This window comes from Nothoprocta perdicaria, unplaced genomic scaffold, assembly GCF_003342845.1.
Source record: "Nothoprocta perdicaria isolate Ctin4 unplaced genomic scaffold, notPer1 scaffold_135, whole genome shotgun sequence".
NCBI classification, from domain to species: Eukaryota; Metazoa; Chordata; class Aves; order Tinamiformes; family Tinamidae; genus Nothoprocta; species Nothoprocta perdicaria.
Window position 1 is genome coordinate 161741 of NW_020454483.1, and position 72089 is coordinate 233829.

At 35.5% G+C, this 72089-nt stretch overlaps 1 long non-coding RNA gene across 1 annotated transcript; it reads left to right on the forward strand.

Moving 5' to 3' along the window:
- The first annotated feature begins 18085 nt into the window (after positions 1-18085).
- LOC112942847 lies at positions 18086-43549 on the forward strand. The gene is made up of 3 exons (XR_003248462.1): positions 18086-18104; positions 43035-43062; positions 43522-43549. It is a non-coding gene; the product is annotated as an uncharacterized LOC112942847 (long non-coding RNA).
- The last annotated feature ends 28540 nt before the right edge of the window (positions 43550-72089 follow it).

Consider the following 72089-nt stretch of genomic DNA (forward strand, 5'->3'; position numbering starts at 1 on the left):
TTGAAATGTGTAATCCCTGCAAATTTCCTACCTGTTCTACTTTCAAAAAATCACAATTGGGACTGTTATGATTTGAAAGGCAAGTACCTTTGTTCATTTTTAAAGCTGTAGAAAAGCAAGAAACTTGTATTGAAAGTGACATGAAGTATACTGTTATTCTAATGATCATAGTTTATGAGATACTGGATGTTCATAATGTTTTTGTGCATTATTGCATTTACAATCATGTCCAGAGTGTTTATTGAGGGGGCTTGCCTTTAAAGGAAAAAATTGTAAGAATAGCACATATTAACTCATAGCTCTCAAAATCTATTCAAGATCATCCAATTTGTCATACTATATTCGACCAGGTGTATCATTCTCAGTGATATTCTCAGTTGAGGAACTTGTTGATAAATTCTTTCTCTAATAACTTCTGTTGATACTTTATTGGAAGTGGAAATCCTGGACCTGAACATAATACCYGCCACTGCTATTCCATATGATCCTGCTACGTTGCTTTCCCTTCCTGTGCTCATACTTTCCTCCCTCTGTCTTTTCTGTCTGTTTGTAGTCTCGCCTCTTCAGGGAGGTTTGCCTCTTGCAAACCACTGCCTTTAGCAATGGTTTCCTTTTTTCTTTCTTTCTTTTTTTTTTTTTTTTTGTCAGCTGATAATACCCAGTAATGTTGGCTGATTCATTCTCTATCTGTACCTGTCTTTTGGTGTGGCCGCATATTGGATTTTTTTTTATATACAGTCCAACAACTGGCATTTAATTAGAAATACTTGCAGGCTTAAATCTTTTGTGCTAATGGTTTTYCCCTGAATCACTGTTGACAACTAGTAGGTCCATGAAATTAAAATGGACAGTATGTTTAATAAAATATTAGTAAAAATGGAATTCTGCCTGGGGAGGTTAGTTTATTAGAATAAGGCTTTGGAAAAGAATAGAAAGTCAAAGACAAAGCATCAGTCTACTTCTTCTGCGGGACCAAAGCAGCTGTTCCATCACATAAGCCAGCGGCAACGAGGGCTTTGCGACTCAGAGGAATGCTGGTGTAATTATCCCGACTCATTATGAACTTCACCTGGTTTTAATTTAGTAGTGTAATTTATTGAATATTTTTTCCATTAATATGACGTGTGTGTGTGGGCACAGCAGGGATTCATTTGGGGACATCTGACTTTTTTCTCCTTTCCTCCACTTTTCCCTCTTTTATTATGCTAAAGTACAAGAGAGTTACTGCACATGTAACTTCCACATGAAGACCGAATGAATGTGGCATGTTGTTTTAAAAATTAATACTGACAAAAGCAAAGATGATTTGTTGCTATTGTAAAATTTAGCCAATTTAATTATTTGTTCTACTCTGAAGATGTACGTGGGACCCTCACCAAACCTTTARAAAGCATAGCAGTGGTACAACATGTTCATCTCTCTCTCCCATTTGTGACACATCCTGGACTATTGGGTATGGTTTCCATGTGCAATGATTTAAAGTACACTATTTCAGAAGATGATAAGAGACCATTATGAAGCTATAAGTATTCTCTAATTTCATTTTTGGAACATAAGATAAAGCTCAGAGCTGTATCTTCATCAAACATCATTGTTACATCATGTTTAAATCAGGCATTTTCCAACTTTTTGTCAAACTTCATTATTTCTATTTTATACCAATGATCACAGATTATTTTGATGGCAGGCCTGTATTTTGCAGATGTGAAYAAGGGCTGGGTTTTGGGKTTTTTTTTTTTTKTGTGTGTGTGTATGTGTGCAATATGTATCTCAGCACAAAGTGCCTTATTTGTTTGACAGTCTCAAAGCAAACAAATCTGCAGTTTTAGCTGACTCCTCGACTCCTCAGACTTAAGCTCTTCTGTAGAGGACTTGGAACATAGCTAAGCTCACAAGTATTGAGCCATAAGCAGAAATGTGCAAGTGAAATTTAAAGATGAGTTGTAGAGCGGCTCCGGAGAGTTGTACAGGAGCTACAAATACTTAACACCCCTCAGATGAGGCCCTGGAGACAGATGTCTTCTTACTGGGCTGATGGCACTTGATTGCTTATGARGGGTTTATGTATTCTCCAAGTACAAAATGCAAAGTGCCCGAGTGAAAGAATACGAAAGGTGGTAAGATTGCCAAAGAGTTTTGATTTTTAAGACATGTTCTCAGAGTGGTGTGAACTTCAGAAGACTTGTTCAACTGAAAGATCGGCACCAGGTCTGTTTCTCTTTCTTTGTGTCCTTTCACTGTGTTTTATATTCAGTGATTGCCATTAAGCTCTTTCCTGTTGCTGTTGGCCTTGCGTTAATTCACTGTATCGTTAAGACTAGAGAATACTGTAATAACGACAATGTCATTAATTAGGCCAAATGAAAAATAAGGAAGATTTTTATACTTACTATTCCACGTCTGCTTCAGATAGAATCAGTCTTTTTAGTTGCAATGAATTGTTATAGTGTAAGAAACAGGATTCCCTGAACTCTCTCTTTACTCTGTCTCCTTTTGGTATTATGATTTTCATATTCAAGTTCTTTGTTCCTCTGAGCATTTTTTATTATTCAAATGCCATTTTATTTATCAGATAACAGAGTATGTAATTTGAAATAAGAATGTCATGTAATTGCCAAAATGATCAAGATGTGAATTAATGTAAATATAGTGATAATAATCATATATAAGTTAAATTCAAGCCCAAATTTTGATTACAACAAAAATATAATTTATTCAAACATCAAACTATAGCTGGGGATGTATAGATGATTCTATCAGGTGAGTGGCTGAGAACTGTGAACCCCCTGCTGTGAGTCTTGATCTGCTTCTGGTTGTGTTTTGCGGAAATAAAAGATGGTGCCATACCAGACAGCACCAAGAGCCCTTTGCAGCAATGAATGGAGGCCCCTTGTTAACCCATATTTACCAAAGCTTTTTCATAAACAAAATAAAATCCTCATAATGATTTCAAATGATCCCTTTAGAGAAATCTGGAATCACTTGAATCATCTGTAAACATGTCTTTTTTCGGAGTCTTTTGGATAATAATTTGCCATCTGGAAAACTAAAAGAATAACAAAAACTTTAGAGCTGCTTTCTTAAGTTTTATTCTGAAATTCAGATATTTTTGATGACAACCTCTTCCCAGGAAAAAGTAGATACGGTGCAAAATTCTTTTGTGTACATCTTAGTGCTTACATTGAAAGCAATTATGATAGGCCTACCTGTTGTAGTGCCTTATTCCTAAGGTGCATTAGATGATGATATGCTGGTGTTTTGGAGTAGCTTTATCATTTTTATGTCCCAAATTAAAATAAATGGTAACAAAAGAAATCATGTTGTCTTTGTTTTGATGACTAGTTCTAGCTAAGAAAATAAATGCATGTCTGTGTATCATGGTGTAGCAGAAGTTCTTCAGAGGAAGCATTTTGTTTGTTTCTAATGTGGAACTGGTAAAGCCAATATCAGTCTTTGTCCCTTGATTTAACTGACTATTGATTGGCTGCTTCCCTTTATTCTGTAGTAGAGTGAGGTCTTTAAAAGATTTATTATTTTAATGAATACACTTAAAAAATAAAAAGCAAGCCTAGCATTTTTGTGCATTTAATTCGCTTTCTTTAAGGAAAAAAGGCAACTGGGAACTGAGGCAATGTAGACAAGTAGCATAAGGTTGTTTTATCAAAGTATAAAACTTTTGAAGTGACAGTTTGGAAAGTCATTTGGATAGGGAGGGAAAGCTGTGTAAGAAATACATCCTTATCATGTAGGAACTATGCTCCTGGTGCTCTGCCTATCAGTTAGATCTAAGTGCAGATATAAAAAATATGTTATTTATTGGAGTAATTCAAGAGTTCATTAAATAGCACTGATGTTCTCTTCATTAATCTTATATACATCAGTCAGATCTGGTTCATGAATAATCTTGGGTGGGTATGAATCATCATGCTTATTCGTTCCTGACATGATTGATTTTAAGAGTGAYGTGTACCCCAGGATCTGGCAAGTCTCTCTGAAAGTGTGTTTGTGCTTGTGCCTGTACATAATAATATGTGCACTCCAACCCTTCTCTTCGTTTTTTTCTACTAAAATCAGTTCCATTCAGAGTATTGCCTGAATAAGGGCAGGAGTATATAAATGTTATTTTTTTCTAGGTTTCTTAGTTTATTCTTCCTGCAAGTAGTTCCCTTAATGCTAATATATTTAGTAAACAGATGGTTCTGGAGACCAAAACAACTATGGTCTTTACTGTTAAGGAGTGAGGGACACCATCAGTTTATTCAGGTCTTGTTCCTTTTGTTGGACATTTGTTTAATTTCTGAATTCCTTTTAAATTGCTAGGACTAATAACATGGACAAATGCTTGCCATTATGGAAGATCACTTTTTCTTTTCCATAATGATTTTTTTTCCTGTTTTGATAAGTACTTTCATTAAAGTTAATGAAAATTACATGCACACATTGAAGGTGGAGTATATCCCTGAAGGTTTCATTGGAAAATTTGACAGTGCTAGCATAATCAGAGGGTTGTAGCAACATGCTTCCCTGAGAATGAATGCTTAACCTGTTAGCTCAGCTGCTCTGGTGCAGGTAAAAGGTTCCCTTCCAGAGGTACTCTTGTAAGATGCCCATAGGACTTTGGCTCATTTACCTTTCAACATTTCCACTGCGCTTGGCAGGAAATCTGCAAATCTGCCAAAATGAGATTAGATATTTAGGAGGTCTAAGTCGCCTCGAGTGTCTTGCTTTAACTTAATGGTCAGGACAACCTCTAACAAGACTAAAGTGGTTAGAAGATATAAGTTTGAGTAGGGTCTTTAGCAATGTATGGAACACAGATTTATTTTAATTTTTGGATAAACAAAGTATTAGTTTTCTGGTGAATATGCTTCTCCTTCAGAGACCAACAACTATGTAGTATCATTTAAGATCTTGATGTGGAAGGGAGCAGGGATTCATCTTGYCCTCGTTCAGATGCCTTTTGGTTGCACAGTGCTCCCAAGGAGATTTTGAACAATGTACTGGGACTGGGCCTTTGTTTTGAAACTGCTATAACAGCCTACTCTGCTTACTCTGCTCTTCCACAGAAATTTCTACCTTAATCAAATCATTTTACGTTGAAAGTCAGTGGAGAAACAAAAAGAGAAAAGAATGAATAAAAGTAATATTTTGTCATTTTAAAACAGATTATTCCCCTTTGTTTCTCATTCCTTTCCCCTGCAGAACTAATTTATAAGGCAGACAATGCCTGTTTGAATGAAATAGATTTTCTGTACTCACTGGAAGTATGCTGGATTAGTGAGAGTGAGGGTAGGTATTATTTGGCTTTTTTTTTCTTTTTATCTGAGAGATGTAGCAAAATCTAGTTGGCAGATTTTCAGTTTTTACAAGAAAAAAATCATCCGTTGTGTTTCAGTGGTGTTACCAGCACTTTGCTGTGGAGCTGCTGCCAGTCACACTCTGTGCTAATATCTAGTTCACTATATACAGAAAAAACACTGTGTGGAAATGGTGCTTCTCTAGGCAAGTAATAATCAACCTAATGTCAATGTCATGCTAGAATCAGACTCTGACAAGGTTTGCAAATATCTTGAAAGGAACTGTTCATCTTTGAATGCTGTAGATCAAAGCCTGACTGGAACAAAAAAAAATAAGCACACTGCATGTCAGCTGCGGAGCATTGCTGATGAGCACAGCATGTAGTAGCAGAGGCCACCACTGTCATCACCGGCAGGAACAGCCAGATGGACGGAGCTGCTCTACTAGTTAAAATCTTGCTGCGTAACCACAAAAATGAAAACTAAAGCTTAAAGCCCATTGCTCATCTTCAGAGACCCAGACTGTCTTTTTAAACCTTCGAGTCCATTTTTAAGCCATGTTAAACACTTTTTTAGACATGTCTGTTCTCAGGAACTTCTGTTYATTTAGTTATTTGTTTTTCTTGCCATTCATCAGAATGGCATAGGAAGGGATAGGATGATTGAGCAGAGGGATAATATATAAACCCTCCCATCTCTGCTGTAGATATGCATGTTGTGCAACTGGGAAAGTAATTTTCTCTGTGTGTGCATTTATTTTTCCAACTGTGAAATGGGAGCAATATCTCATTTATAACCCCAACGTGAGGCTTGATGCATTAATGCATTTCCAGAGGACTTACGGATCTACAGGATGAATAGCTAGTGCCTTTTGGGAGAAAACAGAATAGCCAATATGATAAAGCATAGTTTGCATTACACGAGCCCTAGCCTGTTGGATAATGAGCTTCTGAGGCAAATCTTTTGCTTTTTTTTTTTTTTTTTTTTTTTTTTTTTTTTTTTTTTTTTTTTTTTTTTTTTTTTTTTTTTTTGAGGCAAATTTTTTTTTTTTTTTTTTTTTTTTTTTTTACTGTGGTATCTCTACTATTTTTGAGCATTAAGAGCTCGGGGGAGGCTATATCTGGCTTTTCCCTCTGTTCGCTCAGTTGTCCTCTTCAAGTGTGTTGGGGCATGGTGAAGCCAGTTTGCATGGGAAGGGGTACCTCATATGTATTAAACCTGCCTGCACTGAATGCCTGAAGTGATCTTCAAGACGGCCATAAAAGAATTAAAGCATGTTATAGCCAGAAAGGACCTAATCTGCTGTTATCTATACCTGAGGCTAGGAGATCTCTCTGAATGGCCTTGTGCAGAGCTCCAGAAGCCTGTGGTAGGCATATACTTCCTTGATGTGGCAGAAATATAGTGGCAGGCCAACTGGCGTGTAAGACGGGGAAACAGATGCCTTAATCTATGGAACTCATCCTGTATTTGAGCATGAAATGAGACTGCAATGATGCCACCATCTCATAATTTTATGCAATTAATTTATTTAGTAAAAAAAAAACAAAAACAAATGACCATCACTAAAACTTTACATACATTTTCTTCAAGAGTGTCTTTTCTTTGGTCTAGGCTTTTCTTGTGATATTTGAATTTGCAAGTTATACAGTGAGAAATTTTCTTTACCAAAGGAACATAAATCACTTAAAAGAAGCACATTTAAAGCAGTTTTTTTGTTGTCCTCCCCCCACTAAACTTTGCGAGCAAATTCTCTTAGCTTGTTATCTTGCAATGAACCCTGTGAATCTACAGCTGAGGGGTATTTCTGTTTGGGCATGTTCACAGGTGGAAGATCTTCCTGGAGTTTCCCAGTTTCCCAACTGAATCCCCTCAAGCACTCCACTTGTAATGTGAAATGATGAGAAAGTTCATTTTAGTTTGGATTATAGTTGTGCTTCATATAGTTTTGAATCTCTGCTAGATCCTCCAAGCTAGATAGGGGAGTATAGAAAGCTTAGAGGAGTGAGGGGAATATCCAAAGTTGTATAGCAGCTCAAAAAGATTGGGACAGGTGAAGAATCTGTCCTCATGTTCTGCTTCACAAGTTAAAACCCATATTTTAAAGTTTGCCTGTTATTTACTAGCAAACACACAGCCAATAGCACTTAATGTCAGAGGGTCCTTGAAAGAGGTTAACAGACCATTTGTTAGAAGACTAGAAGGTGTGTAGTGCCAACATCTGGGAAGATTTAATTTGTAACCCCTTGCAGACCACACTGATTTTAGTAATACCGAGGTGAAAGAAATATATGTGATATAACATTCTTCTTTATCTCAATTACTTAATGTAGTGTTTCTACTCTAAGGATTTTACCCTCATAGAAATGAGCAGACATTATGGTGCTTACTGTCACCTTGATAATAGATCAAGAGTCACCTTTGAACTTGCTTTATTTAACTGCATTTTCCTTCTTTTTATGTTGTATTTTATGGTTGAAAAAAAAATCTCAACAGTGAGAGATAAAAGTAGTTTATGAAAAGTTTAAGGCCATGAAATCCAAACCAAAACAACTAAAGTKGATATGTTCCATCTCTAAAGGGGAAAGGGTTGAGTTTGCCTCTAAAATGAAACACAATATAAAGATCTTGAATAAATTTCATAAGAAAGGAAAAGAGATACCCTATCAGAGATAAATGACATCTTGAAGACTAAATAAATTTCAACTAAATAAATTCAACTAAATTTCAACTAAATACCAGAAATCAGAATAAATTATTTCTTTAAAATGTATTTATATGTATTTATATGTATGTGTTGAAAAGTACTGTATTCTTACAGAGGTGTTGAATGTTGACTCTAACTAGTTTAAACTTTTTTTTTCACTAATGTGTCCCCGCTAAAACAGTATCATAAAAAGAGGATGATACTCAAGCAAAACCCATAAAAGAGAGTTATGTTTTTTTTTTTTTTTTTTTTTTTTTTTAACAGATGCCATGCAGTTTGGTTGAGAAGAGCAGATAACAATTTTTGTTATGCTATCTTAAAGTCTGTAGGTCTACGTAGTTATAACTGGCAAGAAAACGTGTTCCAGTACCAATATAGATTCTATGTATTATATCTGTAATAGAAAATGATTGGTGAGTGACATAGACTGACCTCTAGTAGATAATTGTCTGATAAAAATTCATATTTCACTCCAGAATTTCTAAAAAGCTACAATGTCATAGTGATGCTTGTTCACAAAAAGGGTTCTAGAGAACCTTCCCGTAATCTTAGATCAGTCCACTGTCAAATTCCTTTAAGGCCACATCTTTTATAAATGATATGATGTGTAATTTATGTGGAGAATAAAATAAAGTTTAAAATGTTTGTATTAAAAAGGTAAGATGATCCTCTATTAAATCATATTTATGACCTCATTTTGTAGAAGAGAATCCTTCTCTCTGAAGTTTAGCACTTTTTAAATAACTTCTAAGAAATAAAAAGTGTAATAAGGATGTTGGCAGATACATAAGCTCTTTTTAAAAATCCTCGTGTTGATCTGTCGTATTATTCTCTATTAACTACCCCCACATTTTCTACAAATTGCTTTCAACTATATTTTTCTAAATTTGTTTTGGAAAAAGCAGTGTAAACTGCAGATTTAGCATTAGTGTTTGGACAATGCAAGCTCAAGATTAATGGAACTTCCCTATGAACAAAGAAGAAAAATAAAAATGTTTTAAGTTGCATCACCTTATGGGTATAGCCAAATTACAGTAATCATGGAACGTATTGCCATTGTAGAATATAAAAGCAAGAATGTAGGGAGGAAGGGACCAAACTGTTTTTGGTGGTGGCCTGGGATAGGACAAGGGATAATGGGTACAAGTTGAAACACAGGCAGTTCCATCTCCAGGTGAGGAGGAACTTCTTCCCTGTGAGGGTGACAGAGCCCTGGCACAKGCTGCCCAGGGAGGTTGTGGAGTTTCCCACTCTGGAGGTCTTCCAAACCCGCCTGGATGGCGCCCTGTGCCCCGTGCTCTGGGTGTCCCTGCTGGAGCAGGGGAGTTGGACTGGATGATCTCTAGAGGCCCCTTCCAACCTCAACCATTYTGTGATTTTAAATTCTTGGTGTATTTTGCTCGTTTTCCTTCCTTCTTTCTAAAGTCTACTGCCTACTCTTGAAATTTTGTGCTCCTTGTCACACAGTGTAAAACCAAATTTGCTGCTGTTGACTCTCTTCAAATATCTTCAAATAGTTTTTGAGAGGACAGAATAATAATCCTTTTTTATATGATTATATTTTCTTGCACAAATCTGAGCACTGAACTCATTATCAGACTTTCAACAATATGAATGGAAAGCAAAAATAGAGTATCTATTTCAAAGGAGTTGGGATTTTAGTCCTACTGACACCTCTGTTGCAAAATTGTAAAGATTCACCAGTGTCTTATTGCATAAATGGCTTTAGATATTGGAAAAAAAGCATGCTTTTAATAACACCATGGGAGATTTGACAAATATTTGCTAATATGACTTTGAACAGTAATTTGGCAGTATTTTGTTTGGAGACTTTGTTTTCTTTGAAACTTTAACTAGTCACGTTAGTTTGCCTTTGACAGTGAAGAAAAATTACAACAGTCTTTTTTCTGTATAGTTCAAGATGATTCTTTTCTTTCTATTTTGCCTTAGTGGTACAGACTCTCCTAGTGTCACTTTTCCTATCTCCTTCGCCCCAAAATTAATACTTGGAAGTGAAATCAGACAAGTTTTCAGGAAGAATTTTTTTTTTTTCTGATAAACTGTGGGCTCAATTGTTTTGGCCCTCTGCTCACACCTTGCAGAAGTGGGCACAAAATACCACTATACTGCTATATAGTATACTGCACATATTGTTCAAAAGAGGGGAAAAGCGAGTGCTAGTTTTTTGAYGCAGAAGCTGGCAACATATCTCCATCAGTTTCAGAAGTGTTTTGTCCTTAAAAATAAGAGGATTGATCCTATTGTCACCCTTTATTCTTATATTTATTTCAGTCCCTCTCCTGTTTTGTAAATCTTGCTCTTCCTGGCTGCCAGAAAAACATGATGCATGTTGTCAAGGTCATCTTCTGCTTTTGCACAACAGCCCCAAATTCTCTTCACTTTTCTCCTCCAGAYGCTTTTGATTGCTGTCCCAGTGGAAAATGAAATTATTTTCCCATTCTTATCTCAGGACCAGCTCCTGTTTTAATACCTCTCTCACCAATGTCATGATACCAGCTTCATGTTCATACTTCTGTCATAACCAGTCTTGGAGTCAGGCAGATTTTTACATTTTTTGCTCCCATGCACAAGCATCAAGCTCCATTCTTTAATGCCTATGGCACTGACTTGACTCCAATATTTTCTGTCAGGTGAGTGCTATGAGATAYGCACACAGGACAATCAGGTGGCAAAGATCTTCTCTTCAGATGCTACTTCTTGGTTTTCTGCTGCTCATATCTCGAGCTGATCATGAAGCTAAAGTGTGGATCTGTGGAATCTGAGATGTACATCTTGCAGAGGTGCACAGCTGTCCTGAATACAGGCCCTAGAGAAGTGATGGGTGAATTATGAAACTGGAGAATTGCATGAGTTTGATGAAGRTAATGCTCCATATATATGTTATGTGTGGGGTGGATGAGGGAGCTAAGAGAAGTCTTGATTCATGCAGCCTTAAATCTTACAGAGGGGAGAAAGGGGTATGCTGAACATGGACAGCAGTGAGTAAATGTCTATRGAAAAATAGTCGTATTTGAATGAAGGCCCTTTCTGACTGTATTATCCCAGTGCAGAACAGGAGGTTCCTATGGGGCAGGCACGTTGCTGTGTGATTAGACAAAGTTGGAAGCACTGGCTGTCAAGCCATGCTGAACTAGTGCTTTGGCAAAGTGATGAGGGGAGAATGACAGTCCTCTGAAATCCTATATAAGCTTGGCTTTACCTAACCTTCATGGTGCTGGTTATAAGACCTGGGGACTAGGACACTGTGTTTGATGGGAGGTGAAATGCTTCTGTCTCTTCAGAAATATGGCTGTCACCAGCAGAGATACCAAAGGAAACAAATTGGGCAGCCTTTGCTATATAGAATCAGACTGTAGCAGAGAAAGCTGGGCTGGGTTCCACTTACTCCTGTAGATTTTCTTTTACAGGAGTCACCACCTCTGAGTTTGCMGCTCTCATGTTTTAGTGCTTTCTTTTTTGAATAGCTACAAAACTATGCCCTTCATGYCATTCACTCTTTAAAACCATTCTCTGATGCTAGAAAGGCTCAACAATATTAGGTAAGTGGTTTTGTTATCACCTGTGTTCATAACAATTATCTCATTGGTTTACATTGAATCCCTGTGTTGTCTTTTTTTGCCACAGGTAGAAATATTATGGATCATAGTTTCATTCTTATGATGCTTTGCACAGATGGTTACTTGATGATAAAAGAGGATCAACAATAGTAATTTCAAGGTTGATCTAAAAAAAATAGTTTAGCATTTATAACTCATTTATGCATGTGTTAGTATACACAGTATACAGTATTTGAAATTTCATTTTGTGACACAATGATACAGTTACTGTCACCTAGCTTTATAGATGTTTTTTTCAATCTAGATCTTAAATAACTTTATAAAGAGATTCTGTATTGTTGATTCCTGTTTAAGTTCAGAAAAAAAGAAAAGATTTTTACTGAATGGTGCTAATTAACACTAATGAGTATTAAATTACTGGTAACAAAATTTGCAGATATCTCCAATATCTTAAATAATTCAATACTCATTTTTTTCCCCTTTTCTTTTAATGTCCACTGCAAGTATTGTGGTAAGTGCTGCTGTTGTAGTAGATCTTCATTTGGTCAAACAAATGGATATCTTTGGAGACAGACATTTTGTATTAGATGCTGATCCAACAATACAGTGTTATTTCTCTTAGGCTGCTAATCATAATCACTGTAATTCATTATGGTCATAGAACATTTATGTGGTTTTAAACAAAACTTTTCAGTTTCTCTCTAATTATTGTTAACCATGGCTATTTTCAACCCTCCCATAACCAACTAAGTGCTATCTAATGTCTTTTAACAATAAAACATGTATTTAAAAAACAAAAATAAATGCAGGTGATTTCCCAATTTGAATTAATGTTAATTTTGCCTGCATTTTTGCATTGTGGGCTTAAGGCAGCTACACTTCTTCCTTGTATGATGCTTTTAATGCCACCTCACCAGTAGTGCTTTACCCCTTGCTGATGGAGCTGAAAAATGTCAGCAGCAAGCAAACGATGATGGGATAATATGTAGCTAGTGCTTGAGCACCTCTTGCTGGCATTTCTGTGAAAAATTTTTGTGTCAGTCAATGAGGGGGTGATTGACTCATCTGCATTTTGAACCTAAAAGGGTGATGTAACTGTGAAAGCGACAAATTGAAACAAAATTTTGTATTTTTTCCTTGCAAATGACAAAATAGAGAGTAAGGGGAAGAGCTCTGTTCTAAAAAGAGCCTCATTTCAATTTAGAATTGGATATAAATTTTGGCAGTTTATCCTGGAGTGAGTAGGCAGTTCTTACCAATGCTGCCAAGAATAAATGATTGGTAATAATTATAATAATTATTATTATACACTGCTTTAACAAGGAGTGCATTATAGAGAGCAACAGGAGTTGAGGTTGCACCACCACCAAGAGACAACATGCCAAAGTGTTTTTTTGGTATTTACTTCTAAAACTCTCTCCAAAGGAAATTGTATAGGGAAGCACCTCCAATACATGAAAAGACCACACTGAACAAAATGAAGTAAATTACATTATCTTGCCACAATATTCATGATTTGAATCAGCACGATTTTGCAATAAATGAACCAGCAGAAGATGGGCAAAGTGAAAATAGTTCTGAATACAGGTTAGAATCTGCTGGCGGTTCATGCTTTTGGAGTAAATTAAATGAGCAAATACTGTATCTTTATCTTTCTTGTTATTTTCCTTTGCTATCATCCTCCACTTCCTTTTCTGTAAGTAACAAGTCATAAGAACAGTTTGCGAGAGGAAGGAACCTGTTCCTTATCTCTTTATATGTCAAGGAAAATTTTCTGCCAAATTTTCTTAAGATTAAAGGAAAGGTATTTTGAAGGAGAGAGCATAAGTAAGAATATTAACATAAAAATTACCTCCTTTATGCAACCTCTATAATAATGAAGAAAGAAAATGTACAGATAAAATGTTCTGATAGTGTAAGACCTGGACTTAAGCCAAACCAACATCATCAACAAGAAACATTCATTCCGTTTTTGCTGTACAATGTAAGCAAAGAAGGCTTTCAATGATAAACATAAACTGTATTTTCAAATTAATTACTTTAATTAAATTCTTCTTTTCTTTTGTTCTTACCTCTTTCTATTCATCAGCCTTTCCTCTTTGTGTACGGTAGAGGCATGCATATCTTTTTTCCCCCCCTTTTTTCTTTTTCAAATAAGGTTTGATTTCAGCGGAATATTATCCCCTGAGTAGATTCAACCAGTATTCATAGATTTGTAGTATTCTCATAATTGATAAGACTTATATGATCTAGATTTTTTCCCTCTCCATTCCTCCAGAAATACATGTAGCAGGATACTGCTAATTATTTTAAATTGTACTTTCCTGATTTAGAGTTTGATCATCCTTTGTGTTTTGATAATTTAAAGTCCGGATTATCCTAACCTGACCAAAAATGTCATCTTTATCAGGACCCCGTCCTTCCGAACAGAAGTGGTGTTGGTGTCTTACTCATCTCTCTCCTGTACTTTCTTCTCCTTGCTCTAGGCTTTGGAGGTCATGTCAAGAGGAAGAGGATGACTGAGAGGCAGACTTTGAGAAGAAGTAGCAGCTAGTCTGAGGTATTAGGACTGTCCTTTAATTTAAATTAAAAAAAAAAAAAAAGAGAGAGAAGATTAATTAGGATATTTTACCTTTAGTTTATATAGAATATATTCCTCAATCTTTTTATTTCTAATCTCCTTTGTTCTAGTGTTCTAATCCTTTATTTCATTTATATCCACAATGTGTACTATTACTGTGTTTTTTTTTAAATCCTCTACCCTTTAGAGTGTTTTTATTTTTAACCTGAAATATTCCTTTGTATCTTCTTCAATTGATATGAAATTGCTTTCTATTAACTGAAACAATATATTGTACGGGTATAATCTAAGTGCAATACTGCATTAACAAGTAAAAAGCAGAGTATAGCTTAAAGGATAAGTGGCCAGTGCCTGTTGGACCAATTCAGCTAGCATTTTTAAAATGATTTTGAGTGTATTGTAGTCAAAAACAAATTTGAAAAGCAATAAGAGAGTAATTGTGAATAAAATAATTTGGAGGGGGCAAAAAGAGAAAAAAGGAAAAAAGAAAAAAAGAAAAAAGAAATGGAAGTTAAGGATCAAGAAGTGAGGGAAGAAAATGGCTGTCAAGGAAAAGGAAGGTGAAAGGAGAAGAAGGAAGAGAATTAATACACATATTTTAAATGGTGTGTGACATGCTTAATTATGTTACTGTATGTGCACACAGAAGCAGAAGATTATATTATCTGTATGTGCACACAGAAGCAAGCCTATATTAGGCAAATTTAAAAAGGTACAGTGAATACAGAAAAATGACAGTTAATGTATTGTTTACTATAAAAATCTATTTAAAAATTGTCAAATTCTATATAGAAAAAAAAAATAAAGGGGGAGGTCTGTTGGAATTAATTGGAAGGAGGATTAATTGAATCGCAATGGGTTTTTGGAGAGACCTTTACTTCAAATTGCCTACGCCCTTCCTCCCCTAGCCTACTGTTCTCCCCTGAATGCCTCCTCCTCACTTGGCTTGTCCAGTTATAGACTTTTACTGCTGTTTCAATGCCCTTTCTAGAGGTTGCTGCTGTTTCTTCTTTGCTTCTAACAGGTAGTCTCTGTGGTATATCCCAAGAAATAAACCCAACTGACTTATTAGATTTCTCTGGCCCGCTCTGTGCTGAGACTTACTTGGTTGGGAACAAGGAGGCTCTGAAAAAACGTGGATTGGGGCATGCATTAGGCAAAACCTTGAATTTTCTTCTATATTCATGTGATTTCAGGGAGAAGTGTGCAAAGGTGAAGTTCCCGAAGGTGAAGAAACAGTATGAGTGTATTGAAAACAGGCTGTGTTACAAACGGTGACAAGGAGCAGCTGCTGAACTGAAAGTCACTGGTATTTTTTCCAGTGAACTCTTTATTTTTGAATGTGTTGAATGAGATAACTTTTGTACCCACATTCTGTTTTTAAATAGTAATGCAAATTTCTTGTTGTAAAATGCTATATCAATGCAATAATGATTAATTTAACTGATCAAAAAATAAGCAGGCATGTGTTCTCTGCCTTACTGTGTTCTGTATGGAGTTTAATTTAGAATATTTTCAGTGTAATATAATTATATATTTGAAATTACAGGGAAAATACTCTCTTCTAAGTTATTGATAATACCAATTATACATGATGTGAGTAAATAGTTATTTAAACAATTGCAATTATTTAATTTGTCTTTTTGTAAGATAGCATAGGAGAAGGACCATACTGTTGCATAGATCCTGAAAGCTATTTTTATATCATCTTTTCTGAGGAAAATATGTGACCTTTTGAATACCTGTTGAACCTGCCAGGGTTCTAGGAATTAAATTACTGAGAAGCAACCTGCTTGATGTTAAAACTTTTACCCATTAATACACAAGGAACACCTATTAACAAATAATCCTCCTGTTGTTGTGATTGGAATGTGTAATACTATCAAAATATATACCTATTTAAGAGGATGAGGGCTTTAAGCAGAATTATACGTTTTGGCACCCTTCTATATTTTCACCCTAGTAAATGATGTTCAGCAAAAATCATGTTACTAGGTGTTTTTATTAGGTGATGTATCTTTTTATTAGTATTGGGGTGATCCTCCCATTACAATAGACTGTGGGAATATTGTTTGTTCAGGGCTGAGGGAAACAACTAKTAGCTTTGTGAAATACCCTCAAAACTTCTTTCTCTAAGAAAAAGACACAAGAAAACTTCTTGAGCTAATGGTTGGTTGTAAGGTTCAGTACTTTGGGACTGGCTGTAGAGAGAAGTAATTTAGGCTTTAGCCCTACTGAAGAGATTGACATTTATCTTTTAGCTAGTTTTTGTGGCCACCAAAAAACTAAATGTATACAATAAAGTATCCATTACATGAAAGTTAACCCAACTATCTTAAATAAGTGTTAATTCTGCACTAGTTTTGGGGTTCACAATGAGCAGCAATTGAGTTCCATTTGTACATATAAAACTGGGGAAGGAGGAATGTATTTTTTTTTCTATGTATATATGACCACATTCTGTAAAATGTCAGTTTTACAAAGGGAAGCTTGTAGATAATTGTCTTTAAAATGTCCTGAAACTTCGCAGGTTGAGTCAGTGTGTCAGGAATAAGTGCAGAAAACAAGGATAGGTTAGTTGTCTTTGTTTCCTTGTCAGGGTCACTAAATGAGTTTACCTAAACATTCCCGGGCTGTCTTTCAGCCTCCTTCCAATGGAGTAAGGACTGCTTGTGAACATCAGAATACTTCAGAAAAAATCAGACCTTGTCAACTTGATATTCGAGGAAAAAAGGAATCTAAGAAGGAAGCTAAGCAGTAAATTTGGAGTTTTGTGTTACTAGGTATTGGGCATGCAGACTTGAATTTTTCAAACCACTATAGGCAAAATATACCCAATTTTTACAAAACTTAATGGGAGATGCATATGTGCAACTCCCATTAAGTTTTGAAAATCTCTGCTGTAGTATCTTTAAAACAATATTTTGAAGCAATTTTATTTTTCTTTCTTTTTGCTGTAGCTAATTACTAAATATTTCTTCGCAAGCTTTTAATGGCTCTATTTTTTTACAGTTTTCTGAAGTTTAGCTCAATAATTTTGTTTTAAAATGTAAAAATATATAAATTTTGAAATGCTATGACTTTAAAAACTGTAAGGGGGCGATGGACAGGAACAAAAAACAGGGGAATATAAAATCATGGCCTTGATTAAATGTACCTTTGGTAGGCTAAATTTGTTCTAGCAGTTTTGATCTCTTTGGAATAGAGACTAGAGAAAATTGCTGGGTTTTGGAACAAGTCATATTTTCTGCAACTTTCATCTGGTCTGCTTTCTTCCTGTCATCATCCCCTTGGTCTGAGGAAAGAGGCTGCCTGATTTGTTTATGGAAACCTGATGACAGAAGTTGGACAAACAAGAAGGTAAGGAAATCTCTCTGCTCTTAATCCTGGGAGAAAGGCAAATATAATCCATACTTTAAGCAACATTTGGCTCTAATAATTGTACTACAAAGGGAAGGAACATTGCCTAGACTGCATGCAACTTCATGAAGTATCAGAAAAGTGGAAAAAGTTATATTCAAGCCTTTGAGATATAGTTGAGTAAAAGCTTGAATAGAAAACAGAAACTACATATTGCTATATAATTTTTTTAATGGTCATAGCTTAGCCAAGTCCCTGAGGATAAAATGCTTAAAGAAAATAAGCAACAAAAGAAATAAAATTAAAACAAAATAGTCTCAAATTATCTGTAAAACATTCTTGAAGACTGTCCAGAAAGTACATCTGTTGATGGGTGATGGAAAACAGCATGCTAAACATCCAAAGGGCAGTGCCATTGTCATGGAAAGAATACATTTTAATCTACTTAAGATAAAGCTATGAAATATAATGATACCTACCTCTCATATCTGTAGATCTCAGAGTCTTATTGAATATAACAGAGGAGCCCAAATCCCRTTTGTGGATGGAGAAAGCCAGCACACAGGCGTAATTTATTCAAGGTAACACTAACATAATTGCAAATTGAGCTGAGGTCTATGGCCTAGACCAGTGCCTTGTTTGATAGGCCATATATATCTGTGGTACAGTGTGTTAAAGCTCTGTTTGTTTTGTAAGTGTATTTRGTTACTTTAGTATTCTATAACCATTAAAAGGTTCCTGGAGACTGCACTAGTATTTTGCCTTCTACCATCATGCTTCTTTGTAAAGTGCTATAAATGGACTGAGCCACTATATCTGAGGAACATTTCTGAGATATATAGGACAACTCCATACCTTCTTCAGTTCTTTTAGCATACTCACAGCAAGATTAATCCAATGTAAATCCAATGGGAATGAACTGATTTTAGAGAGTATGCTGGGAGGCAAAAAGTTAGCAAGGTACTCTACTCAGTCCTCACCTGACCTCTCAGAGGTTAGGTGAAGAGGAGGATGAATGCATGGAAGTAGTGTCAGAAGAGCCAAAGAGGTAGAATTCCTGCAGAGGAACTTGGTAACTGGAAGMGCAGTGCCGGAAGCCCAGATCAACACTTGCACCCTTTTGATATTTCCCTTTGAATACCTCCTCGGTCTTTTCTCAGCACTGGGGAAATGGGACATAGAGGTAGGGCCACTTTTCTCATCTCACATTATTCTAATGTGTAAAGGTGAGAAGTTAGTGCAACGTCTGTAAATATCTGAAAAGCAGGCAATGAAGATAAGGAGGAACTATGATTTTTTTTAGGTTTAGTAATGCTTATATATTTTATTTCTTTCAAATGTTGAGGAGATTAGACTTTTTTAATTACAAGTCACTGACTCTCCTAGTACTTAGGTAGCTTCAGCACTATCTGCATTCTCCTAGAACCTGAACTGGAAGCATCCCAACTTGGTTGAGAATCAGAACAGGATGGGGCTATGCTGTTTGAAATGCTGATTTAATATTGTCATGGACTGAAATGTGACCTGTAGACCGAGCTCAGGTACTGAATTACAGCTGCCATATAGTTTATGCCATACTGATTTGGTGCTTTCTATCTTTGCTGGAAATTGTAGATAAGAATGAGTTGCTTTTCAGCAGTATGGAACTACTTAATATAAAAACCAATCCACTAGTTAACAGGTAAGACCAGATAGACGCATGTTAAGGTTTAATTCTCCATGATGCAATAACATTTCCAGGCCATTTCCTAAAAATCATGTAGGAGTAGATCTGTAAAGTTCCTCTAGTTACAGTTGAGATTTTTGGGGGCAAGTCGGAATTCTGCTAAGTGTTAAGGTTTCTTGTAAGATGCATTCAGCAACTATTGTCTTCATTTATATACTTTGCTTAGCCTATTATAGTCATCTGTGAAGGGAGGTGTTTCTCGAAAACACCTAATTTAGATTCAATATCCTATAGCCTCAGCAAAAAGTAGGACAGTGTAAAGTGAGGAATCCAAATATAAGCTCTTTTTCTTTTAACTGGATCCAGCATTTTAGTTCTGACCTATCGTACCTGTGAGAGTATAAAAGTATCTGCTGGGAGTAGTTATTTTATCTTCCATTTTGTAATTGTTCCTGTGCCGTGAATGGCGTTTGCATTCACCAAAATGGGGCTAGGAACTGGTCCCTCAGGTTCCAGAATGCCTTCAACAGCACAACATAGGTTTGCTTGTTCTTCTGCTTCAGATATTTCTGTCTTTCATACAGAGATGAGCAGGAAGGATTAAGAGCGTGCCTGAATGTTGTTGAAGTAAGTACATTGAGTTTTGGGCTATGAGAATTTTGTGTGCGTATGAACACAGAATAGCTAATCTGACTACAATAACCTTGTCAATAAAGGCTTAAGTTGGCATACCTTTATATGCCTTCAGGATATGGCAATATATAAATCATATTCTGAAGAATAGGTATATCGTTGTAAATCTAGAATTGAGAATCCTTGTGCTTATATCATTAAAACAGGAGGGTTTTTTTGGTTTGGGGGTTTTTGTTTTGTTTTGTTTTGTTTTAACTTCACAGATGAACATGGAAGATAAATATATTTAAAACTGAGTTATCCTGTTACTTTGATGGTGAGCCATATACATAACTTTTCTACTTCCTATGACAGAACTTGCTTATACTTGCAGTAGCACTTCTGATGATTTCCACTTTGTATATCATGTCATGCTGCTTTAAAGGAAAGAAGATATGCAGCTAAGAATGCAGAGACCTGCCTGTTCAAGATTGGATTAGAAATTAATTGCGTTCTGCTAGTAATGATATGCTAATAATCACATATCAACTGATTCAATATTGTGATAGTTTTCTTACCAAAAAAAAAAAAAAAATCCTCAATATATACCATGAAAATGGAAACTTCTGTTAAGACTGGAGAAAGGGAGATGATCGTGTTTTATAGCAATGAGTAACGGAGTCTCCAACAGTCTGATCATCCTGACTTTTCAGCAGGGTTAGTATGTTAGCAGCTTTCCAGGATTTAAAAGGACAAAAATATTTATTCCATATTTATTTAAGGTTATCACTCAGAAGGTTGTGTTAGAATAATTTTAGAGGGTAAAGGAAACTGAATCATTTGGAAGTTTCATTGGATACATGAGATATGCAAAACAGGCAGATGAAGTGAATTATTTAAGAGAAACTTCAGCATTGCATTTCTGGAATGTAATTAATTCTTTGAAGGTCTCTGTACAAAGGAAAAACAATAACCAATCTCTGCTGCCAGGAATTCACCATTTAAATTCATTCAGTTCAATATACATCAGATATATCCCAAGATGGCTGGAAACTTCGATCTACTAACTAAACAATTATCTGGCTCTATATTGTGCTGTAAGCATATAGAGTGGAGACAGTAGCCTTTTTCCTATTGGATGGGATTTATGTAAATTCAGTTCCAATATGCAGAGGCTTATAGTTTAGGTCTTTAATAAATGTGTGGATAGGTCAAGGACCACATCCTCTTTTGAACAGGCAAAAGTATGATGCAGAAAACTGGACTTAGATTCATTTAATGACTCTAAATCTGTGGTGCTAAAGAGAAATTTGCACGATACTTGATAGAGGATAAGAATCTATTCAATTAATTGCTTGGAAATGGGAGATAAAATGGTTATAAAAAGTAATTGTAAGCAGGCAATGAAGGTGTAGGTTTTGATGTTTGGGCCTTGAGTGCTTAATGTTTGGGCCTTGGAACTCTGAGTCCATAAAGTAGAGTGCATTCGGACTGTCAAAGAGGAAAAATTAYCTCTTTGCTAATTTTATGAGGTCCTTAGGTACCATAATAGGCGACCTGGTTTGTTAGCATGAAGRCCCACTAAATTTGTTAGGATATTGCTGCTATACAGACATAAATAATAATGATTAGTAGTTAAGCTAAACTAAGGAAACTAAATCTAGAACATCTTTTTATGTTTTCTTCTAAGTTCTTACACTTTCCTCCCATTGTTCCTTGTGGCTTTTCCACATATTTCTCTGGAGTCTTCTATTGACTAGAAAGAAACACTAACGAGCTGCATTTTAGCTAGCACAAAAAGAGCAGCTGTAGAAATCAACTGTCTAAGACTTAAAACAGATGAGTCATTTACAGGTCAAATAAGGTCAAATACAGGTCAAATTTTTTTCCAATATTCCCAAATTACTGGGAAATTATATTAATTGGGAATTATTTTTCCTAATATATTCCCAAATATTGTCAGACACCTTCCCCCACTCACAAAACCATTGGTTTATTGTAACCTGCCATCCTTTGCATTTGTGAGTTTCATAATTAGCCTACAAGAGATTTCAAGCATTAACATGGGAATTGTCGTGTTGTATTCTTAATTGGGGAAAAATTCCATGCTCTTGGTAAGGTGCCACATCTGTTCCAGAATAAGAGCTTTGRGAAATGCACAAAGAAGAATTGTTTAGAGCTATTTCTGATCTTTCTGGACAGAAAGAGTGGGAAAAGAGAACATGAACTGAAAATGCAGTGAGAAAGGAATTTTTGTATGTGATTTATGCTTTACTGGCATGGAAGGCTTTTAAACCCTATGCTCAAGTATAAAAGGAGTGTTAGTGTCAGAAGACAGGAAATTCTAGTAGGCACATCAGTGCAGCTGTCTTTTCAATAAGCAAATTCAATTATCGCTCTTTCATTCTATATAAGATAGAAGAGCAATATTAATTTGTAGGGAAAGAAATTCCTTGCTCTGAACTAGAAATATTATAAATGAGGTTTAGGAGAAAGAAAGAAGGATAAGTTAGAAATATTGCATRTGATGCAAAAGGTATTATTAATTGTGTAGTGTATTGATTATAAAAACAACCATGTACTTCCTGGATTTTAAAGACTGATGATCTTCAGAGCTCCATATAATAGAATAACCAGGCCTAATGTTGCTTTTTAAACTGTGCTGGCTAATATTTTAGCAACTCAAAATATTGGTCTTTCCTTTTGGACAAGCCGCCAGTGTCACAAAATAAAGTCACTCAGAGATAACTGTTAAAAAAAAAAAAAAAAAAAAAAAAGGTTAGTATTTCTGATGACAGCTCAGTATTGCTCAATATTGTCATGCATAATGTACCTCTTTTCTTTTTTGGATGCAGACCTTTAAGTTTGGGGCTTACCTTGGGTTTGGGGTTTTCTTTTCTCATGTTTATTGAAAAGAGATCTTTTATATATGTATATCTGTCTGAAGAAAGTGCTGTTCAGTTAAGAGCTCTATGAAACAGACTATGTATGCTGTTAGATGTTATAGGGGCAAACATGAAACAGCCAGAAATATGCAATCTGGTAATCTTGAGGAGCAATGGAAAATGTTAGAAAGAGTGAAATGRGAGTAGATAGTTTAAGTACCAGAAGAGTTTCTTACCTACTTCTTGCCTTGGAGCATTTATTTAAATATCTCTCAGTTTCATGCAAGGGACAGATTCTCAACAGACCTTTCTTATTCAAGAGCAGCTCCACTGGAGACAATAGAGAGAATTACATGATCATGAAATTGGCATAAAAATCATCAGAAGAAGATTCATTAGCTCTAATTAGGGAGTGCAGTGTGATCTTATTTCATTCTACTGTACACAGACTATAAGGCTATTATTCCATGTGACAGACGTTTGTTTTCTGGCACTCAATTTGCACATAGAATTAATGGAAACATATCCAAGAACTGATATTGCTAATGTACATCATTAGCATAGTACTTTCTCTCCCTGACTTCTGCTCTAAAGAGAATTCGAGAAGAGAGAAAACATTTCAGACTCAGTGGAAAAATGGTATTTATTATCTTCTATAKTGAACCATTTTGGCTCAGAGATTGTCAAAAATAGAGGTTATTATCTGTTTTTCATGGTAGTGAAAACAATTTTCAATTGATTGAGCATTTCTATCAGGGTATAGCATTAGCTTCTTCGGAAAGAGGGAATATTTTGTAGACAGATTTTTGCCTGTCTTTAAACGTTTCACCAGCTGACTAACCCCTGAGGTTTAATAGCTGGTAGACATCTGTAGGCAAAAGCAAGAGAAACGAGTTCAGTGARGAACTGTATCATGCTTCCAACATGTGGCAAAATGAGTGCCTCTTCACCATCTGTTATTTGTGTGAGGATTTTATTATGTAAATGACCGTACACACTGCATTGCAAACAAAGGAAAATGATTTCCCTTACAGTATGTTGCGACTGCCAGGCTTCTGTGTCAGCCCTGAAACAAATAATAGAAACATTAAAAAAAGAAAAAAAAAAAAAAAAAAAAGCGTCAGACATTTGGGTTCTTGGGTTCTTCTGCTTGTTCTCTGCAAAGCAGAACACATATCATTAGGAAGGATTTGTTTCTTGCAGCTTGTTACAGCTTATAAAAATAAGTAGGAAAACAATAAAGAGATAAAACAGCTATGTTCAAAGTTATATCTATCTATCTATCTATATCTATCTAAGCAGATCCTCTGTTTATTCTGCTTCATGACATGAACAGTGTCACATATGAAGAAATAGTAGCAAATTACGGACAGTTTTAAGGCTTTAAGCAGACTGAAGAGACAATCCTGCAAAAGTACAAGGAGTCCTAAAACTCTCTGGTCTTCCTGCGAGCCAAAAACATGGGACTGGGCCCTTAAATCATCTGCAGCAAATAAGAAACAAAAGAAATGTTTCAGTGGGATGAGATTGGAAACACAAGATGATAATCTGCCCGGTTTGAAATTTTCCAATAAATTACCAATTTAAATTGAAATGTAATTATCTTAACTGGCATATTTTTGGCAGCTGTGATGAAAAAAAAAAAAAAAGAAGGCTATGCTACACTGGATCAAGTAGAAGCCCAGAGGAGTTCTAACACTGGCCCTTAATCAAAGCCTGCAAAGACACAAAGGCTTAGAGCTAATCTATGCCAAGCCATGTTGGACAGCATGGCATTGCCTAGAGCATCCTTCTGGTGGCATTTAATGCACCTGGTGCCCTAGCAGTAGAAATTATATTCAAGGCTGTAAATTCTCTGTTTTCTTCTACCCATCTACACACCAAGAGTGGCTGCTCCAATAGTGACATAATATTTCATGGGACAGAAAGAAGCACTGCTATTTTTATTTTATTAATTTATTCCGTGTGTGGCACCCAAATTGTTATCTATATGAGCATACTTCATTATGTATTTCATGTGGTTTAATATAATTAAACTATTATTGCATTCATTGATTTATCTTAAATCTTAATTTGATAATTGGAAAAGTTGTACATGGAGGATTAGTTGTTATTTCAACTAAAATTAAATAGAAATAATTGAAGTCAATGCCAGACTTGACCGATCTGATAATTAAAGGGTAGTTGGTTACTTACTGCATTGTTTGTATGATTTCCAATACTGACAGATACTGACACTTGGATTTGTCAACTCTTCCTGATTTAATTATGATTAAGTGTTGAACTTTGCAGATAGTCAATTGCTGGCGCTACTATATTGATTAGGCTTTTTTATTAATGCCTGAAATTTTGTTGTTGCAGCAGGTACATATATTGTGATATAACGACTAATAGCAAGAAAGATTGGCCTTGAAACTATATGGCAAACTAGTTGTAGCAAGTATTTTTTTTCCAATTTGTCTTTTTTTTTTTTTTTTTTTTTTTTTTTTTTTTTTTTTTTTTTTTTTTTTTTTTTTTCCTTTTTTTTTTTTTTTTTTAGGGATACTTTTAATGTGTGTTTTATTGTTAAAAGGCAAACCCTGCTATTTTTTAAAAGGTAGCAGCAAAATTCTAGTATCATTCTTACACCAGTATGCGTAAGGGGTAAAAATGGGACTGGAGTATATCTGGCTCTTTCTGATTTTTTTATGTCCTTAAATTTATGTTTTGCTATACTCTGTAATTTCTATAGAGAACTTTTGTTCTGTTTGTTCACAGAATTAGAAATCAGTGGTACTCACAATGTATGTCCTTGTGTTGAGCGTTTTTTTAAGTCTGAAACTGTGAAAAAATTTATTTCCATCTTTGCGTACATCAGATACAGATAAAAATACATGAAGCATATTGATGAATATTACTGTGTCATTTTTTTTTTTTCTTGCTATGGTGCATGTCTCCTGACCAAAAAATTCAGGCATTCTGTGAAACTAGACTTTTGTATTGATGGCCATCAAAGCATAGTGCACAGCCTATCAGATGTTTGTGATGTGAAATGGTCCTGAAAGTTGAGAAGCCCTTCCCTCCGCCTTTTTAAATCCAATGCACACTTCACACACAAAGACTTAAACAGCCAACAAAACATCCTCCTGTTTTTCTATGAACAGTGATGTTTTTATAATTATGAAGGGTAAAGCTTCTAATTTTCTCCCATTTGCTACCACTTGAAGTTCACTATTTTTTCCACAGTGAGCTGTGCAGATGTAGAATTCATTCTTACAGCACAAAGCTGAATTCAACTGCAACTGCAGTGTTCCTGYTGTTTTTCCATTATATAGTGTTTGATACATCATATGTATGCTAATATGTGATATTCATAATTATTTTATATTCTAAAGTTTAGAAGGGGTATTTTCAAGCAGGAATGCCAATGTTCTTCATTTTTTTTTTAAGATACAACACATTATATGCATCTATAATTAAGTGTTAAGGAGTCCATGGTAATTAAAATTTTTTTTTTTTTTTTTTTTTTGGCTACCGATTTGTATATCTAAACCAATGATGAGAAGTTGCATTAAAACAAACATTCCCTATATATGAAGTCTTTGTAATCTTAGAGCTCTGGAAATGACATTATAAATATCTCACCTTATTTTTTGGAGAGTCATTTTTATTCCCTTTCTGAAAGTGCTTAGGTATAAAGGAAGGGAAGCCTACTCACACAAGGCTTACTGAAGAGGCAATGGAAAACTTGGGAGAAAAATCAGTCATTCTACCTGTGGTCAGAATCATAGGACTTTACCTTATGGAGGGTCATGAAATGCAGGTCAGCTGAAAGAATTCACAGCCTTCTGTGGTCTTTGGTCAAGCCATGAGGGAGTCTTAGGAGGTGTTCAAGATATTGGCCAGTCCTCTAACCTAGGGTTATTGAACAGTCACAGAAGAAAATATTCCAGTCCTAGTGTTTCGACCCCAGGGAAACTAAGAAATGAAGTCAGATTTAGTCGTTATTTAGTTATGCCAGTTACACATGCAAAACACGAAGAAAGAGAGAGAGAGAGAGAGAGAGAGAGAAAGACAGAGAGAGAGAGAGAGAGAGAGAGAGAGAGAAATGGCATCTGTAAGGATCAAGAATTGTCAGTGCTGAGTTTGATTCCATGATGCTAGTTAAAGTTATCACAATGTTAATTTCTTATGGCTATTCTGAAGCAAAATAGTCTTTCCTAGTAGTGTCAAAATGATAGTCTACATATTTTTGTAATGTGTAATTACCCACTTAGGAAATTCAGCTTTCCATAGAGTTGTTGGAATGGAAGGAAGAGAAAGCRAGTAATTTCATTTACTTGCTTCTTTGCCCTTATTTGCAGCAGCAATTTTGCCACCTAATCAGGCTATCCCCACTTCTACAAAACTAACACACATGCCTAGATACCTCCTCCAACAAATAAATTGTATTACCTGAATGTTGCAAAGCTTTAAAATTACATTAGATAATGAAAGAGACTTTCTTGAGCTGGTGTATATATATAAAATCACAGTGCTGAGGAATACAAAACACTGTTGATAAACAGATGATCATTTTCTGCCTTTTTTCCAGCTGATTTGTAACACTGGCTAAGAATAGGCAACAGCTTTAACCTATGGTAAGTGTATACAGGAAAGGGAAACAGCGGATTTTATCAGGCTGGAATAAACCAGAGAACCAACGTCTGGGTTTCTGGAGATCTGGTGATATATCTGAGATCTGATAAAGAACTGACAGGCATTTGTGACAGTAAAAGTAGTTCCTTATGTGAATAATGGCAGAAAATTATGTCTACATACAGTGAAGTCTTGCAGCTGAAGATACCTAGGATACAAGAGTGAATCTGGAAGGAAAAAAAAAAAAAGATTGTTCAAAATTAAGATATTATTGATTTAAAGTCTGACTTCAAATTGTGTTTATATATATATATAAAGGAAAAAATAACTTACATAAATGAATGTGCACCCACAGATATAGATATATACATATGTGGGTTTTCATTGCTCCACTTAATGAATGCACATAAGAAATCTTCATCTCTTTTTGGCATGTTTTGAGATGGTCAGGGATGTAATATGGTGTGTACATTTGAAAAAATCACAGTCTACGCCAATAGGAAGCACTGAGAACATGGAAACTCACCTTTTTGAATGCTGGATGCAATACCTCTATTTCCGTTCTTGGAAGAGAACAGGGATGAGCTTGCACAAGCCAAGGAATGAGTGAGAAGAAAGCAGCCTTACAAACATTTCTGCAAATGAGGTGTTTAGGAAGAMGAAATGGAAAGTAGACAAGCAAGATCTCATTGTATATCTGTTTATCATACAAATCCAAACCTTTTTTTTTTTCTCACTGTGATCTACAAAACAGAGGATCATAACTGGTGTTGCATTCTCTTTTTCGAGTTAAATTCAAGGGTAAAAGAACTTCTTTTCTATGATATGAATCATGGTTGATTTAATGGGAGGGAGCTAATCTGGTATTTTTACCTCTCTCCTTGTAATGCATTTATGTTCCTGTTTGAAATATTTCTGTAGCAAAATATGATAGCTGTATCACTTCATTTTAGCTATTTCATGACAGTTTCTACAGCTARAGAACATCATGGTAGTTTAACAGAGATTTCCAATTAGAAGACGATAAAGCAGACCCCATACTTATCTTCGGCTTATGTTAGCTGAGTTATTACTAGCAAGTTACTAATAAGTAGTATTTTAAAATAAAATACTAGATCCAAGATTTTAATGAATTAAAATGCTTCTGACAAGTCTATGCCTGGAATTTTATGTCTTGCAGTATGTCTATTTACAATGAGGTATCTAGAATCCCTAGACATATTTCTTACTTTTTTATTACCTTCTACAACATCTCAAAGAAGATATTTTCCTTCTACAACAACTCTGAACAAAATATGCAGAAAAATCTGCATTTCCTGTGAATTCAAGTTGAGTCATGCCTCATCTAAACTCTGATGCATGTCTTCTTGACACAGTTGACTTGATTTACAAGCGCTTCATTTCTTAGGGCAACTAAGATTCTTATTTTGTTMCTCTGATTATGTTATCCGCTGGAGTTCCTCTGCAGAGTTTCAGTTCTGTTCTCTTAGTGTTCATCCTGGTGTACAGCCTGTGGTGCAGCCATGTCATTGCCCATGTCCCCAGGTGTGTCTTTCAATCCTTGCTTGGCTACTCTGTTCTAACACTTTCCCTAGCTTATGTTTTATTTTGGAAGAGCTTGTTTTCCTTTTATTCTTTTATTACCAGTGCACAACCTCCAATGCCCCTAGCAGCTCTCAGGGTGACTTGAATAGACAGAGCACAGTGGGCTGGATATCTGAGACATAGTATTCCTTGCAAAGGCCAGTAGCTTTGAGAAGTCAGTTTATCTTTGAGTGTCCCATTCCCCCCTCACACACACATCTCTTGTAGTGCAGGTAGAGCTAGTCCCCTTTTCTGAGCAAAATGCCATCAGATTCTAAAGAGCTATACAAATATCAAGCAGTATTGGTAACAGAAAAAGAAAAAAGCTTTCATCATGAGAGCAAAGAGGACCTAAAGGTTTCATAAATTAAATGCCAATTACTCCCTGAGGTGACTGAGCAAGGGCTCTTCCATTGTAATCAGTCCTGTGAATGTGAAGCAAATGTGAAGGCAGAACAGGACCTTGACTGTCTGTATCTGGACTTTGTCAGGCCATTTGTTTGTGACCAGAATCATATCATTACTCTGGTTTTCAATAAAAGGATGTTCACTGAGGCATCACATTGATATTTTTGAAGTATGTTCCACATTTCCAAAGGAACAAATTTGTCAGCAGAAAATTGAAATGTCTAGCTGTTTTGGTATGCTACTGAGATTTCACATCACACTCTTGTACAAATGCATTCATTTTTCACCTGCTGGATTTAGCAGGAATGGTTTCCACACATAAACATAAGCAAGTTAACAGAAGATGATCTGACCAAACCATGTTCCTTCCTCCTGGCAATTGAAAAACCCTGAACAAACAAAACAAGATTGTGCCAGCTTGTTTTCATTATTCAGAGATCTGCTCAGATCTCCAAGTAATATGATGCTGGCAATATATCTGTGGGATTTTGACAAGGGGAAGCTTCGTTTTGCTGGGGCCTGGATTGACTACTGCTTGAATTAGCTTAGTGGGAAGATATCTTGCCTGGTTGTATGGAAACTTGCTCTTTTTTGGAAAACCTTGTCGGACTTTCATCTTTGAGTACAATCTGGGGCATCCTTTAAACACCCTTGTAGGTATTTAAAATCCCTCAATAAGATGTGGCCTTTAACAATGACATTTGGAAGTTCCATTGAATATGTTCACAAAATCTGCTGATATTTAGTTGTCTGAGGAAGGATCCTGTTCTAGCTGACATGTATGCTCACAGCACTGAGAGATGAAAAGCTTTTAGGAAAACCAGAAGGCTCAGCAGATGGACCTTTTGGGCATTGAGTCCGGTGTGATTTGTTAATGTGACTCAGAAAGCAGTTACTAGAGACAGGTAGTTACTTTGTGATATGATTGTTCTTCTGGGACCTGTGGTTTGGTTTGGTTCACCGCGTTTGAGCCCTCTGGGTCCCAACTGAGAGTCTTATTGGACTAACTGGTGTATTTTCTGTAGCACTGCTCAGTGTAAAGAGCAAAACTTGAACAAAAAGGAAAAGAAATCTTTTGTTAGAGTATTTTAACTCTCTGATTAAAATCTCTTGAAGTGTTTGTCACAAACATTAAAAAAAAAATCCATTTGTCTACTATAGCAGCTTTTGGACATGGAAAGAGGAAAGAGGACGAAAGGGAAAGGGGACCACATCCAATGGAGAAGTTTCTGTTTGCAAAAACTATCTCATACGGTTTGGCATCTAGCTCATAACACAGTATTGCCAACCTGAAAGTTCATTTTAGGTTTATAGCAAGTTGCAGGAAAAATACGAATTTAATAATGTGCAGAAACTTGGTATTGTATTTTGCCATCTATTTCAATAGCAATAATAATATACAGACTGAGAATTTATTGCAGAATGMCATAAATTACTTGAGTTTGAAAATATGTTTCCATTTGAAGCTCACTTTTTATGTTTTTCATTCAAAGTTAAGAAAATAAGAGTTTGTTGGTTGCAAAAATACTATGTAAGGGCTGGTTATGGGTTCATACTTCTCTATTAAGTTCTGATTGAAAAAATTTAGCATTAAAAAAATTTAACACTGAGAGTGACAGAGCCCTGGCACAGGCTGCCCAGAGAGGTTGTGGAATCTCCTTCTTTGGAGGTCTTTAAAACCCGCTTGGATGCCACCCTGTGCCCCGTGCTCTGGGTGACCCTGCATGTGCAGGGGGGTCGGACTAGATGACCTCTGAGGTCCTAACTATGCTCAGTTTTAAAGGCCAAAATCTTTATAAGAGAMACATTTTGTGAAATTGGGTTTGAGCCTGGGTCTAGCACTCCTGTCTAAAGATTAATTTAATGCGCATTTTCAGAGCTGCAAAGTTGTTTTTTTTCTTTTCTTAATAACTATCAACCTTGCTGTGATAAGCTGATATCAAAGATCTGTCTACATCTAAAGTTTTCATCTTCACTCCAAACAAAGAATTTATCTTTTTGGTAATATACCTCAATAATAAATTTTTCAGTGGATATATTTTTTTTCTGTTGCTGAAGTAGTTTTCAAAAGGTAATCACCTCTTTAAAAGCCTGCTTTCTTCTTTTAGATATTTGCAGACTTTAGAGAAGGTTTTTTGTTCTTTGGTCTCACACCATACAAGCAGGGTGAAAAATCTTATTTATGACAAATTGTATGTCTTCTATTACTGTATAAAGATACCTCTGTATTCTATTACTGTATAAAGATACCATCTTAGCATGCATCTGAGCAGTTCTGGTACTTTATTTTGCAACACACTGGATATGAGATATATAGCAAAATAACATAAGATTTTTTCTTCAGAGAACTTGTAATCTTGAAGAAGCTTGCTGTGGATGGATTTTAACTACTTCATTCCAAAAATTAATGCTGCCCTCTGGGGAAAATTATTTTAGAAAAAGCATTGACTTTGCATTTCTTTACCTCTTGCCATTCTTTCTTTGATGTTTCTGATTCTTGTTCAGTACTTTCTCTCCTCATTTAGCAAAATTACTAATTTATGGTCCACTGATGCACAATATKTCTTTGATCTTAAGAGCTGCTGCTTCTTTGTCCATAAGAAAGATGAGATTTGAAAATGTGCAGGATTTTCCGAAGGCAGGACAAGAGTGATAATCATGTCTCAGTGCAAAACTTTTAAAAGAGTAAGAGAAGAAAAGTTGGTCTAGAGAAAAGTAGGATAAGACTATCACTTTGTTTGTGAGCAATATAGTTTGATATATGTATGTATACACATTTCTACATAGTKTTAGTTCAAAATAATTTTTAGATCTGTCTTATACTCAGCTTTTTTTGGTTATCCCAGACTCTCACCATATATGAAATAGTGTGTTTTTTTGATTTATTTGGATTTTATTTTGCCGATCACCTTGCCTCCTTCTTTTTGTCAAATTTTGTCTGCTTGCTGTGTTATACTATATACAGCATGGAAAGCTTCCGGCTTATTCTGATCAGAAAAAAAAAAAAGTGAATAGAAAAATCTGTATCTGGAGGGCCAAAGAGGAAACCTCAGTTTACATTTCTTCTTCCTGGATAGAAAGTACTAGCAAAGAAGGACAAGCTTATTTCCACAATTACAGCAACTCAAGTTAATAAAAAAAAAATCTGGAAGGACTACCACTCTATATTTTTTWACCTTGAGTTCTTTGTTCAGTAATGGTTTAATGACCTTCTTTAGCAAGAGAGTATAAAATGTTTTTAACAGCACAAATGTTTGGCTTAACCAAAGTGTGCTGAGATATCTGTACACATTCAATACTGCTTACATAGATTTGCCATATTTATCTATATGGAGATTACACTGGCCTTCCTGTTGTACAGACTTACTTTACTAAAAATGTAGTGCCAAGGTTGATACTTTGAATTCACATTGAAGTCAGAAAAGGCAGAGGATAGAGGGCATTAAAGTTCTGCAAAATAATTTCTTAATTCTTAATTTCTCTTAATTTCTCTTAATTTCTCTTTGCCGACGCACGCTGAACTGCAATGTTGTAGTAGCTGCATTGATGCCACTAGGGCTACAGTCCTGCCAGAAAGTGAAGCACATATATATAGCACATATATATATTTATAAAGTGAAGCAAGTATATATATTTATAGCTGCAGCACTTCAGGTAGTATATAACGTATACGGTTTCGCATAGTTGAAATGATCAAATTGCTGGAAGCCCAAATGGCTAATTGATCGATTAGCATTATTTAGTCTCTTAGAAGGATGATTATATCAGAAGGAAACTCTAAAAAAAAGAATATATTTTAAAAGTACTAATTTTWAGGAACCTAGGGAAAGAAAAGTAAAGTAATATTTATCTGGTTTCCTGAAATGTTGTCTGGTAGAGAAAACTGAGATAAATTTGTAGAAACTGTGTTGAGTATTATTTTAGTGGTAAATGTACCACCAACACTGATGTAGGTCAGTGTTTTTTTAGCAACATTCTGGAAAAAAAAAATCTTATGCATGTCATTTTTTGCTTTGAATTTGTGCAGGCTGGTTCTGCAGCTTAATAAGTAGCAATAATATTGCTATGTTAGTATTTCATAAAAAAATATTGTTCCAGGTATATTGTGTGAATTGTAATAGCTCAAGTATTATAAAACGCTGTAATCAAGAGCACATGTTTTGGTTTTTTTTTCACGCACTAACTTTTTTTCATGCATATGGAACAATTCAGATTGCTGTGCTTTTACAGCATTCACGGCTGTGCATATGATTTCMGCATGTAAAGCACTAAAACTATTTATTTATGATGGTTAACTTCTACCAGATCAGTAATGTCAGGGTGGTATGTACGGCATAATATCTTTGGACTTCCTGAGGCCTTAGCTGGCAGAGTTGTCAAATTAAATGGGGATATTTTATAAATCTATCTTTAATAAATACATATGTCTGTCATGCTTTCCTGCTCAGTTTTATAAATCAGACTATATTTAGCTGTCAGATATTCTCAACCCAGTTGTTCTAATCTGTCAACAAGAAATTATAGTATCTAGGCTCACATCCTTCTCTGAAAATATTTATTTATTCCAGTGACATGTCAAGGACACACATTTTCCATCCCCCCATCAGCAGCGAAACTATTAACAGCTGGCTCAAGTCCCTGCCAGGAGGGCATTGTCAATACACAGGAAGAATTTATAATGGAGAAGCACCTCAGCCAAGCAAAACAAAGGATACTGGATAATATTTTTAAATAGAATTCTTACTAAATGTCAAGTATAGAGCTCTAGTAGCTCCAGTCAGAATAGCCAGAGTTGTTTTTTTGCCTTTTCCCCTTTTCCTCCTTTTCCTTTTTCCCTATAAATTGGCTAAATTCTCAAATATATGAGGAATGACAGACCCAGCTTTAGTTTGAGCTTTCTATCTCTTATATTCTTGTTAGAATGATCTTCAGCAATATTTTGCCTAAAGTGTTTGTCCTTGCAGTGTCCTATAAGATGAGGAAATGTAATTTTATTTTTGTGGTAGCAAAACTGAGTGAAACTTGATTTTTGCCAACTGTCAAAATAAAGATAGCAAAGTTAGTAAATAAAATAGTTGGATTTCACTTGGATATATCGTGAGCAACTATCTAGGCGTTTTTGGACCTTTTATGCTGGTTATATTGAAAGAATTGTTAACAAATTAGAAGAACAGCTGTTGAATAATTAGGCAGAGTATGTTCATTATGGATCAAATATACATGAATACAACAATCCTCATTGTGCTTGCAGGAGTTTCTGTAGAAATTTGCTATACTTTGACTTGATCACTGTGGCCATAATTCTGCTTTCTCAAAGGGATTTCTCTTTAAATGAATAGCTTTCAGAAGGAGGATGATATCAATAATAATGTCTGTTACCTCCATGCCAGAAATTAGTGGAATTTTGGTGAATATGTTTGTTTACTTGTTTTTTTTKTTGTTGTTGTTTTTGTTTTTGTTTTTACCTAAAAGCTCTAGGCTAATTCAAGCATTCAATTTAAAGCAGAAATTGATGAACAGAAGTCCTATGGATTGTGTTGTGCTGTGATGGATGTTCACAGCGATCCCTTCCGCCCTTGAGATCTGTGTGTATCTGAACTGTCTGCAGAGGACCCATGGAGTTTTGAAAATAACTAATTAAATAACTGTGGTGGTGGTAGGTCACTGCATAACAGGACTGCAGAGGCAAAGCTGGTGTTTTGCTAGTGAAAGAGAAAGCAACAACAACTTCAATCTCTCAAGCCAAAGGCATAATTTAAGTAAAACTTATAAGTGACTGGTTAGGGAAGAAAACCTTGGATTGCCATCCAGGGAAAGCTAGATCAGAAAGCAGAAAGAGAACGCAACACCAATTAAGTTTGGACAGATGCCTTGTTTGAAAAGGAGCAGACAAGATGCTGCAATAGTTCTTGTTTGTATGTATGGTAGGAAAAAGATATAATAACTTAAATTGGATAGGTCTAATACTATTTAATCTGCTGAGATGTGCTCTTTCTTTACAGTTAAAAAAAAATCAAAAAGTGGCCTGAAGAAGACTCCTATGTACATCCTTCATGAAGTAAAGAGAAAACAACTCACTTGGGGAATTCTACTCTTTTCTTTAGAGTAAAAATATTCCTCCTCTGATTTTAAAAGGTCTGATTCTTTTCTGTTATATATTCATGACTTCATGATTTGCACTCTTGAACTTGTTTCAAAATGTTTCATATGAGTATTTTTCCCAAATAAACTCATGCTGGCATACTTTTATGAAATTAACCAGATGATTGGATTTCGGTAATAAAGTTGCAGTAAATTCACCTTTAACCATCAGTGGAATAGAGTGCAGTTTTTAAATGCACATTGTGAATTAATCATAAGCTTGTTTCTCTGAACAAAAGCTTTATTTGCAAGAATTTATTGTGAAAGAAGTTGCATCATACATAATGAGGGGTTATAAAAGCCCTGAATGATTTCAAGTTACTAACCCCACATTAAGGCAGTTGGAAATCTGTGTCTGGCACAGCTACAGAGTAGCTGATCTAAGTACAGAGGGCCTGATCTAAAATGTATTGAAGTCAATGACTTTTTCTCCATTGCATGCAGTGGACATAAGGCTGTTCAGTTTCAGAGAATGAAAAAAAAAGATCATGGAACAAACATGCACAAAGAAATACAACTCGTTCCTCAGATACACGTATTTGCTTCCTGATGTTTTGAATAAGACACATATGTGCAGTGCAAGGTGAGCAATTTGAATAATCCAATTTTTTGAAGAGAATTATTCATTTTTACAGAAAAATCAATATTCAATAATGGGCGCTGATCAACAGAGTGACTGAATTTGATTGAGCATGATGATTAGTGTCAGATCTCAAAGATTAGTCTGAAGAAAAAATTTCAGCTGATATTGAAGAAAGAACATCAACTTTTCACATTCATGTTTGAGGGAGAATGATTTTTTAAAATCATTTTCTATATGAGGGTCAGAACTGTTGCCTTTCTGTAAACTGTCATCCGCAAAGGAAATGTACTTATCAGTTCACTGATCTTCCACTGCTGGTTAATGAAGTATCAGAAAGCTGCTCTTTCATTTGTCACTTTGCAGGAATTACAGTTGTCCAAATGGTTATTTAAAACATGCCTGTCTTGAACCATGATTTTCTTATATATTTGCATTGTAAAAATAATGTTGCATATTTTTCTAGATAATGAACTATATTACATGTTACTTAAAATACCATAAGACTATTTCTAAGCATGCACCAAGGTAGTTTTTCTACTGGACCATTCAAAGTCCCCTCTGGACACTCCCATTTTGTTTTAGTGCCTTTGGGACAGCAGTAACTTCTTTTGATAACTGGTCACTCTATCTCCCTTGTGGTATGGATCCCTTCTCACATTATCTCACATGCTTGATGGCTTTAGATGTTGTCATCTAGTATGGCAAATATCTCCTCAGTGGAAGACTCAAATGAACTTTAGTAAGTTTTGTGGAGGTGTCCTTGTTGAGGTTTGGACAAAACTTAATAAAACTTATTTGGTTGCCTCAAGTCTTATCTCAGTCTTAACTGGAACACAATGTTTAAACAGTCAAGAGATGCGTCATATTTCCTTTTCCCAGAAAATGATTTTTTAGTGAATATTGAAAGCTGAGCAGCAATTTCAGGCTATTTAATGCTAATTACAAAAAATAAAATAAAATAAAATAAAATAAAATAAAATAAAATAAAATAAAATAAAATAAAATAAAATAAAATAAAATAAAATAAAATAAAATAAAATAAAAAGAGGGGGAAAAGAAAGCAGGAGAGAACACTAAATTTGGAATAAAGGTGAAAAATAAGTTATGTAGATTTTGTTTTAGTCTTGTATTACTTTATAGCACTTGAACAACCACACAGTATCTTCTTCTTTTACAGTGATTCTAACAAACTGGAAGGACTTTCTTTTTGTAATTCTTCTAGATGGCGCTGGAGAAGACTAGCCATTTTTGTGCTTCATTTCCTGATCGTGTAAACACTTATGGATTTTGGTTAGCTTTAAATGAAAAGGCTTACTGACACTCAAAGGGACTACTCAGAGGCTTAAATTTAAGCAGATATGTAAGTGTTTGTGGAACTAAGGCTTTTATATTTATTGACTGACAGGTTTACTGCTCTATGGGGAGTATTTCACAAAAATATGTGCTTGCAATGACTTTTTTTTTTTTTCTTTTTGGAAAGATCACTCGTCAGTTTAGCCCCTAACACAGCTCCCAAAAACTATTTTTTGGGGGGGAAGACATGATAGTTGGAGGAAGACAACTGTCTGTAGTACCTTGTAGTACCTTGTGGTACCAACTGTAGTACCTTGTAGTATCAACTGTAGTACCTAGTGGTTCGACAAGTAGTAGTACCACAAAAGGGGGACTTTGGGCAGGGCTATATGCAGCTGTGATGTGAAGAAGGGCTCCTAGGACAGAGTAGATGATTCCTTGTGCTGTCACTTGTATGTACTGCATATGTGGCTGATGAGTCAGTGTTACTGGGAGAACTGCAACTCCCCCTGAGAAATATACTCTTGTCTGTACTAAGGAGAGGAGTGCTGACATAGCTTTGAAAGGACCGGATGGAAGTACAAGAATCAGATAGAGGAAATGATGCTGATGTCTGAATTATTTCATAGGAGTCTTTTTTTAAGGGGAGTTTTAGGTCTGTGACAACTACCCTGGCTATATGCTTTAATAGTAGCTATAGAAATGGTGTTTCTTCTCTGGCTAGCCTCCAGTCTGATTTGGGAAGGGACCATATCAGTCCAGCTTTCTGTAAAAAGCTAGTTTTTCTTGATGATACTTCACTCCAGTTTTAACACAGATTTTGCTTATATGATCTGTAGAAGAAAATCAAATTTCTACATAGGATTCCCCAAATCTTGGATTCCCCAAACACTTCCCCTCATTAATTAATATCTTAAAGGATTATGCATGACCATTGCATCTTCAAAACCTGGCTGGATGCCGCCCTGTGCCCCGTGCTCTGGGTGTCCCTGCTGGAGCAGGGGGCTGGACTAGATGATCTCTAGAGGTCCCTTCCAAACTTAACCATTCTGTGATTCTGTGGTTATGAAGGCTTCAAGAGTTTTAATGCTATAAATGACGTGCTTAAAAAAATCCTGGAATTGATTTAGCTTGCCTGTGCAACCCCCTGTTATTAGTATTTCACTATTAGTCCACAATGTACTATTGATGTAGTTTATGAATCTGTTGAATTCTATTTTTAAACTTCTTCCAAGCAAGTACAACTTTGTGTAAGGAATCAATCATTAAAATGCATGAAGATTTAAAAAGTCCTCGTTTGTGGAATAATGTGTTTTATTTCTGTATTTTTGATGAAAGTCTATTAAATCACATGGTATATGAGAAAAAGTGTGCTAAATAGAATTTTTTTATGATCTGCTGTTTGGTTTTCTGCTGTGCATATTTGTTTTAAATTGTACATTCACCTTGTAAAATTCATTTTTTACTAACTACATTATACTACCATTATAAATGCTCTAGTTAAAATTACACCTTTTTATTGTAATATCTCTGCTAATACAACAATGTTAAGAACTCAACCTTTCCTTTATAAATATAAATCTCTATTTTCAAGAACTTAAAATCCACAATAAATATTCTTTCCAGACCCTCCTTTGGCCTATAATATCTCATCTAAATAATAAAAGAGAAGGTCTTTGTTATGGAATTTGTTTAGAAATTTTTTAAATCAGCGCAAGTAGAAATAGTTACTTGTTAGTTTTCTTAGAATTTGAGAAGCTGGAAGAAGCTGGAGGAAGATACCTGGCTGAATAGTGCTTCCTATAGTGAAGAGTTGTTCCTCTATGCCCAGCCTGAGGGGCAAGAGTGAGTTTGGATATTTTTATTAGTTTGATTTGGGTTCTTGTTTATTTATTTTTTTTTAAACATTGAGTTTTCAGTGTGCTTTTGGGAAGTCATTTCATTATTATAATCCAAAATCATTTTGGGTGCCCTATCAGTTGCCCTGGGAACTTGATAAGTACTTCTGGTAAAAACTGCTCTCATCATCTTCTCAAATATTTGAGTCCAAGAGAGTTTTTAGAACATAAGTGTGTGATGTCCTTTCCATTGCTTACCTGGTGTAGATTAAGATGGGAGAGTCTTGACAACAAACTAGTAGGAAAGTAAAGCCTGCAGCAAGACTTTCATGTTCAGACATTTCCTATTTTGCCATGTTCCTCTGGCTACAACGAGTGCTTAAATTTAAATGTCTTTCTGAAGATAGAGCTATTTCAAATTTTGTTCTGTAGACACTGCTGATTAGAAACCTCTGGCATGGTGTTTCAGAAACAAGTAGTTTTAGAAATACTTGAGGTCGCTATTTCATGATTATCTTAAACTTCTGGGAAAAGTAAAGTACACACAGGCTAGTGTTGTTAGTTCTGGACTGGACAAGCTCCCAGTTTGCACCACAGGGTGGCCCACAGAAGCGCTCCCTAGATCATCAGAAAGGTCATACTGCCCCCCTCACTATCAACTCTGTCTTGGTTTGACTTACAAGCAACAGTGAAGGGCAGTTGGAGATACCTGAATGACTTCTTGAAGGTCTTGAAGACCTTCCAGAGAATGATCGTCATCTATTCTGGAGTGCTGGGAAGGATTTTCCGAGACTTTTGCTGCCATGCCTTATCTGTGGGCAAACAGTTGTGCCATTTCTGTGGGCAAACTCTAAATGGATCTTCCAGGTGGCCTCTATCATTAGGCCTGTATTGACCATTAAGAATTAGCTTAAACTAGGTTCAGTGAAGATGTAATGCCAGTCATCCTGTCTGCATTTAAAAGCACTGAACCCAGCCTTGGTTGGCCAAAAATCTGGATATGTGTCCAGATGAGTAGGAAAGCACAGAGTACTTGACCACTTGGAACCAGAAAGTGCCTGAGCTGAGAGAAGACCAAAAGCCTTAGACTGAAAACCATGTTAAAAGTAGGAGGATTCATGGTCTTTGAGGATGATTTGCAAGACTTAGCACTTGTGAACAGGTTCTGCAAGTACTTCACACTGCTAGAAAGAGTGTGGAGGACTTCTGTGGCTGGTAAAAGAAAAGAATTTGCTCTAGAGGGAAGTATTTTATTACACTCACAGTTTTATTTTGAAGAGCTTCAGAGATTATAAGATAAACAATAATATGAAACAAGAAAAGTCTCTTGACCTAACAATAAGCAGTGACAGTTCGAGAGCTCAGAGGCCTCCTTTCTCTCTGTGTCTGCAGGTCCGGTCTCACAAGTTTTTCACATTTCACATTTCTCAACTGCTGCTTACGATCTCAGTATTTCTACTGCACTTGTAATGCTTTGTATGCTTCTGACATTGTCATTTTGTTCAAAGTTAAGTTTTGTTTAATATTAAAAAAAATGCCCAGAAGAGTTTCATCAAGGCTAAATCACTTCTGTATTTCAATCTGTACTGGTCAATGCACCTTTAAGATCAGTCCAGCCTGCATGGAATTGTGTTACATAGGGTTATTATATGGAGCTTACCATGGAGTGAGCGAGACAGGGAGGTATTCATGAGACTATGCTGTTTAAGCCATTTCTTCCCTTAAAGAAATCAAACCAAAGTATTCCCACAAGTAATGAATGCAGCTATGCTGCTTTGACTTCAGAAAAAGACCACCTCTGTTAAGCAGCGATATAGCTTTTTAATTCTGGTCCCTTGGGAGACCCCCTAATGGCAGATTTTCCTCTGTTTCCTATGGTAGAAGCACGAAATTATGAAATATTTTGATTATATATAATGTATATGTATGAAAATGTGATATATGATAAAGTGATGTATAGAAAAAAAAAAAAAAACCCATACAGATGCATACTGGATTTATCAAAAAAGAGGTAATGTAGAAGATTTTCATAAGCATATAGAAGAAAAAATAAGCAAATTAAGAGAAAGAAATATTGAAATGGATTGAAATGCTTCTGAAAATGTATAGAAGCTTTTATAGCATATTGAATCACTTTTCTGATAAATTCTTGGAAAATATGCAAAAAATGTTATGGTACATAAAACAGTATGTATTTTTTCTTATTCTTCATTTTTAAAACATGTTAGAATCCCATTTCATGCAAATTAAATCTAATTCATGCTATCTATTCACGTTATTGAAATTCAGTTGATTTTATAATGATTCAGAAAATGTGCATAAATACGGTTTTGGAGTTTTATAAATATGTGTGAAATGAGTGATACTTAATCTTAACTCTTGTGTGCAGGGAAATTCCTACTTGAAATATATCCACAGAATACCCACAGGATCATGCATCTATACACGTCATGGTTATGAGAAGCATTTTTAGAAAACATATCCATACTTCTTTGCTATTATAAGAAGCTCAATGGAAAACTGCTGACAATTACTTTGTATTGAGCTACTACTAAGCTAGGTGTCTGATCAAGGAAAATAAGTTTTAAAGTCCCTTTTTAAAATGATTACTTAACATTTCTGTTTTATTTTCACATAAATTAAGAAATGAGCTTTTTCTGTTGACAGATCTGTATGATTTTTCTCTACAGTGTTATGGGTTGGAAATTCTTCTGAGAATGATTTTTGGCATTCTCTTTTGTCCTGTATTTACTAGCAGTACATTAGTATTTCCTTTGACACTATAAATTCTAGGAATGTTTTCAATGCTGGCATTTTGCTTTGCACTGCATTATGAAATTACATGTTAAAATGTCAGGGAATTTCTTTCTGCTGTGCTTGATATTTTCTTTTTTCTGTACTTTTCTTCTTTTTATTTTTTTAACAAGAAATACTTCTCTATGATGAATAGGAAACTATTGGCAACTTTTCAGAGCCTGAGGGGCACATCTCATTTCATACTCATTTACATAAATTTATTCATGTCTTTGTGTTTAACTCTCTTAGATTGTGACAGTTAGAATAGTAAAATATGCTAGCAAACAAAACAGTTAAGTTTGGCTCTATGTTTTCCCTATTTGTTTCTCCTTTTTTTTTTTCTTTCTTTATATCTCCAATGTTCCTCCTTTCATGTTAAGGCATGCCTCCTTCCTGCATCAAGAACATGCAACTTCAAAGAGCTCCTTATATGAAAGAAACTGTCTCAGTTTAGAAATTTGGCCTCACAGTTACCTGATATGAGCATATGAATGACATTATTTGCAAGACTTCATGTTTAAACAAAACTCCTTATGTCTGTTTTCAGCACTTTGTAAAGATATATTTCCTTTGGTCCATATATATTTCCATTGGTCATTTTTCAGGCAGCTTCCTGAGAAATGTTAAAATTACCTTTTTAGGACCCTTCGTTTCTCATCTTGTAGAGTTTAATACAGAAATTTGTTTCATTCCAGGATGAAACCTTTCCTGCAGCCTGACAGTGCTGCTGAGAATGTAGAAATGCAGACTGGAAAGGGATGCTCTGGAGGGGTGCCCACAAAGCCTGACTTTGCCTAGAAAAGTCAGTCTTCCTAGATTAGCACTATCCCCAGGAGAGGAAGAGTGACAGACTTTTCTGGGTACTGGGTACAGCTCCAGTGTTCAAATCCACAGTTATCCTTTGGAAGACCCAACTGTCTATGCTCTCTGCATAAGGAAGTCCCAAATCTTTGTGAATCTCCCTTCGTCATGCTTTAAGAGGAGGACATCAAAGGTCCCCAAAATATATTAAAAGCAAGATGATTTCAATAGTGTAGATATCTTATAGAAATGGTCTTACAGACATTTTTTTTCTGCTTCTTCTGCAGGTGAAGCATAATTGCTACTATCAAAAAGGTGGGTTTTTTTCCTATTTCACCAGAAGTTACACAAAATTATATTCCACCTTTATGTTCCATACTAAGAAATAGCTAAAGGAATTTAACCATGATGTGTCACCATGTGATCACCTGATGAGATGGTCAGAAGAGTTTTACAATCATAAATAAATTCTCAAATTTGTTGGATATGCACAGCAGCTTTAAAAGTCTAGACGGTTAGAGGAATAAGTACATAAATACACACCTGAGTAGAAAATATTCTAAGTATCTGTATTAAAAATAGATATAAAAAAAGAAGATATATTTCTTCCAAATTTTATTTAAAGACATCTTCCATTGATTTCTTTATAGTCATATATTTGATATGGAAGAATTATTAAGTTCTCCATTTAGCCATGTTTTGACAATTTAAATAATTTGTCTTCAGCTTATGTATCTAACTCACTAATAATTATCGTCTTGAACCTTGTTTCAGGTATCCTAAAAATAAAGGGCTGAAAATGTAGAGCTACCACCCAATGCTTCTGACTCTGAGGAATATAAGATGGGTAAACACAAAATCCAAAGATTTTATTTCATCATTTTTTCATGCAAAATAGAAAGTGTGCTCTGTAGCTGTGAGATCTTGTGCAATTTTTAGTTGCACTGTGCATTCAGCCTGTCAGAACCATCAAATCTAGTGTTTCTATTCAAAAACTTGTCTCTCATTGACAGTGATCACCCAGGCTGTTAAGAAACCTGCAAGACTTCCTTCAACATGGAGATGCTTTTGTCTTAACCACATTCCTCTGAGTCCTAAAAATACCTCTGCTTTTGGATTTCAGGAACACGTATCTGCATTTTCATATGCCCTCTGACTATGAAATATACTGCCCTTTGCCATAAGCCTGAGGCATTTTCTAGCCTTCTGTTCCAACTTTTCTGTGGTGCCTGAGGCTTTATAAAGGATAATTCCCCTTTGCCAGGAGGAAATTCATGTATACTCCTATTAAATTATAATTTCCTAATGGGGAGGTGAAACCAGAAGTAGACAGGAATGAGAGACAGCAAAAAATCTGCAGGTAAGACTGAAACACAGCAAAAGTGTTGCCCTGGATATGAAGGAGCAGAGATAGGGCTTTTGCTATGTCGAATTTCCTATTTTACATTTATATTTACAGTTAACTATTAATTTAAATTTTTTAAAATGAATTTTAGAACATTTTTAACCTTATAGAATAGCAATAATATTGGAAATTTGTTGCTTGCCACTTGCCCCAACTATCCATTACTTACGGTGTTATTTGGCAGACAGACCTTAACAGATTTACCTTCTAATGGCTGGTGAACCAAACTCTTTTTTTAGGCTGTTTTGTCAGTGTCCAGTACATTGATCCTTTGTGTCCATATTAAAAATGACAGCAATGGTATTTGTGACTATTGAAATATATGAACAGAAAGCAATTACACTTTTGAAGAGCACAACTTAAGCTCTCTCTATATATATTTATATTGTAACAGGTGTAGGGGTATTCATATTGTGTATGTTGGGACAACTCACATATTTAAAAGGTTCTACTATAGGAGAACTGTCACTGTTTTTTAAGAGCAATTGACTTAGTATTCTTGTACTAATTTTTAATATTTGTAATTACAGAATAGGAGTATTTTGACATGGCTTATCCTTATCAGAAATTATTGAAATCTGCTTGCTGTTCTTAAGATATTTCCATTATCCTGGTAATTCTATGCTTTGGTGATATTATAATTTAAAACTAATGCAAGTATAATGTTAACCCACATGATAAAGTATGCAAAATATGATGTGAAACACACAATGAAAATAGTTTATAAATTCTTTTAAAGAGAAGATGGCTCGGCAATAAAACTATGGGATTAATGGTTAATTGAGTGAAGTTTTTTTCCTAATATGGGAATAATCTATTTTTTTCCAAACCAAAGGGATTATAAAGGCAGTAAATCTCCAAAATGCTTATGGTAGCAGCAGAGGATTGAACTTGTGTTTTGTAACATTATAAACCAAACAAACAGCATTTCTTGAAATTTTGTTAATAAGGCTAGGGTTCATGCAAAAGTATAAAAGAACCAACTAAGTTTAAAAGATGGTGTTAATGTGGTTTCTTTATTGTCATTCCTCTGTAACAGTAATTCTCTCTTCTACAGAATAAATTAAAACAACTAATTTCTTGACCCTATATAAAACCTTAAGCACTTGTTTTGAGAGATCTGAAGGTTCATTCTCATTTCTATCAGACTTCTAATATAAATTTCCTCATCATTAGAAAGGAATAAATTTTACTCCTTTGGATCTTCAATTATTAAAGACAATGCTACTTTTTCAATGGATCTTTCACAGATGCAAAAATTGTATATGGAAAATAAATCTATTTCTTACATGGAATATTGCTTTGACTTACTATACTGATTTTGATGCTTCAATCTTTCTCCAGATTTATTCCAGTTGTAGGTGATTAGCAACTTCTCCTGACTGTCTTTACAAACTCCTGTTTATTTAAATTTGTCAGGCATATCATTTATGGTGAATTCAACTTGTAACCTTATCAGATGTGACATGCCAAGGTAAATATGTCATAAAATTGCAGTAACTTGGAGCTGAGAGTATTAACACCAGTGGTGCTCTTTTATGCAGATGGGAGAGATTATGTTTGAAAAATAGGCCTTGAAACACATACGCCTATGTCCCCCTAAGTTACTGGGGTGGGGGAACTTCTGAGCATCGCATGGAGTGCCTTTGTCAACTAAGCTCCTGCGTTCAGCCCTTTTGTGGTTTTGGATATGCTTTCCGTGAAACATAAAAAGAGATAGAAAATTTCAAATGCTTCAGAAAACATAGTTACCTTTTGACCAGCCTTAGCAGCAATAAAACCACTTCTTGTTTGCTTGCTGGATGATGTATAGATATAGCTGGATGATATAGCTATATAGAGAGTGTCTGTCTTCTTCTGTATTTTTTCTTACTTTGTACTATAGATTTGATGTTCCGACAGTTTTTTCATTCTACTTCTCTAACTAATCATATGTATCTTTAATAAAAGAATACTAGAAGGGATTGATTTGCCACGATCCTCTTTGACATTGCACTGTATTTTTTCCAAGACTGTAGAAAGGATCAGGGAATTCCTTTATGGCTAAATTATTTATATGAACACAAAGAGAATATGATGGCAGCATAATCTTTTATTAATAAAGCTCTTAGATATTGGCCTCATTGCAGATGAATTCTGTTAGGGAGGCCTGTGACAGCCCTGGAATGGCAAGTACCAGATCTATGCTGGAAGATGTAATATTCAACATAACTGATATTTTCCAATGCAACATGTGAGTGAGGACAGGACCTTCAAAAACATAATCTATTCGATTTTTTGTTTGTAATGTTTTCAGCTGAAACTACTCAGTATGTGATGGGGGATTTTGTATAGTGCAAAGAACAAAAAAAAACCAAGTCAGTCAGAGGGCTCATGTTCCTAGATGTTCACCATGTTGAAATGTTCCATACTTTTTTGTTCCTTTTTTATTGAAAAGAAATAATACAATGATGTTCTCCTCAGTCTTGAACATTAATAGTGAAGCGGTTCAGATGATCTTTAAAGATGGTTCTTCTTTAGAAGAAAATCAAATGGCTGAAAATAGTAATTATGTCAGTTAATCTATTATATTGCCTCCTGTTAAGGTAAATTCTTAACTATAGATAAGACTATGATTCATATTTGATATTTTAGTAATTTCCAAAATCATTCTGTTTTTCCCCACAAATAAATCAGCAATAACTAGATTATATTTTGAGATGATTCTGAGCAAGAAATCTAGCAATCTCTAGTTTGAGAGAAATTGCTTTATTATTATTATTTGGAAAGAATCTGTTCATATTCGTTTTCTTTTTCTGCTGAGATCTCTTGCAGAGTAGACCAAATCTGTACACATTTCAACTTTTACATATCCCCAGTCAGTGTTTACTCGATAATAAGTTCAGTTCAAAGAAGTGTCTTGTTTTTCTTCCAATCTGGATACTTTAAAACCCCATGATAAAATGATGCATATGAACCACTTTGTGGTTCTAAATTTTGACTTCTACTGTCCTATATAAATGTAAAACATAATGGAAAATGTATTTTCCATTAGAATAACTCCACCTCTCAATCTTTTAATAGAGGCATTGCGCACTTTAAAAAGCAGATGCATTTTGATAATGAAGCATCTTCTCCCTTGGCTCCAATCTAAATATTTCCATCTCTGAGATTTCTCATTTAATATTCTGAATAATGGTATTTGCAAGAGAAGAGAGAATAGGCTTTCTTTATTTCACTTTCTTTCCACTAATTCACTTGCCAGGCCTAGTCTATACAATTTCTTCTTGAATTGGAGGACAGTGTGAAGATTTATATTCCTTTCCTCTGCCAAGATATGTTCTAGGTGTAAGATGTTATTTACATGCATTCATAACTAAAATTCTAATATTAAAGAAAAAATGCAGTTACCCTTAACCCAAACTTAGATCTTCTAAAAAATGCAGAAGTGATCTTCTCTTTCACAATGGAATCTGTGGTCCTCACATCAGCTTCAAATGTTACTGCACTTCACATGGTTGAATAAGGAATAAGCACCAAAACCTCTCATCTTAATCAGCAAATCAACAAATTCCTACAGCATTTGTTCTCTTTGTGTTTAGGGTAGACTAGGAAAATAATAACCAAGAAGTTCTGCGAAGCCATAATGTCAGAATATTAAGTGAAAACCAAGTTTCAAATTCTAAACCCTTCACATTCTAGTGAACCCTGTTAATGTAGCTGTTGATGAGGATCTGTCAGCATTTCCATTATAAACTGTTTTATAGTTCTATGTAATTTTCCATATAAAATCCCTCTGGGTTAAGGTGTTCATGTGTAAGGTTTTAGGTAGGTAGTTTTGCCTTTTTTTCTGACTTTAATATCCTAACATATTTTCCACATTTTTTATTATTTAGTCTCTCTATTTTAAGATGCTTGAAGTGCCAAGGAAATACAGTACCTAATACACAATAGAATATCAAATGTTTTACAAACCAAAGCCTGCCCCCTCCTTCAGGGTTTATTTAGGAGGAGAAGTTAGGAAAATACAAAAAAACCTCCCAGCACATCCTATATGACAGTCCAAACCCCATGAACTCTGTTATGTAAAGTGAATAGATGACTCTGTCCTTCACTGCCAAGCTGTTCATCCATAACAGGGGTTGGTCTCTGTTGTTGTTAACTTTAATATATAAATCAAATCAGATGAAACCAGAATAGTGATCTGACCCTTTGCCCATTACTTACTCCCAACAGAAACGTTTGTAATGCTTAAATCCCCTTCTTTCCCTATGTCATCCTATCTCTCTCACTTTCTGATTTCCACTGGGAAGAGGAGAGTAGAAATAAGACTAAAAAGGAAACTGGCTGAAAGAGGCAAAAAGAGGACTGAGGAAAATACGCTGAGACTGATCTTTTAGTAAGACCTGATGTGAAACACTTTAAAATCAAAGGAAAGTCAGGCTGATATGTCTGGTGTCATTAAACTAGATCTTTAATATGTTAGCTAAGTTTCAGTTAAGTCAAAGAGTAAATACCCAGTGACATTCGTACTAGTTGGACAGGGCTCTAAGTGAAAAAGGGCATGAAATTAACAGAATTTTTTCACTTGTAAAGCTCCTGCTGAGCTCATTTCAGGATCAAAGCCTAGAACTGTAATTGTGTTGCTTGTTAAAATAATGGAACAAATATTGAGAGAAAAATAACTAAATCCAGGACAGTAGTGCCAAGAGCGATAAACAGCACAGGTTTATGAAGAACAGATCTTGCCTTACAAACCAGATGGCCTTTTTCTAATAGAATTACAAAGGGTCATATTCTGCTATATTGGTGAGGGCTGACTTGTAAAAGAACCACCAAAGTCTGTTCCTGGTAGAGTTGCCTATATGAATAAAGGTCCTAAAAAGGATCTGAACTCTAATTAGGAGTTGAAGGGAGGGTAGTATTAGGTAGAAGGGTTGGTACTGTAATGATGACATTTTACTGATCAAAGATAATTTTTTTAAATCAGTTTTGTGATGTAGAAGCCACCAGGGTGTCAGTTGGTGATTTTCAGTTTCATCTGTGTGTAACATTTTCATGTAAATTGATATCTGGCATGAAACACTATTTACAAAAATAAAACAAACAAACAAATAAACACAGAGACAAATGCAAGGCACAGCTGTTACAAGGTGCTTACTGGAGTGCCATTCATATGTGACTTTATTCAGTTACAATTACAAAATGAAAACTGCATAAGGGAGGTTCACACGCTGAAATATAAAATATTAGGAATGTGAGAATCCTGCTGAGGAGGTGAGAAGACAGGAAAAATATTAACAGGTATATGAGGAGGCGGTATGCTAGTGGGATTTAAGCCTTTTGGAGTCAAAACAGTTGGCCTGCATTTGCAAGGTTAAAAGCTAGGGGGGAATAGTAACTACTAACAAGTCATGTGAAAATTCATCCTGTTGTGGAACAGACTGGCCAACAGACCATTTAACAATGTGAATCTCCAGCATAAAATGGCTTAGGACTAATGTTTTGTGTGGATGAACTATAGAGACATGTATCAAACTGGAGGGACTCCAAAAAAGAATAATTAAATTATAACCAGAGAGAAATGTATCTAGCTTTGTGCAGTACATAAAGGGGAGCTTATCTGCAACAATATGGCTATATCTATATCTATGTCTATCAACAAATGTTTGATGAAAGAATAATGTAATAATCCATCAGGCATAAAGTATGAAATTTGAGAGGGGAAAATGTAAAATAATGTTTGGAAGAACTTTGTCTGTGAAATACATTAGTCTCTTAGGTGTAACAGGTTGTCTTAAGCATGTAAACTGACTTGCTTAGGCATAAAGGTAATGCATGTGACACTCTCTAAAAGGGTAATAGAGATCCCACTGCAGAATAAAAATCCAGTAACCTCCCACTCACTCACTCCTTTATTCCAGACTGCTGCAGCAAATGGTTTAAGGATAGAGCTAGGTATGAAATATTCTGGTGTCTAGCTATTTCAGGATCTTGTTGGAATTTTTCATTCTTCCTAGGTATTTGTCAGCGTAAATAATTGCTTAGTCAGGAATTCTCAATGTGGAAACAGCAGAAACATTTGCATAATTTTTTCTCGTGTCAGCACATTATGACTTTAGAGTGTGTATTTTCTTGCTTCTCAGCTGATATAAATTATCATGCCACTGTAGAAATGAGTTGTACTTAAGCACCTGCCACTTACAAGCTTCCAGTTTTTACTGTTTTTTCTTGTTGTCAGTGTAAATAAGGGGAAAGGTTTACTTGCTATTTGTAATTATTTGCTATTTCATTTCATAGGGTGAAGTGAGAAAATAAAAAACCTTACATACTGATCCCTGAATTACAATTCAAGAATGGAGAAGTCAGTTATTACTAGTGTGAAAAATAAACTTACCCATGGAGTTCATTAATAAGACAGACCACATACTAGACAGAGAACATGAGACTCCATCCCAGCCATATGGCCATTATGTTTGGCCAGCAATATTTGGAATCAAATAGGAAATCAAGCTAGAGCAGTAGAAAAATGTCATCTATTCATGTCGTTTTTCTGTTTCGCATTGCACCCCTTTTTGTGTAATTTTATTTAGGGCTAGCAATGCCACACTTGGTGAGGTAACATGATTCCTATCATCTTTAGTCCATATATTCCACTGATGTTATAGAGTAACTAGAGTACTAGTCATGAGTCCTTATGCATGCATCTAATTACATTTAAAACTAGTAGAATCTTTACCTTGGTAGAGACTCTAGGCTTGCTTCAGCATAGCTTACTTGGAACAGCAAAATAAAAAATAATTGAGGGAGAATTGTTTTACTGTATATACAAAACAGGAAAGTAGCTAATATTTTTCCTTTTTCTTAAGATACAGTATTTATAGGATCTTCACTGAATTTCAGCAATATTATGAATGTGCAGGCTGTAAGACAGTATTTTAATGAAGATTTTATTATCTTATATGGTATATTGTTTTGTGTTAAAATCTGGTGACTAGGATGCAACTAAAATGTTCATTTAACATTATCTTAAATTAGATCATTTATGAATGAAACAAAGAAGTTGCTTTGTTGATGGGGAAATAAGTGAATTAGAGAAACTGATCTTCTAGCAAGTTTTTTCTAGTATGTGCTTTCCCAGAGCACAATAAAGGATTGATATTACACTCTGGACTAATCAGTCATACTGTTTTTGTGGACAAATGTTAATGAATAGACAAAAAATATATATTCTCAGCAATGAGCAGCAAAAACTCATTGTGAATTTGTTGGCTGGAAAAACGATTGCTCATTTTTTGCTATATAATTTACAGCCATAACTTTGTAGCAACAAGAGTGTTAAATTGCCAGGAAGCTTCCTGAAATATTAAAAAATGCTTTTCTACACCCAGCAGATATGAAATATTTTTGTTTCAATTCTTCTTCAGTGATTGTCTCCCTCAGCAAAACTTTATATTCCATCTTGTATTAGTCTTTTACTCCAAGATAAATTTCATGCAGTGACTTTGCTCAGAGCACAGTACTGGTCTTTGAGTCTGACCCAAAGCTTACTGAAAGCGATAGAAAAGTTCCCTCCAAAATTCCATGAAGTCTTGAAGCTGCTTTGCAAAGAGAAAATATAAAAGCTTCCTATTTTGAGGAGTTACAATAGCTCTATATACATCCGATGTTCACCCTCCAACAAAAACAGAACACTGAAAGAAAGTTTGCAAAGGCAAGCAATGGTGAATGACAGCACCATGGAGCATCCTATCCCTAGATGTTTTAGATCCTCTCTGGTCTTGTTGTGTTGTTGCCAAGTTCATACAATTAGGCTCTTGGTATTCCAGGACAGGCACATGAGGTGACTGGCAGATAAAATATATACTCATATGCAAAAATTATCCAGTTGTCTCTCATCACTGGCACTAACTGGTGGCCAGATCACTTTTAAAGGGTTTGCAACAGGACTCATTCATAGCCATAAGGTCACTGGAAGTGCCACGTCTTACTGTATTGCTCTCATGGCAGGCTAAGTTAGCATATCTCTGAAGTTAATAAATTAGTAACTAAGTTAGTTCCCCTCTGGATGATGTAAGATATATATATCCTTATATGTATGTAGGAATCCAATTCAAGGTAATGCAGGAAAACATCTCCCTGCTAACTCAGCTCTACCCAGTAAAGAAAACAGAAAGATATGGTAGCAATGAACATTCCCCTGGGAACACTGAGCGTGCTTTATCAGGGGCCTCCTGACTCCACTGCTACTTTTCCTCCGAGTGTTAAGATTCAGGAACTCCTACTTTTTTTTGCTGGCTTTTCAGATTTAAAAGTATCAATATCTTTTACAATTCAAATAAAAGAAAGTTTCTCAATAGGTTCACTCCTAGTAGAGCACCTGTCTACAAAGAGTGGACACCTGGTTTTGGTTTTAGCCTCATAAATAAGAGGTGTTGGATGTGATCTAGCAATTCAGTGTGGGAGCCAAAAAAACTGCTGTGTCTAGTCACAGCTAGGAGGCTGTGGGGTAGCTAGTAGGGCTACAAAATATTAGGGGGTAGAGGGAGAGCACGTACAAAATCTACAGTTTTTACATGTTAGGTTCTCGGTCCTTCTTTACCTGTAAATCTCCAAATTGTACTGTCTGTGGCTGAAATAATTCTCTGTATAGTGCTAAGCTAATTCTTGCCTAATGCTTCCCTTTTAGGGCCTTTCAAATGTGCAAATTTTATTTCACCAGCAGGTCTTGATGAGCAGTATTTTTCTCTACCACTGCCTTGATACTACGCATATCCTAGAGGTATCTGTTCTGCTGTCAGGCTAGGCAGAATACTTTCCAAGTTGCTTTAAAAATACTTTGGCACTGAAAAATCTTGAAGGAATTATGAGAGGAATATAAAAGCATTCAGAAGCTTTTGTCGGGTGTAGTTGCAGGTTTTATTTTAAAGTAACTACTTTGTGTAGTTTCAGTTTCAAAGAGTTTTGCTGGGTGCCATTTTTATTCAGTATGTAATAGAGAAGTCTCACAATGTCTAAACCTCTTTCAGATGTTCATAAACAGTCCTGCAGAGGACTCTTGTGCTTTTAAATAAGTGTATCCATTCAGAAGGTAAATGTATGAGATATGCTGCTAGTTAGTCCAGTCTGGCTTTGTTTTTTATACTTACAAAATCTTGTGTGTCTGGCCTTTTTCCCAAGTTATTTTTCCTCCATCTACTTAAGCCTAGATTATAATGTCTCCCACCTGAATATATACTAAAACCCTTTAAAGATTTATGTGTCCACAAGTTTCACCATTACAAGAGGAGTTAGTCTCCTGAAAATTGGGGTCAGGGACAGTAAATAAACATCTTTTTCTGAATATCTCTAGCCAATTTTTATATTGTCATGAATCCCTTTTAAAAATATGTCAGTACATTGTTTCCCTTGTTGTGGTGTAAGAGTTTCATCAGCTCTTCAGATGAATGTGAAATGATACAGAAAATCTGTAAAGTGGGCTGCTGGGAAAGAAGGGAGAGAAGGGAGAAGAAAAAAATATATTTAGATTTGTTACTGTTTCTGTGCAGAATTATTAACAGTACTGAGAGCTCTGTCATATTCACAAACTGATGCAAAAACATGAGTGGAATTTGTTTTCTTTCTAATCTTTCCAGTCTAATAACTAAATAAATTATCTGTATAGTAATTGGTATGGATTTGGAGGTAAGAAATGTGATTTTTAAATCTTCTCATTTAAATCTTCTCTCCCCACACTAAATTCTAGGGAAAAGTCTGAAACTGGACAGAATTTGTTGGATTTCAGCTAAAAAGAAAGATTTAACTTAGCTAAAATAAAAGTCCATCCACAGAAAAGAAGAAAAAAAAGGTTTAAAAAGTGTTACAGAAACTAGTTAAAGTACCAAAGCCACAAAATATAAAAATAATGGGTGATGGAAAGGCCAGAATAGGACTGTCAGATTTTAAATTTTAACATATGGACTGCTCACTCCCTGCTCTGGTTGCTAGTCATTCCCAGATGGTGTCTTTAGTGAGTGATGGGGAGGGGAAAGGAGCAGGTGGCAATGACATTTTTTGTTTTTTACATATATCAACTTTAAAATTGGTGTACTACATTAAAAGAAAATAGAGAAAGATATGGGAATTATGGGAAACAATTATGCATAACTCAGAATTTGAGACTAAAATCAAGAAAAGCCTATAGTTAAGGGCTGACAAGTCAGGATCTCAGTCCAGAACCAGATCTAAGATCCCTCGTAAATGGTGGAAAATAACTATTCATGTACAGCCTTGTTCAACCCCAGCAAYGGTAGGGAAAAGGTACCTCCTAGAAATTAGTTAGTTACTCCTTTACTGCCTAGTGCCACAGAGTTCTCAAACACATGCTGAAAATTAAGCCTCAATATATATACAGATAGGTTTTTTTAAATGGGACCCTCATCCCAAATTTCTTCCTATAATAAAATATTTATGCTTGACTTGGATATCAATTTGTTGATGACTTTTTGTGTCGTATGCTGGGTCCCAGGTCAGTGAATGATTACCCTTCCAGGTGCTAATTTCAGACTCCAGATTGTTCCCTCACATCTGGTTGTGAGAACTACTGCTCTTGTTTCTGCTCTTCCTCTTTTTTTTTGTGTCTCTAGTTCAAAGGATATTTACCAAATATTAACAGCATCTTTTTGTGATAAAATTATCCTAGCTTGCTTTAAATCTCCCTATCATTTTTCCATAATAACTGAACTATTTTTCTCCTTGTTACCAACCTAGCTATCTAAATTCAGAATCAATTTTATAATTGAAAAGAGAAAAGGAAAGAAAAAAGAAAGAGGTAAAATGTCTTGGCATCTCTCTTACAGATAGAACTCCTTGATATCTAAGCCCTAATAACTGATGAACACTTCTGCTATTGCCAGAAATCTTGTATGCCATATCTACCTTAAATCTTTTTATCTGAATTAGAGCTGAGGAGAAAAGTATGGTGTTAAGAAACAACTATGAAAGGAAGGAGTTAAATTTGAAGTAAACTATCATAGCATTTGAAATGTTCATTTTTGCTAGTCTAGACAAGACTCAATGGCACGATTAAAAAATGTTAAAGTGATTCTTGGAGCTTTGTAAAGACAGCATTGCATAATGTATCTTGCAATCATTTTAAATCACTGCCATGCAGTGGATAAAAGCTCTATCTTTTTGGAATCCAAGCAACTTAAAGAGCATATTGATTTTCCCTTTACTGAGAAATGAGAATCACATATTAGGAAAGAAAGCTGCAGACAGAACATAATGACCTTTCTCCTTGGCTTCTCTTTTCTAATATAAACAGAATCATTTTCATTGCTAGAATAGATATTAAACAGTAAATCTTCTAGCAATGTATTTGCAAGTGCCTGTTCTTGTTTTTCCAATTAGCATACTTACCACAAAAGCAAAAAAAAAAAAAAAAGAAAAAAAAAAGGGTAGATACAGCTATTAATTTCTGGAGATACCAGTTCTATACACAAAAGCATTCAAAAGTCTCCAGCTGGTGGTCTCTTCCATCTGTCCTACTGCTGGGGAAAGGAAGGAGTTCTTTCTCCCTGTAATTTTAGTGCTGATAAATGATTTAGAGTAAACAGATAATCTCACTGAGGTCAGAAGACCTTGACTGACCTCTATTTTACTCTATGCCTGTTTTCATGGCATGGCCCTACATATACTAACGTATCAAACAGTTTTCCATGTCACAGACATGTCCATATTCTATTTCCTGCTTTAATTATATACAAATTAAAAGAAACTTATCAATACCTAACACATTTACTTAGTGGAAAATATTTCAGCCATGTAACAGCATGGCAGTTACATTAAACCTGCTTCAAACAAAAGGCTGAGTTTCTAACAAGCAATTAAGGTCAGGTTTTGTTTTTACATCTGCTGTGTTTCCGTTTAATCACCTTTTGAGAGAGTGTTCAAAACAATAGCTTGAAGCTGCATGTTTTTCCAACTTTTTGATGTTTAGTTCCTTTCCCCTTGATTTAAACTAACAGCAATTCCTGCTTCCCTCCCTCCCTGCCCCCAAGTTGTCCCTCTTTTCAGTTAGAGCAGCTCCTGAGTCAGCAGAGTGTGTGTGTGACCTGCTTTCTCTGCTGCTGAGGAAAAATTACATCTCCTGCTGGAATACTTGAAATGTGTTTCAGTGCAACCGCTACTTAGTCCAGCTGCAAGTCAGAGTGGTGGCACAGCACCAAGAGAACAAAGAATAAATGCATGAAATCTGGTAACATCACAATTGTTTGTGCCTTGCTTTTATGTGGTGTTTATCCACATAAGCATGTGTGTACAAACATATATAAACATATAAGGAAGCCCATATTCTTCAAAATACAGAGTTGCCTGACAATGCATATTGATGGTAAAGAATACAATGGTAGGCAATTACAGCTTAATTTGAAGAAGATAATTTTAAATTCTCTGTTGGCATCTTCAATATACTTGAGAATATTATTTTTTTCATAGAGATAAATACACAAGGAGACATGCTGCCTTGTACCTTTGAACTTCATTAGAATACAGAAAAAGAAATCATTACAAGTGACTTTTTGTTATTCCGTGTTACTCTTCACAGGTATGATGTGATATGCTTGAAGTAAAATGTTTCTAAAGTTGGCAATTTTCACCGACTGTCATCCATTACCCTACCTATTACCCTGAAATATTATCTCAGGAAAGGTACTTTGTTTTTTTTTCATGGTTGCATTTCTGGATCTAGTATAAATAAATGCGTAGAAATTGAAAGAAAATTCACAATAACCAGTTAAACTTTATTATGTAAACATGTACTATTTCTCTGCATAAATCTGCTATTATTTCCTTCTAGGCCGTCCATATAATAGTAAGATTGAAGGACTTGGTACCACAGTAATCTCAAAGTTACAGAGCTGATATCAGAAAAGAGAATGTTGTCACTTTTCAGATTCTTTATTTTCTTCTGAACTTTTTAGATTCTTTGATTGAGCTTATGTTACTAGAATTACTAACTCTTACAGATTCATTTATCAGCAGAAGTATTTGGGCAAAGCTTAGGGAACCAGCATGAATTTAGCCTAAAAGGAAAAAAAAATAAAAAAAGCAGTGTGGGGAAAGGAAATACAGGTTTAGATCATGAAAGCTTTTAATAAAGAGCTCAGATGACACAGGAGTACTTCTTGAATATGGGAGGTATGGGGAGAGCTGGAGGGCTGGAGTGCAAGCCAAGCTATGAGTACCATCCAGTTGGGGATGGTAGAGCAACAGCCTCATGAGCTGCCAACAGGGAGGAACAGAGCTGCTGCTACCTGGTTATCTGGAGGCGATGGTGCAAAATCTCAGCGGGGAATTCCCCGCTGACTTCAAGGGGAGTATTGCATTGCTATTAGATCCTGGAGGGAATTGCATGCCATTACTTTCTGGAGAGATTAAGCCTCTTGCTTGTAGTGAGGCAATGAACGTACTGCTAAAAGTGTGAACATTCAGATTTATTTAAAGTTCAATTTCAGCCTTCTTTGGTTGTTGTTCTTGTCTACCACCAGCTGATCATTACCAGTACTCTGCCTCAAGAAGCGCATTAGATACAAATGGAATTTACCTCTAATGATCCATTTGTGTATTTCAGGACCTATTAACCCTGTTGTCAGTAGACTGTGTCCTTGATACAGAACGGTAAATATAAATGTAGATGGAAACAGTAATCAAGATGAATATTGCAAAGAGAGCCATCATGTTTCTGAACACAAGCCGAGTGACTGAAGTCAGAAGAAACTTGCCCTCTGCTCCTGTATAATCCACCATTACTGAATATATCATTTGGGCTTTGTATCTTCTTTCTAAATCTCTGATGTATGCCACTGCTTGAATAGCAGAATCTCTTGGTGCTATTGGTTGGAATTTCTCACCATGAGAGTCCTTGTGCCCCTTTGGTGCCCCTTTGGTGCTAAACAAACAGCTAACATTAGGGACAGTCTCTTTTATATTTAATTTGTAGGAAACAAATAACAACAAAACCAAAACAGGCCTTTACTTAAAGTACGTTCTCCTTGTTCTGTTAGGATGTTCATAACTTATTAGAACTCCTGGGAGCAACCTCAGTGATGTCGCCACCCATTACATTTCCAGTTGTAGTATTTTCTGTTAATATAGCTTAATAATATTGAGATATATTATGGATAGTTTTGCATGGCAGATCTAACTAATATAACACAAGATAGTAAGCTCTCATTAATTTGCAAAACTAAGTCTGCCTGAAGCACAAGAATGTATAAGAACTTCTACTGTAATATAGCTTTTGTCAGAAAGAGGGACAGATAGGGGGTAGGCATACTGTTTTTTTTTTTTTTTTAAGAAAGTACAGAAAGACTGGAATGATATAGAAGTTAATTTTCTGCTATTTTCTGCTATTTTGGGGTAAATAATGAAGGAGCCCCTAGCCCTATCTCACTACTCTCCTAGCCCACTACTCTCCCTAGCGCTACCCTCCCATTAACAGAATAAGGCCTAATAGTGATGGATAATTTATTGTGGTTAAAGCTGAGTATGGTTATGCTTATGGTAATATCAAGTGAATATCATTCCTTTTGAGTTTTAATTAAGATAGGAGGTTGAGTATATTGTCTTACTGCTAATAGCAGAACATGCAATACCAAGCTATAATTTGTTACTGCTGTTAAAATTAACGTTTACATTAGATAATATACGTGGTTTATCTTAACCCATTTCAATGTTCTTATGCTGCAGGACATATTCTGKTTTTTTTTTCCCTTGGATTTAAGCACTTTTGAGGCCACACAGAGATGACAAAGATTCAGGAGAAGAAAAAAATTCTGTGTGAACTTATAATGAAAAACTACATCTGCACTCAGGGGTTGAACTGAGGTTGTACAGACAACCTTGGTTTTACTATTTTGGTCTTTGGAATAGCAATTGCTAAAATTCATCTATATACTTTTAAAGGTCATTTCCTACACTTTTCAGACCTGAAGAAAAAGCGAAAACAGACGTGTTTATTTTTGGATTGTACTGATCCGTACATCAACAAATCACTCCATGCTAATATTTGAACGAACGAATGGTACTTTACATGAAAGATGTTTTAAKGCATTTTAAGGTTTATTTCGTTAATATTTTACTTCTAGGAGAGTGTGTTCTACAGACCCTTATTGCTCTGCTTCTATACTCTTTTGCTGCAGTTTTCCTTCTTTTATGCTCTTCTTTCCATCTGTTCCCTTGTCTTATGGTTATATTTGCTCCTCTTCCAGTTTTGTTCCTTCTCCCATGTTTGTAATTTGCTCAATGCATGGCACCTATTTGCTGTTCTTCATCCCAGGAGACACACAGGCATACTCAAGGATTTGTATTTACGGAATTTAACAACAGTCATATCTTGATGAGGCATATGAGCAAATAGAAAATTTTCTGTGAGGAAAATAACTTGGTCAAATTTCAACCTCTCCCCAGTACAACACGGATGTGGAACTACAGGAAAGAGTCCAGCGCAGGGCTACGAAGATGATCAGGAGCCTGAAACATCTGCCCTGTGCGGAAAGGCTGAGAGAGCTGGGTCTGGAGAAGAGAAGGCTGAGGGGGGACCTGATCAGTGTCTATAAATACCTCAAGGGAGGGAGGGAGAAGGATGGAAACGGCCACAAACTGAAGCACCAGAATTTCCATAGGAACTTAAGGAAAAATTTCTTGACAGTGAGGGTGACGGAGCACTGGAAGAGGTCGCCAAGGGAGATTGTGGAGCCTCCTTCTCTGGAGATCTTCAAAACCCACTTGGTTGCAGCCCTGTGGCACGTGCTCTAGGTGACCCTGTGTGCTCAGGGCAGGTCAGACTAGATGATTTCTAAAGGTCCCTTCCAACCTTAACGATTCTATGATTCTATGAAGTTATCATTTATGGAGCTTTAGCAGTGCAAAAGCATTCATGACTGATGGCCTGCTTTTGACCATTACTGCGTTATTATCATAGAGATTTGCCTCTTTGCCAGTGACATGTATATTCTTATGTCATAATTTTCAGATACTCATTCTCATGCAATTTTCTGTCATTTATGTGTTGTTCAAAACTGTCTTCCTCTTTCCTTTCACTTCCTCACTTCCTTATATCTTCCTACTGCATCTTATGATTAATTTAATTGTGAACTTTCTTGGGTGCATTCTCTTTGTTGCACAGTACCTGGCAGAAGCAGTGCTASAGCAGCCTAGATGACAGCAATTTAAAATGCATAACACCACTGCAAACGTATGAGCTCACATAACTGTATCATTTCAAAAGCTGGGATAAGAACATTAGGAATGGAGCCACAGAGCAGAGACATTATTCCCTGCCATATTCCCTTSGTATCAGCTTCCAAAAATCCATCTGGCTTAAAGTATTGCCAGAATTACCTTTTGGTCTGATCTGTTGATACATTCAAGTGTATCAAGGGCCATTAAAGTGCCTCAGGGCAGGAAGTTTGTATTCACTCCCATATTCACCTAAGCATGTGAAAATCCATTGTTGCTTTATGTGTCTTAAACATCCATAGCAACGCTAGATTCTATGGAATGGTTCAGCTTTCTCTTTGGTGGAAAAGGTAACTGATGAAAGATAGCTTTTCACATACAGTGGGAGTATATGCACCTGTTTCTCAGCCTTATTTAAATGTGTTTTTCATTGATAACCATGTTAATAATAAAATATTTATAATTTCATTTGTTTATTTTCATTGAAACAAATTAAAAAAGGATCAATTCCAAAATCATTATTTTTAAATAGCACAAAATAATTACACTTTTAACATTCTATGCTCACTTTCTATTGTACTGCATATTTTACTTGTTACTGTATGTCGTTATATTCCCAGAGGGCCAATTATATTCTGATGAAGCTGGATAACAAATACTGTGTATAATAGCTTTTCTGCTCTTGAGATTTTGTGTTTCTCCTATATTGAGCGTGCACATATGCAGACACAAAATCAATCACAAAATTTCATATTTTATTTTTAATGTATTAATTACATTCAGAAGGATGCTACTTATCACATTACTATAATTTTGTATGGCTATAGGTCTTGTAATCACTGAGTGTAGCAACTAACTTATATCACTTGAAGCACATAATGCTTCACTTGTTACAAAATAGAGATGGAAATAATTAGGCATTTATTTAATCTTGCAGTTTTTATAAAACTGGTTTATTTTTGTTTGTTTGTTTTCTTTAGAGCACAGCAACATCATACAATCTCAACTCTGAGAGAAAGTTTACCTTTTTATCTGGTTATTAGGTAAATGAACTAATCAACTGAACTTTTATGGAATTTAATTACATCCCCAGACTTACGTATATTTTGACCACTGYAGGTATGCAGAGCAGTTCAAACCTCAGGCAAAATATGATGCATTTCTACTTTTCCTGAAAGTGGGGGTAGAGCTGGGGATGGAGGGGCTCCTTTTTGAAAAAAAGTCTTGAAACACAGTAGTATTTGACACTTGGATAGGATCTCACCTGTCCAGAAATAAGTGAGTTTTGAAAATAATAAAGATTTTTTTTCTAGGAAGTCCACATAAATGTGTAAGCATCAACAATTACAGTTTTCCATTTTTTAAGTCTGCTTTATCTAGGCAGAATCTACAAAATGGATCTGCAAGGGCAGCCTCGGAACAAAAACAACAAAAGAAAAGTGACTTAGGTATATTTTCCCCATGATTTAGAACAAAGAAGTCAGAGGGAAAGGGCAAAGAAAGGAAAAGGGAGTGAAGAATACTACCCTACAAAAGTCAATAAATCTCTACATCTATCCCATTCCTCCATACTCTTGCTGCTGTGCTCCGGTTTTGCCCAATGTTAAGCAGCGCAGAGGCAGTCTCCTCCAGCAACAATCCTTAAATTTGCCAGGACCAGTGATATCTGCCAGGTTGGTGCAGTTTCTCTCCCTTCTCTTAATTGCTGTTACAGGTTCAGAAGCACTGTGTGCCAAAGCATGTACTGCAGAAAGCAATTTTTCCCAAATCTGTATGCCTTGGCACACCTCCATCAAGAAATGAACACCTCTTGCACTACAGCTGCATAGTTCAAATGTGGACAGGCTTTAACAGAATTTAAAGCTGGAATTACTCATGGAAAATGCAGTGTTCCAATTCAGGCAGAAAACACTTTCTGCTTTCCCTTATGACCTCAATTTCAGTACTTTGTATCAGAGAATCTAACACCACAGTGCAAATTTCCCCCTTTTTAATTCACATCTGACAGATCACTGGTGCATATGTCAGGTCAGATTAATACGAACAGAAATGTGGAGGGAGATTATTACTTTTACTTCCTGAGTCTATTTTCATTTTCGATTGCTAAGAAATATATATACAAATAAAGGAAATTAGATTTGTTGCTGAGAACTGGGGTACCAGTCTTTTTTAAAAAGTTATTCCATTCTGCTTGGTGAAGGGAAAAAGTCTAATTCATGTTGTGTGTGTAGTCATTTCTATATTCACTGGTAGCAAATGTGACAATGAATTTTTAAGCCTATGTGTGATGATACTGAATTTTATAGAAACACAAATATCTTTACAATCTTCATTTGCTTCAAATGTGGTGTGACTATGTGAAAAATAAAGACTACTAGAATAGCTCCCATAAAAATTAGCAAAATTGAGTTACAAACCTGAGAGGATGGAGCAGTGGCCCTGCTTCTTGCTTCGAAATTGATGCATCTTTGCCTTGTATAATGTCCCTTTTGTGASTATTATTTTAAATAGACTAATGAAGCAGGTCATTGGCAGGAACATTCGCAGAAATATTTGCAGAAACAGCATTTAAAAAATACTGCAAAATATTTGTAGGTAACAAATTTCAGTCTTAAAGCTTTGACCACTTACAAGGAAAATTTCATTCTAGAAGCTGTCTTTATGCATCTAGGGAGTGGATACTCTGAGGATGTGATAGTCAAAGAGCATTTGCAGATTTGATGATATGAGATCTGATCTGTTCATGCTTCGAAACACCTTTCCAGTGGTAAAGAAACTTCAGTGACTTTTATCTCCGCCTTTCATCTTGAGGAAATGCATAGGCCTAGACAAGAAAAATACAGCTGGGTGCCTAGATCAGTCTCTACCTAGGTAATAAAAAATAGCACCTGCCACATATTGAATCACTGTAGAAGTTCATACCTAGAATTATTTGCAGGAATGATACAGCAAAATTTTAAATGATACACCAAAAAAGCCAAGGTTTTTGAGATTGAAATYACCATGCTGTTTTTTCAATAAGCTCTTAAAAATAGTTAACATTCACAATTTTATAAATAAGAATGAAATAATTAAATACATTTTTAGAGGTTCTTGTCAGAGACTTGTCAGAGATGTTTCAGGCTGGAGACACTTTCTCTAGCTGAATTTGAAAGCCCTGTAAATAGGGGGTTTAAAAAGGAACTGCTAACAGATCCTTCTCTATACATCACACCAAGCATTTCCACGGTAAAACATTGTATTCCCCTTTCACTTTTTCCCTATTTTAACTCCTATTTTCAGTCTTTTACACTTTTTTTGGTTCTTTCCTTTTTACCCAGACTTAGGCTTAACATTTTCCATTACAAGGGGTCTGCAGGCATCAGCTGACTAGGGCTAGGTTCTGAGGATGCCATATGCAGCCTTACATTAAGATGGGGATGCAGAACAATATATAAAATAACATGTATTTATGTGGAGCAGGGATGGAGGGCTCTTGAAGAACTTTCATAAGAGTCCTCTCTTCTACAAAGCACAAGCAGCAGTGCAGGATCAGATGTGCCAGTAGGCAGCTAGCTTCAGGTTGGATGTCTGTGTATGCTTTCAATTACTAAGGACTAAGCTACTTGATGTATGCCAAAAAAAATAATGTGGTAGGATAAGAAGAAAAATACATTCATGAAGAATAATCAGATAATATATATAAAAAAGCTTTCTAGTGGAACTTTCGGTATGAATAGTCCAGTGCAACAAGTGCAACATTGCTTCATTTTTTAATTTGTTTTTTCCAGTCCTGAGCTTAGCAAGAAACATATATARATATAGAATTGAAACCCTGAGAGTTAAGCTATCAGAAAGTTATTTGGGATTTAGCTTTTTCAAGCGTGTCCTGAGGTGGCCTATGTCAAAGTTTTCTATTAACAAATGGTCGAAGTTCACAGTTGTCTCTGTATTCTAAGAATTTGTTTTGGATCATCTTTGGCCCTATTTGATTTTGTTCCTGTTTTCAGAGGCTCACGCTACTCTATATGGGTGATAGAGTTAGTCTGCACTTACTATCAGTCTTAGGTTTCAGTTCACAGCAGGGACAGCTCAGTGATTGTTGGCTAAAGCAGAAGCCTGGTGTAACTGATTTTATTATTCCTTCTTTTCTCTCAAGCATAAGGAAAAAGCAAACTCTGCCTCTCTCTAGCTCACTCCTCCTTAGTCTTGTTACAGATTTGATTTGGCTTCTACTGTTAAAGGCAAAGAGGGAAGTTATATGGGACATTTCCCATGCTAGACATAGGTCCTATGCCTATTTAAAATCTTTGTAGGATTTTTGTCAAGGTATAGGAAACTAGCCCCAATCTTGATTAAGCAYTTATTTACGTTAGCAAGTACTGACTGTCTAAATCTCCTCTCCTCAAGTCATAGTGCTACTGTAAGATATAGTACTTTCCTGCTCCTAGACCTGTGCTGTTCTTAGATGATGAACAGCTAGTGTATTTTCTTTCTGAAACAGTGAATAGAGGTTTCTTAATTTACAAAGTTCTAAAAGCTTTTGGACAGTGACAATCTAATTTGATTTTTTCCAATGAATTTTAGATTTTGAGTCCAGCCTTGTTTCCGAAATTGCCAGTAGAAAAATTACATTGCCAGAAAATGAGAGAGAAGTATGGAGACTGTAGCATTTTATGGCATCTGTTTTACTTGAAGATCTCACATTTTGGCTACCATTTAAGGCTATGACTGATCATTATATGGGGTAAGTACTATGACAAAATCTACAGGATTCATGTTTCTCTCATTTTTATGCACACCTTATGCATAAAATGCTGCTAATGCCCTTTGCCATGAGTACTGCTCAGAAATAGAAACGTATGTCTTTCAATATACAGAAATAATTCCTTAAGAATAAAAAATTTTGTTACCGGAATCTGAGTACATTAACTAATTTCCCATGAACCGCATGTATGTGTGGGTTGTGGGTGTTTACCATTGGACACTTAATGTTGATGTGATGCCAAAGAAAACACATGGTCAGCCAGCTCCCCTTAGAAAAGAGTATGGTGAATAAATTATTGTCTTCAAGGACCTAAAAATATATGCTTCTGAAATGGATCTCAGGACAACTAGTACRGACTTTGCTAGGCAAAAATACATTTTTATAGCCAAATTTTGCATATTGGCAACTGATGGCTCTGGAAATAAATATGGCAAATAAATATGTGGCAGAATGCCACAAGGCACTAACTTTTCAGGCCACAGAAAGATTCATATATATTGCTTTTTCCTAGATGGGCAGTAAAACATATAAAATTATTATATGACTAAATATGCAGAAAACAGGGCTTTTTTGTCAGATAAATTGAAAATATAGTCTTTATGAAAACAGGTGCTCATTATGAGTTTTAGGTCATCCAGTTGATTCAGAATGGCATGGCCTAATGGAATATTGAAAGAGGTCCCTACATACCTTATTATATTTAAGTAAGCTCTCAAAAAGAAAATGATTGTTTAAAGATTGATTTTTGTCGGGTGTATTATTGTATAATGAGGAAGCACAGACCAACAATAAATTGGGTTTGTTAGCTGACTAGTGAGCTTTAAGCACTTATACGGGATAATATAACAATAAATTGTGTTTGTTGGCTGATTGGTGAAGCTTAGATCATCAYAGGATCAAGACAGAAAATTAGAATCAAGTTTGAGTTTAGGTTCATCAGATCCGACTTGATCTGACCTACCAGTTAGACAAAATGATTGCTTTACTTATCAGTTTACACTGGCTAATTGACTTAGACCACGTGGTCTTCCATTTGTAGGCTTCTTTTTTTTTATTCTATTTTCCTGGAAATGCTCTTTACCCTTTAAATCCATGCATTATCTTAAAGCTGTATTTAAAAAGGAAAAAAAAAAAGGAACACTCAATTCTTTTGTCACTTTCTTGGAGTATATAAAGGCAATAGGTCTGTTTTCTGCTAAACTGTGGAGGGAACAGGTCCCGCCTTCAAGCCTTAGTGAAGCRCCTTAGTGCCTTCATCCCATCTAGTGTAGATTAAACCTGTCTGGCATCATTTTAGCTTATTTTCTTTATTTATTAAATTCTGAGAAATTGCTATTAAGCACTATGCTCTATATTTTATGATATCACAAATCTACTCTGTTTTCAGTGAGAATTAATGGGTGAATCTCGGTCAAATAGGGGAACTTTAATAATAAGAGTAAGGAAAAAGTACTATCTGATACTGAGAGATGAAAAATATCAAATTTAGAAAGAGACCATCTGCTAATATGTCAATGACTGCTTCTTTCAAGCCTGATCATAACTATGCTGAAAATACTGAGAAGTATTTTCCTGGAAAAGTTTTTTTTTCACTCAGTCCTATGCCAGTGCACTCAGAAGAGGGCCTAAAATAGAATCTTCAAGCACATGTAATCTGACTTTTTTTATAATTTTAGAAAAACTGAAAGTTTTTAGCAAAAAATATGCTATTATGCTTAACTTCAAGGAAATGTGTTCAAACCATTTAGAGATTGTTTCAAAGCTGACATATTGATTAAGGTATTTATGCACTGGACTATGTGGTTCACAACTAATGCCTCAAAGATTAGAAAGAATAGGTGGGGAAAAGTTACAAGAAAATGGAATTGAAAGAGAATTCCACTGTCTGCAACTCAGTATAGCAATATTGGGCTTAAATAACAAGCAGCAATTTTGTGGGGTCAACACCATACATAAAGAATTGTTGCAGAAAAAAAAAAAGGAAATACAGCCTCCTTTTAAATAAAGGCTTCCAAATAACAAGGAAAACTGTGGAGGAGGAAAAGAAAAAGTGGTGAAATAATGTTTTTTGATGAAAAATAATTAGGCTCAAGTTGAAGGAAAAATATGCAAAACTGACAGAAAACGGAGGGGCCACAGCCCCTCCCTACAGATAGTGTAAAAAGCAGTACAAAAAACAGAATGAAAAGTGCTTGCTATGATTTTCCATGTGGATAACACCATCTTTTTCTGTCCAATACTGTAGCTAACTCGGCAGGATATTCATAGAAAGGATTGATAAAAATTTACAGACAGCAATGTCATCTCTTGCTGGGCAGCAAGGTGACTCACACTATGGATTTGATCTCTTCACACTGCATTTTGAGAAGGGTTCCTGTCTAGCATTCTAACAGATTTAAAAGACATGACAAAAAAAANTTTTTTTTTGTGGAGACACTGAAAAAAAGGACTGGCAGAGAAGAGGTGGAATATATAAAGGATCACAGGTGAAAGCACAAAGTAGTTGGGTTGTACATAAAATTTTAGATGCAGCTACAAATATCTCTGTAAAATGGCTGTCCTGATGTAAACAAATGCCTGGATGAGCACCATGCTCTTTCATTCAGAATGCAAAACCTATAACTTTGGGATGTGTAGTTGTATGGAACACACTTAATTCCTTGATCTACTTAAAGGCACAGGCTGGGTGCTGGGATATTATGGTAATGTTGCTGTCAGATAAGGAATATTTAAAAAAAAAAAAACTTGTCTGTGGTATGTTTTTGCTAGGAACGAACAGAAAGTAATACGCAAAAGCAAATTTGATAAAGTCAATTACACTTTTGCTACTTTAAGAACTATAAATATATGTAGTTCTTAAACGATATAGATCAGTCAGCCAACCTCATCTTGACTGGGTCATTTCCTGTAGATTGGCTGTCAGTCCTTCCTATCTGCAAAGTCATTCCGCTGGTAAAAGATTCAGGATTTCTCAAGATGCTGGGTTCCAGACTTTTAATATTTTTCATTCAGATAACTGAGGCTTGTTCTGCTTCACTGTAGAACTGATCTGAATCAGCTAGACTGGCTCTTAGACTGGCTCTTCTTGGGATGTAGCAGATCTTAGTTTGGACTGAGATTAAAAAGAGAAAAGATTCTTGGATTAGTTATAGAATGACTTACTCACCACAACCTGTTGAGAAGCTGCAGTACTGTAACTTGGGGAATAAACATATTTCCAGATATGTTCCAGATAAATTTCAAATCTGTGTTTCACCTATTTTTTTTCTGTTTAGACAGCAGGATTATATATATGAATCTCCATTTTCTGAGACTAACCTTCTCCTAGGAAAATATCTATGAAGAAGTTTTTAATTCAGATATCTATTTTGGAGATACAGAATTAAAAAAGCTAAGGTCTGAAGCCACCAAATATAAATACAAATACAAATACAAATTAAATTCTTAGGCTTATTCTTACCACCAAATGAGGTCTGCTTCTCTCTGCTGACTTCTTGGGAAATAAAGTAAGTCTAACCACTCCGAGTGAAGGATAGCTTAAGTCAAATCTAATTACAGAATATCAGTCACAAGTATCCTGTTCCATAAGTCAGATCTCCAAAAATGTGATAGTGAATAAAATTTCCTAAGATTCTCCTAAAAGATATTTGTCATCTTCTGCATGTTTCTAATAAACCAYCATAACTGATGATAGCTTTGGTTCAAATTTTAGACGTAGACATTCATAGGGGAAGGGGAGGGAAGAGCACATCTTTCTTTTTAATTTGGAAAGAACACTAGTTATCTTCTCTCTGGAGATTTGGGGTTGTACTCTGGGGAGTAGGGGGAATTAACAGCTTTTACACCCATCTCCTCTCCATATTCTTCTATACTGTCCTCTTTTTTTCTATCTTACCAGATAGAAACCAGAAATCTTACTAGATAGAAACCAGATAGAAACGAGAAAGCAGAAACCAGAAATCAGCTATCTTACCAGAAAGCTGACTCTGTCTCAACTCAGAGGGAGATGAAGGGTGACCTTTGTTTTAGGTCACATTTAGGTCAATTTGAATTGAATCAACTGACAACATCATAGCTCAGTGRATTAACTAGAGGTATAGCTGTTTCTGGATGACTTCATGAACAGCGTGAATGTCTCACTGAGTAAGCCTTGGAGAAGAGTGTCTGTGTRTTTCAGTTCTACAGCTCTACACAGTCTATAGAGGCTGAACAACTTACAAAAGAATGCTGGAGAGAACAATGGGTTTGAATTAGCTTCAATCCATGTATTCCTTCCCAGTCACTAGGAGTGCACAGCGTCATAGTAGTGAGAAGATTATGGAGATTTGTAATGGGAATCAGACTTATAGTGTGATTAAACTGTATATTTTGGTAAGTGTAAGCTACACATGTGATTTTGGTATATTGGTGTATTACTCTACTAAATTAAAAAAATATATATATGTTGCGTCAATGCCTTCAAATAAATAAATGTTGATATTAAGCATTACACCCTCCACATGTGGACTATCTAAAAAAACTTGGTCAGTGGGTATTGGATTCTCGCAAGTAGTTAAATGCATCTTTAAGCTTTAGTCAGCTGCATCCCCACAGGAGTAGGGAGAGGCTGAGTGTGAACCTTGCTTTACTGTTAAGTTTCTCTGAGGAGCAGACCCAGATGGCTTGTTCTGACAAAAGACAGACTGCAGGCCTCTGTGAAGATAGAGTATCTTYGCTTGGGATGGTTATATTATAAGCATGACACCTGAGCTAACATAACAGTATAGGTATAGCCCATGCTTTTCACTGTTTAGAAAGATTTCTATGSTTGCTAAACCTCTGTTGCTACCTATTTTCTGAGTTAGCATTCCTGTATTCCTTTATCTATTCCTGTAAAAGAACTCAGTTCAAAGAGCAGATATTCTAAAAATCAACTAACAAAACCAAAAAAACTGTAGAGTTTATACACAATAATAAAATCAGGCATATATAAGTGATTTTCTTAGTCCTAGCATGACTTCTGGACTTCTGAGTCCTCCAAGTTAAAGAAAAGAATGAGTACTCCAAAAATGCATCTGTGATAATTTATACTAGCTGATGATATAGTGCAGTTAGGTTGAATAAACTCTAATGTACCAGAGTCAAGGTAACATTACAGTATGGATGAATTTGATCTGATTGACTTGAAGCAGAGAAACTTCTCAATATCCACTCATAACTAGCATCTGACTACATAAATAAAAGTCTTTCCTCCTTCCACAGACTAAGAAAGTATTTCAAGCCCATTTGTGACTTCTCTCACTTTGTAAATTTTTATTAGTTCTTCAATAAKGCATAATATTTAGTCTTGCCATTATATGTGCATGTGTATATTTATGGGAGGTCACACTCATTCCTTTGTATAAAAAATTTACATTTTTTTTTGAAAGTAGGCACAGCAAGGAATAAGCTTTTTCCTTTGTACTTATTAAGCAGGAAGAGATTTAACTGCATGTTCTTTGCCCATTATAAGAGGTATTTAGGTATTAGGATAGGAGAGGAAAACTGAGAGCTGAAAGAGTTGCATTTCAGGATGGCATGTGCAGAGTTATGAGACTGCAATGCACCATGCATTATAAGAAAAGTTAAGCTTGTGTTACAACACCATTTTTTTCTTAGGTCAGAGCATAGAACCCTTAGCTCAGAAAATGTCTGAGCAGTTTTAGTTGTGTCAATGTGTTACAATTTTATTCACAGATTGCATGAAAGACATGTAGTTAAGGGCCTTTGTTTAGGTCATGCTGGTTCCTTTCTCATGCTCTTTTCAGTTTCTACTTTCTGGTTTGTGTTATAATGAGTTGCTTCTCTTGCCTTATCTAGACATGAGTTCTGTAAAATCGTGCCCAGATTTCCCTAAACTGGAGGTCAAAAGCCCATAACCTACTACATACTTAAATTTCCCTGCATTTTGTAATCTTTGGCTTTGAATCATTGCCTAGAATTTGTGGGTCTCCAACAGCTTGATTACTGAGAGCAGCTTGCAAAGACGTAGCAGTACTGGATGTGTCTATGCATTTGTGCAGGCCACCAAGGAAGCACGTACATGCTAAGTTCCAGATGTCTCAGACTTAGAGTGTACATGCTGAAATAGTGGTGTGCACATGCACTCTAAATCTCCTGGGCTCTAGAAGCTTTTGGCTTAATTGAACATGTGGTACAGGCCTGACTTGTCTCAGAAACAGGTTATCTGTATTTCACATGTGCAATTGCTCTGAGGTATCCCAGATGCATCAATTTTCCTGCATCAATTTTTGATTTATCTGGGAAGAAAACCTGGAAAGAAATATGGGAACCTAGCCCTTAATTTGAGCAGCAGTAGGAAAATAGGAAATTARTATAACGCTATATTACCATGCAGTGTTGTTAAACTAAATTGGCTGTTGTAATCTTGGATGGAATTGTTATTCTTTTGATAGGTGTTGCTTTGTGCATGTTAATGTGGTTTTGATTTAACAGGTTATATCAGCCTGCATTTTTTCCCTCTTCATGTGTGCTCTCCACTTTCTGATTATGAGATGGATTTTACTTTGATTGGCATGCCAGTCCTAGTTTACCATTCTGCTAAAGAGAAAGGTTATTGAAGATATGTMACTATATCATTCTAGGTGCTAAGTTGTTGGTGCTATGCAAGATGAAAAACAACATAAATAGCAAATATAATTTATGCTTCCTTATTAATAAGTTATCTGTCCTATCATTTGTCACCTCCTTTGTTACCAAAAGTGCTATGCAGAGTCTCATTAGGTATCATGCTTTCTGATTTCTCTTCTCCATTTTAAATCTGTTTCTCATTTCCTGGATGTTAGTTTTTGTTTGAGGTTTGTTCAAATTTATGACATTGTTATTCTGACTGCCATTTGTGATGGGAGATGATGGTCTGTGTGCATTTCTAAGAATTCTCCTAGCTCTTTACATTCATGCAATTCTTTCAAGGACTACCAAGCTCATGTTTTTTTGCAAAATGTCATTGTC